The sequence below is a fragment of the Castanea sativa genome, chromosome 10, assembly GCF_040712315.1.
Source record: "Castanea sativa cultivar Marrone di Chiusa Pesio chromosome 10, ASM4071231v1".
In the NCBI taxonomy this organism is placed as follows: domain Eukaryota; kingdom Viridiplantae; phylum Streptophyta; class Magnoliopsida; order Fagales; family Fagaceae; genus Castanea; species Castanea sativa.
The window spans coordinates 4,763,560-4,823,162 of NC_134022.1; the positions used below are offsets into that span (position 1 = coordinate 4,763,560).

Consider the following 59,603-nt stretch of genomic DNA (forward strand, 5'->3'; position numbering starts at 1 on the left):
AAAGGAAAGGAGCTATATATATAGTTGATCTGAAACTTTTTATTAGAGAGTTTTGTAGCTTGGAATTTTGTACACTATAAGGGTATATATTAATTGGATTTTATTAATGTGTGTCTTAAGGGCACACAATAATGTACCATTTTTGAAAAAAAATTTATCAAGAATTGAAAAAATTTTGACAATTTTTTCAGTTCTCGATAAAATTTTTCCAAAAATAAATAGCTTAATGTGTGCTTTTAACCAAACCCATATTAATTTTGTTGCCCAGAATATTGGGGCGAAATGGGCTTTTGACTGTAACTCCTTTGGTACGTAAAACCACGTATAATACTAGGGTTAGAGATATCTTCCATGATATATATATATATATATATATATATATATATATATATATATATATATTATACCAAATCAGGTTCCTATTATTTTCTCCTATATGATGATTCCAAAGGGTAAAAACTCACTTCTTTGAATGGGTAGACACCCTTAATAGAACTCTTGCCGCCGTAATCTCCAACAGAAACGACAAGAGATCTTGATTGACTTTCTAACTTTTAGTGCCGATATATATAATCCTAGATATTTCACTTTAAAATCTTATCTTGTATCTTATCTTCTAAAAATCATCAAAAGCATTTTATGATAAAGAAACTAGAAAGACCCACAGCAAAATCAACTCTGATGTGATCAAATTTGTCTTAATTAAAAATAAACAAAGTTTATGAAGATAATGTGGATACTTTAAGCCATCTGCTAGTGGCGTCTATTTCATTGCTGGTCTGTTTTAGGGTCTGTTTAGATACTATCTATTACTGAAAATTAAAAATTTATTGTTAAAAATACTGTAGTAAAATAATTTTTAAACTATAAATACTGCCCATGGGACTTAGTTTTAAAATTATTGCTGCATTTTTCGTACTTGTTGGTTTGTGAACAATGTGCGGGACCTAGGAAAAAAATACAAAATGCGCACGCCTGCCGCTACGCAAACGCACACTTAAGCTCCATTTGGATAGAGATGTTTGCGTCTGCGTTTGGAGTAAAGTCACGTTTTTGGCTTTTTTTTTTAAATTTTTTTTTAAACCAGCGTGTTATGCACTGTTCATTGGTCATGAACAGTATATTTAGGCCAATGAACCAGGCTAAACAGTAAAAAAAAAATTTATTATTTTCAGTTTTCAGCAAAATAAGCGGTATTTAAATGCACACTTAGTATTTGGGATTACCAATGATCATTATTTTACAAGTTTTAGATCTTTGTAATTTCTTAGGGTCATTACAACAACAAAAAATTTACAATATATTTCGTAATTTGTTCAGGTGATAAGTTATTGATTTTTATATAAACTTACCTATTAATTTTCATATGAGCTCATTACTTACCCCACTTTATTATCTATCATTTATAACTTGTCAATAAGAGGGCAATACGGAACAAAATTGGTTTATAAATTTAATGGACTTATTAATATAATGAAGCCATTGTCTGATTGTCTTTGGACGTCATAACACACATGCTTGGATTAAATTGTGATAAAAAAGGATGCAAGATCGAAGGTATGAAACAAATACAAGGTTTTTTGTTTCTTTTTTCCCTAATGTGAATGTCAAAAACTCTTAAAAGAGTCTACCTCTATATATGTAACCTCTTGTCCACGTACACCTGGTAATTACAAGAATAAATCCTTTATGATGGTTTAGGAAATTTGCATTCAAAACCTTAAAGCTTTCACGAAGTTTTGGATTTTTTTTTTTTTTTTTTTTTTTTTTTGTGGATTATGTGTTTCGGATCAATGATTAGGTTTTTTATGTTCTCTTGCTCAAATTTCTCATTCAAAGATATCAATAAGCTGTAATTGCATTAACAAGTGTTTCTCTTCAAGAGAGGAGAAAAATCAGTCTAATGATAACAAAATCCTTTATAACTATATTAATCACGGAGTTGGATCTGATAAAATAGTTAGGATAATTGTACTATGCAATTACCACACCCATATGAGATGTAAAACTTAATATGAAATTATTTCTTTTTATAACTTTTATACTCTATTAATTTTTACATCTCATATGGGTATAGTAATTACATAGTGCAATAACTTCAAATCTCAATCCGCTAATCACGAATAGTATCTCTCCTTTGGGCCAAGTAGGTAACTATTATCCTACTCAACCAATCAACCATCTTAGGGGCTGTTTGGATCCAAAAAATCTATAACTCCTCACTCATCACTCAAATATCATCACTCCTCATTCGTCACCTCATCACTCATTTCCCATCACTCGAAATATCCCAAAAATCTACCTACCCTTGTTTGGCATCTTAACCCGGTCATGGTTTTCAATTACAAAAACCCCAAAATGCGGGCCCTACTGTTTGACCTACCCTCTTCCTACCATCTGCCATCCAACCCGGTCATCTCTCTCTCTCTCTCTCTCTCTCTCTCTCTCTCTCTGCTTTGGTTGTTCTACTTTTGGAAACTGTTTAGATTTCGAAAAGGATCCATAAAGAAGAAAGAATAAGAAAAAAAATTCAAAGAAGAAAGAATAAGAAAAAATATTCTGTGATGAGAAAGGCGAAAAGGAAGAAAAAAAAAGAGAAAGAACTAACTTGCTTGCAGCGAAGAACAGAGAAAGAAGAGAGACAAAAAGAAAGAAAAGTGGAGAAGAAGGAAAAGTGGAGAAAAAAAAAAAGAAAAAAAAAAAGAAAAGAGGAGAGTGCTTGGTGGGAGAGAGAAGGAAAGTCTGACTTGACAAGACTAGTGGGTCCTAGCAGTGTGTGCTTATTTACCAAAATGTCATGGAAACTCAGTTTCCATAACTTGAAAACACCCAAAATGTGTTTTCAGTTTTGCTAATTCATCACTCAAAAATCAAAAAATTGAGTGATGGAAACAAAAACTGAAAACAAATCCAAACAGCCCCTTAGTAACTCAAGCCGAGGGGATTTTTTTTTTTTTTTTTTTTTTTTCTATAAAGTACTGCCACCTCTACAATTTTAATTGTGACAAGCATCTCAAACCAGTTTATGAAGATCAACCATCATATTAAACAAATGGATATAACTTACTACTATAATGTCCCCCCTTTGAGGGCGCAATTAATCCATTAGTTCACATCATTCCCCTTTCTGGGGTTTTCTACATTAATTTCCAGGTCCTAGTAAACACAACCTAAACTTCTTTCTTTTATTCCACCATTTGGACCTTCTACATATAAGGGGCGGAAAACATGCCAAGGAATAAAAAATAAAAAATAAAAAAAGAGGTGGAAAATAGACATCTTGTTTTATAACGAGTTGGAAAATATACTAGATGAAAGGTTCACCCAAATTTTATTTCACGAGTCAAAATGTCTAGGAAAAATGTTTATTGTATACGGTATAGCCTCATAGAACACAACTATGCAGCTCTTCAAAGCTCAAACCTCAGGATTAAGGGCCTACAACAGAGTGGATCAAAGGGCCTTGCATAAACCAGCAACTTTCATCAACCCTGCATCATAATCCCTCTGAAAGTTTTGGTTTACACACACATTCATGATTCCTAATCAAAGCTAGAGTTTGGCAAATGCAAAGAGTTACTATAGACTAAATTAGCATTTTCCTTTTCTTGTTTTGTTAAGTCATTATACATTCAAGGATGCAAAAGAAAAGAAAACATGAGACATAACTAAATACAAGAAAAGAACTTTGGGGAGATACAAAATCCCTGCAAGCACATATGTGCTGCTTTCTATGCACAGCTTGACGTAGTAAAAGGGTTACATGCCCTGACAACGTTTAAGTGAACTGGTTCAACAATATTGTCAAAAGATCTTTATAGCTGAGAGTGAACAACATACAAAAGAACAGACGCACAATCTCTTAAGACCAAGCCTATTGATTCTTCTTTAGTTCGGAAGCAGAAGACGAAGACCTAGAATCTTGATTGGAAGTTCTAATTATGAAAAGAAGTGTTTCTACAAGCATCGCACCAACCAGTCCAAGAAGGCCTCCAGCAACATTCTACAGAGAGATTTTATAGTAGCATCATTTTCAATTATGCGCCAGGAAACAAAGAAAATAATGCTCAAAATAATAATTAACTGTAATAAATGAAGGAAAACAAAAAGAGGTTTTTTAGATGGTACCATGACAGGACTGTGGTTAAATAACGCTCTGAATGCAGCATATCCAACCAAATAGCCAGTAAACATTGTCACCACAACATGTAAACCTGTAGAAGTTTATGAATAACCATGACTTCGGAGAAAATGTGAATTTTACAAAAGAAAAGATCTTAAAGTCATTCATATAGGAAACACACACACACAGAAACCAAATTTAAATAATAAAGTATATATTGAGAGCTCTGAATCAAAGGACAGTTGAAAACAGAAAATTGCAAAATCATAGAGCAGAATAAAAAAATAAAAGAGAAGGTGACCAAATTAACAGAATTTAAGTTAATCAATAACACTGAAATTGACCCCCCAAAAAAAAAAAGTAACAGTGAAATGAGCATTTGATTGAAATAAAACTTCCAAAATCATTACCTAATATTTTTCACATTATTGACCTCCAGCTTTTTCCCATTTATCCAAAATTGTCAATAAAACCTCCCAAATTACAAACGATTTTCTATGACAAGTGATTAGCCAAAATCTAAATTCATCATCATCATCGAACATAGAGAACCCAAACTGATCAGGTCTCTCAGGTAATAAACCAGCCCATAGAGCCATGCAACATGTTTTGCTCATAGAAAACAGGGCAATCAAGCTGATTCATCAATCTAGAAGAACAAAGATTTTCTAAGTATAGATCTTTTATTCTTTACCTAAAATTTAGATCAGTCACAAATGAAATGGGAACAGGGCTGTGGCATGCCTCTCAAACATGGAATGATGACAGGAAGCTTAACTTGGGCATTATTTGATAAACAGAAAATGTTAGCAATGAAAACTTCAGAGCTAAATTATAAGTACTGAACTTTAAAAACTAAAAATTTGATTTTGAATTTAATTATACTAATTGATAATTAAAATAGTTGAATTCTGAAAGATAGATAATTTAAAATACATGCGATGAATACTATCTCAATTTTTTATGTGTGTGGTGATGGTGATAGTAGTTGAGATGATAATTGTGATAACAGTGGTGGTGCTAATGGTAGCAATAACAGCAAGGGAGTGAAGGAGGGGTATTAATTGCCCATGAATAAAGGAGTGACACTGGCCTTCATTGCAGTGGAATTGTTGTGGTAAAATTAACAATCTTAATGGTGGCATTGGCAACAATAGGAAAGTGGTAGTGGTGGCAATATTATGGTAATATTTAGCAGCTAATAATTGTGGCACAGACACAACACGACAAGAGACACAGCGAAGCAGCAATTCTTAAAAATTTGGGACTCAAGTACAAGGTGGGGATATGACAATTAATTGATAATACATAACTTTAGGTATATTTTATTTACTTTTATGCATATTTTATGTTTGTATTAAGTTTTCATAATTAATAACTATCAAAATCTTTAAAAAATATCTAAAATCAAAAAAATTTCTTTTACATGAATAATTATTTTTTCCCTCCCAATACACTAAGGACACGCACGCAGCAGTGTCCTAGGTGTGTCCCAGTCCAACACGTCTGACATGAACAATCTGGGGATTTTTGGGGGTTCTATGCTTCTTAGATTAGCAATATTTATGGTGATTATAAAGGTGATGAATGATGATGATGGGGTAGTGGACCTAGTGGTGGTAATCGTGACAGCAACAATGACACATAGTGATGGTGGTGATCATGGAAACTGCAAGGTGGTGGTATTAATATTTTCCTATTGATGGTGGTGATAGTGGTGGCAGTCACAAAGTTTTAGTAGCAGAGATGGGGCCTGGTGGTGATTGTGGTGAAGATGGCATGAATAATTTTCTTGGTGGTGTGAATAATTGTCTGAATAAAACATTTGGGGTATTGCAACTTAATGAATTAAGTGATTTTTCTCTTAATAAATTTTGAATTGAAGTATTAAACTATATTATCAAACACAATATATTACGTTTTATTTTATTTATTTATTTTTTATATAAGTAATAAACTCCATTGAAAAAATGCTAAAGGAATATACAGAGGAAAACAAAGCACACAGGTAGTGTGCTAAAGAGGCAAAACAGAAAAAATTGAAAAACTAAGAAAGTACAAAAATCAAGCATATCAGGGAGCTAAAAGTAAAAACACCCGAAGTATTTGCCCAGTCAAACAAAGTCTGGAAGAAAAGAAGCTTCAACTCATGAATCGATTTTTCACTCCCTTCAAAGGAGAGTAAATTTCTTTCCCTCCAAATGACCCACATAAGACAATGAGGGATCATACTCCAAAGCAACTTAGTTTTGTATCTGTTCAACTTGCCTATCCAGCTCGATAAAAGTAAAAACAGGTAGTGTGCTAAGAGGCAAAACAGAAAAGATTAAATAACCAAGAAAGTACAAAAATCAAGCATATCAGGCAGAGAGCTAAAAGTAAAAACACCCAAAGTATTTGCCCAGTCAAACAAAGTCTGGAAGAAAAGAAGCTTCAACTCATGAATCGATTTTTCACTCCCTTCAAAGGAGAGTAAATTTCTTTCCCTCCAAATGACCCACATAAGACAATGAGGGATCATACTCCAAAGCAACTTAGTTTTGTATCTGTTCAACTTGCCTAACCAGCTCGATAAAAGATCCACAACACCACGTGGCATGACCCAATAAACCCCAAATAGTGAGCACACCATATTCCACAACTCTTGGGCTACTGAGCAATGTAGGAGTAGGTGATCAATAGTCTCCACATTCCTCTTACACATACAACACTAATCCACAATAACCACTTTCCGCCTCTGTAAATTATCAATGGTCAAACTTTTTCCCAAAGCCACTGTCCAAATAAAGAAACTGACCTTTTTTCAGCACATTTGGTTTCCACAAAGGCTCCCATGAAAAGGAAAACGAATTTAGAAGTCATAAAGCCTTATAGTAAAGAACAAACATCAAACATGCCCTGAGGTAATAGTTTCCAACAAATGTTATCCATGAAATTCCTTCTCAAAGAGCCAGAGTAAATAAGGTCCATAAAAGAGAACCGACTGTAACTCCCAATCTTGAACTGGTCAAATAAAATTAATATTCCAATGGTAGTTTTCCGCTGAAAAAGACAGCAACTCAGCCACTGAAGCTTCCATATTATTGGCAATATTGTATTGCTCTGGGAAGTTATTTTTCAAAGGAAATCCCTCACACCATGGATCATGCCAAATTTAATAGAAGAACCATCCCCCACCCTAAAGATAATAAAAAGACAAAAAACACTCCACCCCTTCCTTATATATTTCCAACAAACCAACCCCATAAGGACCCTGCACTCTATTCGAGTACCAGAGCACATGCGGGCATATTTAGAATCTATGACCCTTCTCCACAAAGCAGTCCTTTCCACAGCATATCTCCACAACCATTTTCCCAACAAAGACTTGTTAAAACGAACCAGAATACCAGATTGCGAACACCCAAACCGCCCACTTTTAACCGGTGCACATACAATCTTCCACTTAACCAAATGATAAAACTTGTCTCCTAATCCTCCCCGCAGAAAATCCCTTTGTAATTTTTCAATATGCCTGGCAACACCCACCAGGATAGGAAACAAAGGTAAAAAGTAGGTAGGTAGGCCGGATAAGGTGCTCTTTAATAAAGTAATTCACCCTCCCTTATAATCTTTTCCACCCTGCCAACCGCGTCTCCATCTTCTCCAGCACACCAGTCCATATAGCCTTTGACTTAAAAGTAGCACCTAAGGGGAGACCCAGATAGGTCTATGGTAACATTGCTACTTGGCATCTTAATATACCAGCCAAAGCTTCCACATTGAAAACATCACCGACCGGAACCAGATCATATTTCCCCAAATTTATCTTCAAGCCAGATATAATCTGAAACCAGACAACCTGCTTTCAAATGCCAAATTTGCTCCGGATCTGCTCCCCTAAAAATCAGCATATCATCGGCAAAAAGGAGATGAGAGATTTCTAATTGTCCCTCAGATATACCACCCACAGAAAAACCCGCGATAAAATTGCCAAGTCTAGCTCTCTCAAACATCCTGCTAAGGGCCTCCATAACAATAACAAACAAAGGAGGGGACATATGGTCTCCCTGTCTCAAGCCCCATGAACTGTGGAAGAAACCACATGGACTACCATTCACAAGCACCGAAAAGCGAACTGTGGAATTACAAGAGAAAATCCACTGACTCCATCTAGAACCAAAACCACACCTACGAACCATATACAACAAGAAATTCCAATGCAAGTGATCATATGCTTTCTCCAAATCTAGCTTGCACAATACCTTGGTAATCTGGATTTGAGGTGACTATCTAAACATTCATTGGCAATCAACACTAAATCCAGGATCTGTTGCTCTTTGACAAAAGCATTTTGAGGCTCAGAAACCACCTTATCAAGCATCTTTTCAAGCCTATTGGCCAAAACCTTTGCCGTGATTTTATAGAACCCAGTAATCAGACTGATAGTCTGGAAATCCTTAAATTCTACTGCCCCAAGATTTTTTGGAATGACAGTGATGAAAGTAACATTGAGGCCCCATATTCCAATACCGAAATGTATTGCCCCCGATCATTCTTGTGCTTCTGAAAAACCATCACTGATCACCCTCCCTGCCTCTCAGAAAGATTTAATCAACTTCGGATCTGATTGTAGCATAACAACTTCTTCCATAGACGCACAAAACCACTGTATCCCTGCCTTGCCCAAAATAATATTACTCACGCTCTTTTTTCCCTTTTCGATTATTTGCAGGTAGTGGCTACTCCCAACCTCTAACAAGAGCAGCTCATAGAATTTAGATTCTATTTGAAAAAAATTTCTGCCCCTGCTTTCCCCCTCTTGCTCCCTTATCCCTTCCCTCCTTATTGGTTTAAGGGACTCTGTTGTTACGTCGGTCGCCAGAGGTTGAGGTTGGACCTGTTTATGGATGGAAATTTCTCGGTCAGGTTTCTCTGTATTTGGCTCGGGTGGTTGGTTTGTATTGATTGGTAGCAGGTTGGGAGGGATGATGTGTGATGCAAACTGGTTAAAAGGCTCCTGGTGTGGCGTGGAATGTCTGGGGTAAAGGTCAAGAGAAAAAAGGGTTGAGGAGGTGTTGGAAAGGAAACTGTTGTGGGGAGAGGGTGGAAACCATGTGGTTGTGATGGTGGTGGTAAGGTGAGTGTAGATGGTGAGGAGGATGTAGGGAGAGAGACCCTCGTATCATTTATGAAAAAATGTTATCAAGCGCAAAACGATTAAAGGTAGAAATTTTGATTTTGAGCACTTAATGAGTTTACAAAACACACCACATTAAGTTACCAAGAATATGGTTGAACCTTGATGATCCAATGGAAGCAGAACTGTATATTTAAATTTTTAACTTTTTTTATACAGAATCAAAATAAAGGGTTGCTTATAAAGTTATAATAAATAATAATAATCAAAACACAGGTAATTATTGAAAATGAAAGCTAATGCTACAGTTGAGAAAACGGGATGATCCTTTACGGATGTTTTATATGTACTGTGCAGTACTATATAGAGCACAATGGAGCACTTCAATTACCACATTATATTCAAACAAGCCCCCAAGTATTTTGGATAGGGTTCCCACTACAATATATCTCCACTATAAGTTTATCTCACAAGTAGCTATAAATTAAGAAGCCAAAGTTTCACAATGGAAAGAACAAGTCTTGCATTGCATAATATTTCTTCATACTCAATACTTGTAACTAGTAAGCCTTGACCACGACCTTCAGTCAACCTATCCGTAGTCCCCACCACCCTTTGATAAGTTAATCTATCACAAGATTCACAATCTATGCTTCCATTCCTTTCACTTGCATTGCCTCGAACAAAAACAAAAAATTCAAAGATCTTTCTAACAATCAGAATTTGGCTCTATCATTTGGGATAGTTGCAGAATAAAATATGGCTGAATTCAATAGTTAGACAAGGGGAAAAAGGGGCCATGCAAATTGAAATGGAATTTAAATAATTATATCAAAGATTCAAAGTGGACAACCAAGTGTTTACATAAACCAATACAAAATGTCACCCAAAACCAAAAGTTTATGTTTATACATCAATAATGTCAAAGCGGCCAGGTTTGGGCAAATCTTGCAAAAATAACATCACAACTTCAATAAACTCATATATATTTGTGCTTTTATAATTGAATTTGATGCGAAACTCAATGTTTCTCTACATTCAAATTTCCTATTGAGGATATATAAACCCTTGACTAGCACAAGAATTAAATGACAAATAAAGAAAAAGAAAAGAAAGCTTACCAAAGCCTAGTTGATCCTTGTAAGAAGAGAAAGGCTCAGAGTCATCCTTCTTCGGTGTAATATCCTTAACGAGCTCTGCATATGCTTTCTTTTCTGCTAATTCCTCAAGCTTTTTCAGCCTTGCCTTCAATTCTTCACTCTGAAATTCAAATAAAACAATCATTTTTTAACTAAGAATTTTCAAAATCAACAAACTAAAACATTAAGTGCAATAATTTAATAATTCGTTTTCTTTTCTAATTTTTCTCAGCAACCAAACACGGCTTGCAAACTCATTCAATTACTAAAATTTTGGTTGCCGAGAAAACAAAGGAACTATTGACAAAAATCCAAATTCCTAAATCCCAAACACATAAAATAAAGGGAAAAAAAGGGAAAAAGAAAAAGAATTTTGACAAATAGAATTAGGATGATATTCTAGTTTAAATCTCAAAATTATAGTGGAAATATAAAAAATAAAAGAGTTCCGCTAAACTATGCACAACATCTATATAATATACAGCTATATCTGACCAAATTGAACTAAGATTTTTCAAATTCAAAAAAACTAAAACTTTATGTGCAGTAATATTAACATCTTCTTTTCTAAATTTTCCCATCAACCAAACACAGCTTAAAATTGAAGAAATGAGAAAATGAGTTACCTTGTGTCTAGGTTTGGGGGTGGTGAAGACGAAGTCAGAGCCTGAGAAGAGTTGGATGAGAGTGGGTCGGGTTGTGGGTTGAGAAGCGAACCAGATAGCTCGGAGTGACTTGTATGGCACATTATGTTGGGACAAGAGATCTGAAGCGATCTGTTGGAGCTCCAGAGAGAGGTGCGGATCTTCTGAGGCTGTAGAGAGGAATGATTGGATGAGTTCTGTGGCGGATACCACCAGTCCAGTCGGCTTTTGGGCCTCCCCTTTCATTTTTCAGGGGGATCCAGATCCAGTATCCACAACTCTTATATCTGAAAACACGTAGTTACGCTTATGCAAACAATTTTTTTTTTTTTTGCTACAATATTTATGAAAACAAAACATGCAGTCATAAACTTCTTTCTGAAGAACAAAAAAGCAAGCCTTATACATGCCAATCAGATTTTAGATTGTTGTCAAGCCAATGTGTTTAGCTGCTAAAAAAAAATATTCTATACATAATTTTAATTCCTACAATAAAACAGAGCTACAAAACACTTTATTTAGTAGAGAAGCAGCAATAACTATGGATTTAACAATCAAACAAACAAAACAGAAAATTTCTGCAGAAAGCCATTACAGCTTCAACATTGATGCTCATTCCCCCTTTTTTTTTTTCTTTTTCCCCTGAAATACCATAGGTTACTATGCAAAAATGAATGGAGACTCAAGATATTCCTTACTATTATCAATACCCCAGCAAAATTGTTGCTGGTGCTGTATAATACATGCTCTCCTCACATTTTGGAAATACTTATTTTTATGTTAAATTAACATTAAAGTTATTTAGTTTACTTGAAGGTACTATGACTTGAATGCAATTCATATATAGTTAAATCCATTACTATAAAAGTGCGCTTACATCTGCTTTGATAAGTACTAATGATATAAGAATTGAATATTTGGTTGTGAAAGGAATGTATGCAACTATATATCAGTTCTTTGAGCTCATTGAGCATAAACTTATAGGGGTTCTTTCTTGTGCATTGATCCAAGCAAATTTAAATGTTTCTTATTCATATTTCTGAGATCAAAGCTTTGGAAACCCATCAAATTTCCTGTCATGCATGGGGTTAAACACAATTTCAGAAAATCATACACCCGAAACTGGCCCTTGCAATAATAAAAACCTGATCTTGGAAGAACATTAGGAACATCAAATTTACTAAAACTGAATAAAACTTTCCCAAGAAACAAACAAAGGGTTACACGGAACAAAACCCACATATCACATTTTGAACAAATTCTTAAAAAGCAATAAAAAAAAAATAGCCCCCAAAAAAGAAAAAAGCAAAACTGAGCTACTTACATAGATAATAAGAGTGTTCACGCCACTGTTGTGTTTGGGTCAGAGTCAGAGAGATCGAAGGTTGAGAGGGAGTGCCGAAGAGAGATGGGGAATTAGGAAAATCAACAAAAAAAAATAAAAAGAGGTGGAAAATTGTGATGGGACTGCGTGAAGAAGAAGAAGAAGAAGAAGATGGAAGAAAGAGAGTTTGATAGGCGGTTTTGTTTTTGAGGGAGACCTTGGGTTTGCACTTGCGTTCGAGAATGACAGAGGAAAGAGAGACACGATGAAAAGAGGAGAAAAACTGAGAGGCCCGTTTTGTTCGTCATTTAGTTATTGTTTATAGTTTACGTGTCTTCGTCCTCCCCTTTCTTTAAGTTTGTCCGTCCTTTACACATAATTGGGGCAAAATTTGTCAAACATTATAATATTGGGAAAAATTTAGGCGGATAATATGAGTTCAAAGTTTATTAGTTAGTTGGACTATTTTTTAAAAATCGAGTACAGCAAAATCGACTTCTAGCCAAAATTCCAGCCAAAATCGAGTTTACTATACTCGACTTCCTTTTTTATCCATCTCAGAGCTAATTTTCGATAGGAAGTCGAGTATATTAAACTCGATTTTGGCGATTTTGGCTGAAAGTCAATTTTACTATTCTCGATTTCCAAAAAAGAGTCCAACTAACTAATAAACTTTGAACGCATACCATTTGCCTAATTTTTTTTCAGAATTATACTATTTGGCAAATTTTGCCCATAATTGGTATCAGAGCCTGTGTGCTTGTGCATTGCAACCAGTTTCACTCTCCTTTGATCAGTATACTTTGATTGTTGTCCTGATTAGTATGCTCTGTGATTTACAGTTGCCACAATAAGTGGAACCTTTGTATTTATCACATCAGAACACTTGATTTGATAATCAAGTAGAACACTAAGGGGTTGTTCTCAAAGTATCAAAGAACCTATTTTTCCTTAGTTATCTTGTGGACGTGAGTCTAGAAGTGGCGTTTTAGTCATGTCAGACCTTAGGAAAACAGTTCTTCTTTTTAGAAATTATCATGGCTAGTTCATCCTCAGCGGTTATAGATGCCATTACAACTACGTGTGATCTTTCTCATCGTAAATTCACTGCAAATAGACTAGATTACTTGTATGAAATCTCCCATGTACCTGAAGATAGTAAAATTCTTATTACTAATTTTCCTATTGTAAATCCTTACACTATCTTTGATAAACCTCAAAATACCTTCAAAAAATCCATAAAAAAGTTTTTAGGTCCTTCTCATCCTTCTAGTGTAAAAGAATATATCCAAGCTTCTAAGTTTGACCAGTTCAACATTCCAGTTAGTGAAAAAGAAAACTCTATCACCCTTGCCCTTCCCCGTGAGTTTGTAATTCTATGACAAAAACAAGGATACACTCACCTTCATTTTGGTGCAGTAAGACTGGCACTCACCTTTCATGGCAGAAAAGGACTCCCTATAACTTCTAGAATTTCTCTTCTTGATTCTAGATTTTTGGAATTCCATAATGCAGTTATAAGAACTGTCCAAACCACCCTTACTGTGGGAACAGTCTTTGTCACCCTTTTCCCCAATTTTAACATGTCTCTTAAAGACCCTCACCTTTGTGATGCTCTTAAAGTCCAAGTTCAGATCACAGGAGCCTCACAAGTGCATGATACTTTTGCAGCCACACTTCATTATCAGCTTACCTACAGACTCCAAAATCATGCTTTTGACATTGCTATACCAGAGATAGACCAGTCTAATGATGCTCTTTTAATCCAAGTTGACCCAGGCATGACGCCTATGTGCACATTTGTTCCAAGACACTTGAATAAAGAGCAGATGACAAAACTCTTTCCAGAATCATGGATCACAAAATATGAAAATCTTCATCAGGCGGCTCAGCCAATCCAGTCCAACACTCCTTTCTTCATCAAAAAACAAAATGGTGAAGTTGAAGTTAGATTTATGGCAGCCACACCAGAAAAAGAAGAAGTGACAGTCTTTCCTACTCCAATGGCTATGATCCAACTAGTCTCATATGAAGGTCTTCCAGGTCTTCAAATCAAAGCATTTCGAGAAGATGGAAAACCTTACTATGAAGGAAAATCATCCTCCGGCCATATATGGTGGGATGTTTGTGATTGTCCTGATTGTCAAGAAGAAGAAGTCGTTGAAGAAAAGTAGAAAAGACGAAAGAAAAAGTCTTCCCAGCAGCTTCTTAAAGAAAGATATGACGTAGGAGATCCAGAAGTTGACCTCTTTGGAGAACCCTCTGGAAAGTTTGATTACTATGTTCTTTATCCCAGATCCAGAAAGCCAAAAACTCCATCCCTTCTCCATGCAAAGAGAATCATGATCAAAACCAACAAAACCAGAAACCACCACTAATTCCATATTACCAGAAAGTCCTCCCCCAAATACCAAAATGTCAACCCAAGTCTCTCAGTCAAACCCATACATAAAAGATCTTACCTTGTTATATGTTTGACCATGCTTCACCCTCCTATTCACAAAATTTTCCTCCTCTTGAAAGTTTTGACCATCCACAAGTCAACGTTAAACATGTTTAGAAAATCAAAAACCCTGTTGAAACCAATCCAGATGGAACCAAAAAACAAGTCTCCTCAGCTGAAGCAGCTCTAAATTGGCAGGCAGAAAATGCTGTTGCACAAAACCAGGTCCTTTCAAAGATCCTTGATAATCAACAGAAGATGACTGAAGTAGTAACTCATACCTTCTCATCTTCAAATTCTCTTATTGAAGATTTGAAGAAAAAAATACAGTCAGTTGAACAAGAATTGCCAACAATTGCCTCTACAGTAAAAGATTTGTTTGTCTCCTTTCCCCTCATTGGGCAAAAAGAAAAAGAAAGAAAGTAGTTGTTGATGCAACTCCAGTCTATGGAGAATTCACAAATGGCTATCCAAGCTCTTCCAATGCAAGTCTATATGCCTTACCAATCGCATCAATCATTGTATAAAGATCTGTCCATACCTTTAACCTCCCCATTTTCCCCAGTCTCCCCCTACCAGAACCTCCAACCATTAACCATGACACATCCTGCTCATAATCCTTTTAAACCAAGTGGAATTTTTCCCAGCATAATAAGCTCGACACCACCACTCCAACTAGAACCTCAAACCAAACCACAAAATGAACCTCCTCTCATCAAAAAAGACAAAGAGCCATTATACCAACCACCAGATCCAACTATTGGTGCTTCTTCCAGACCCCTAGATATGAATATGTTGGCCATAAACTCTGATCCCCCAAACCCGATTTCATCATTTCTTAGAACTTTAACTCTTCAAGAACCAACATAACCTTTTGTTCTCCCAATCATTGATGACACAGATCTAGACTTGTCTGGCCTTGAATTAGACGAAGTATTTATGACAGAGCCAAAGGTAGAAGAGGAAGAAGATGTCCTTCATCCTAAACAACCTCCACCACCACCACCAATATTTCCTCCACCACCTTTCATCCCTGATCACCACACAAGATTAACCTACTCATCCACCACAAATTCAAAGCACTTGTTTACCATTAATAACAGTCCTCCTTCAAAATGGCATGATAAGATCTTCAACATGTATTCATGGTGTACAGCTGAACTCCAAGCCCCAAATAATACTGTTGCACAGATCATTGACAAGTTTGTCGCAAGACTTACAGGAAGATTAAGACAATGGTGGATCAATCTTGGAGAATACAGGCAAAGACAAGCAGCCCAGTGTAACACTCTAGAAGATTTTTTCACAATCATTCATAATGAATTCCTTGGCTCACTAGCTCATTACACTGAAGTAGCAAGAGAAGAATTCAACTGATGAAATGTTGCTCTTTTGAAAGAAAAGATTTGGAAAAATATTTTGACAGAATGTCAAGCAAGTACTACTCCTTTAATGGAATGGATGATGTCAATTCTAAGCACACTTTTCTTAATTCTTTCCCGGATCCACTAGGTGATGAAACCCTCCGCATGATGAACCTTCAAAAAATCACCCTGCAGCAAGCCTCCTTAGGAGAAATCTATCAGCATGTGCTCATTGCTCTTGAAAAACTCTGCAATCAAAGAAAGTTTCTTTTAGATTTTAACAAGGTCCACAGCAAGCTTAAAGACAATTGTAAAAGAAAAGATTTGCAGATCAAGTGCTATGATAAAAATTGTGCTTGTCCAACCAAGAGAAGAGATCATTTCAAAAAGTACTCTTGGAAGAAGAAACATCCTTAACAGAAGAAGAAGTTTTTCAGAAAAAAGAAGTGGAAGTTCCTCAAAAGAAAGCAGTTCGGAAAAACTTCAAAAGTTTGTTTTGAATGTAAAAAGCCCGGTCATTTTGCAAAAAATTGTCCAAAAAGAGAAAAAGCAGCAAAGCTTTTGGAGCAAGCCCAAATTCATGCAGATGACACCCCATTTTCAGATGTTGAATCACTCTTCTCACTGGATGATGATTACTCTCCCCAAGCCTTAGTAGTTATGGCTTATTCTACCTCAGAAGATGAGTCAGATTCAAACAATACTGATGATTCAGACCCAAAAATCTAAACCATATACACATCTCAGTCTCTTATAGCTCCAATAACTGGCCCCACACCCATAGCTCAAGTTCACATCCTCCTTGATACTTATTCCAGACCCATCCCGGTAATAGCTTTGTTTGATACAGGAGCAGTAGCAACAATTCTCCATCCTAAGATATTACCCGAAAACTTTTGGCTACCTCATCATCAGTGTTCAAAGCAGCCAATGGAGAAACATTTCTGATCACCCAGAAAAGTAAGCCCATTAGCATTCAAATTTTTCCAACCCTTACCATTAGACACCAAGTCCTTGGATCCTCACTCACAAGCAGAGACTTTCTCATAGGATTTGACCTCCTTCACCAGATACCCAGTCTCAGATGGTCCTCAAAAGGACTTTTGCATAAACAACACCTTCTCACCTGGCCCAAGTGCCTCATTTGTTCTCAATAAATCTCTTTGACTCTTTGAGATCTCAAATTATTAATGAATGTTGTGCAACCACTCACTCTGAATTCCTCCTTAAAAATCCAAATCCTTCGTGGAAAAATCCATCTTTTTTTATAACCCTTCCCTTAAAAAAGAATGAAGATGGTAACCCCACAAAAGCTAGTCATAGACGAATGAACCCAGAACATTTGTCCTTGGCTAAACAGGAGTTATCCACCCTTCTTTCAAAAAACCTTATTGAACCCACAACTTCTCCATGGGCGTATGAAGCTTTCTATGTTAACAAGCATGCATAACAAGTTCGAGGAAAGCTTAGATTGGTAATCAATTATCAAGATCTTAATCATTTCCTTGCAGATGACAAGTTCCCTTTACCAAATAAAAGTGCCATTTTCCAACACCTCTCCAATGCCAAAGTATTCTCAAAGTTTGATCTCAAAGCAGGATTCTGGCAATTAGGAATCCATCCAGAATAAAGATACAAGACAGCATTTTGCATCCCAGACCATCATTATCAATGGACTGTAATGCCTTTTGGCCTCAAAGATGCTCCATCTCAATTCCAAAAAGCAATGGTAACGCTGTTCCAACCGCTTTTGTCAAATGCATTGATCTATGTAGATGATATTCTCTTATTTTCAAAAGATGTAGCATCTTATGAACAACTGCTTACTAAATTTTACAATTTGATAAAAGCTCAAGGGATAATGCTTTCAGAAAAGAAAATGGTCATATGAGTATCTTCTATTGACTTCTTGGGCGTAAACATTTCAGATGGAAAGTACACTTTGCAGCCTCACATAGCAGTTTCTCTTAGTGAATTTTCAGACATGTTCACCAGCACCAAACAGATCCAGCAATTTCTTGGAATTGTTAACTACATGTCAGATTTCATCCCAAAAATCTCCAGACACAGGGATTGTTTGTCTAAATTGTTGAAAAAATCTCCCCCAGAATGGAATCCAGTTCATACAGAAGCGGTCCAACAATTGAAAAAACTAGCAGAAAAACTTCCCCTTTGCAGATTTTGGGAACAGGCAAAAGAGTTCTACAGACAGATACAAGTGATGAGTATTAGGCATGGCAAAAGAAATATTTGTGGATATAAAAGTGGTGCATTCAAACCTTCGGAGCTTCATTACCATTCTACTTTCAAAGAAATTCTGGCAGTTAAACATGGAATTGAAAAGTTCCAGTTTCACCTCCTTGGTCACAACTTCCTTGTAAAAATGGACATGTCCTCTTTTCCAAAAATGCTCCAATTCAAAAGAAAAATACTCACACATCCTCAATAACTCAGATGGTCAAATTGGTTTTCACAATGATCTTTTCAAGTCAAACACATCAAAAGTACAAATAACCTTATCACTGATTACCTTTCTCGAAAGCCTCCAGTCCTTCATACCACAATAATTCCTCCACCCTTATGTGTATATCCAATAACAGATCCATCCTCATCCTCAGGCCTTTCTACTTCAGCCCCTAATAATATCCTTAATATGATAGAAACACTTCCCCCAGAAATAAAAGACCAAATAAAGACCTTGACCCTTCAAGCCAGATCCAAAAGAATTATTAGAGTACCCTATAATTACCTCAAAGAACACCAACGTCATTTCCTTGCCCTTTTCCCAGACATTGAGCAACCATGGAAAACTCCATTTGCATTTGGCTAACAAACTGAACTGTTGTACACTACCTTTACATGTGGTATCTACTCAATGAGTACTACTTGTGCTTCCATTTCGAACCAGAATTCTACTCATACATTTTCCCTCGAGAAAATAAATATTTCCACAAATTCTGGTCTGAAATTTTGAAAAATGATGCTCATGATAGCCAATGGTTCAAGTATCCCAAAATAGATCACCCCCGTTTTGGTAGCAAAATTACTTCAGCATGCATAGTAGCCAAGCTAAATTCCAAAAATAATGTTCAAACAGAAGGAATCCTCCATCCTCCAGATATACATTGGGTAACTAATGCTGATGGTACTCTTCACACACACACGTGGACGTGTCTTGGATATCTTGTCACTATTCCCTCACAATGGCAGAATCTTTCAATCAGGGAAACTTCTCAGACATAGTACCAGCCAACCTAGATATTTGCAGACAGCAATGGCCATATGAAGACCATTAGGAAATGCCTAATCCTTTATTTGGCCATGATGACCCTTACTACCATAACCATGATCCCGATGCAGATGTCGATGAAGAATGGTTTCAAGGTAGAGATGGATGGGATGACTAAAAATAGATATATAAATATACAAATTCAAAAAAAAAAAAAAAAAAAAGAGGTGTCAGGAGCCATTATTTTTTACTTTTCAAAGTTCCTATTTTCTCTTTTCTTCCTATCCTTCTAATACTTTTCCCGTAGCTATTCCTTTAAGCTTACAACTATTGTATAATGTCTTTCGTCCTTTTCCCCAACATAATTGTCTATTGTCAGCAATATATCCGGACGCGAATATCTTCTGCACTGGCATCTTTACATCCGGAAGAAAATTGTCACTCCAGTTCCAGGACCCCCACTGTTTTGGACAAATGTCAAGAATAAGTCGGCCTTTACAACTAAAAGCTTATCATCTGAATGTAAAATATTTTTGTCTTTTTGTACATTATTGCCTATAAATAGGCGTCTTGTTTCCTTAGTTGGGCAGAGTCGGAGAATTAGAGAGTGGAAAAGAGTTAGAGAGAATTAGCAAGAAAAAGAACCTTGTGTAATATTTCTCAGTTTATGTCTTCCAATCCTGTAAAAAGCTTGCTTAATCTAATAATATCCCTCAGTTTGTTGTATCTTGTTCTATGTTCTATTCCATGCTTTCAGTTTATTTTCTATAGCATCTTAGTAATATATGCCATTAATAAGCGTCCATGATCTTCTTACACTCCCATTGTCCAGTCAGTTTGTTCGTCTTTTAGTTATTGTTTATAGTTTACGTGTCTTCGTCCTTACTCCCCTTTCTTTAAGTTTGTCCATCCTTTAACTCTTCAAGAACCAACAGAACCTTTTGTTCTCCCAGTCATTGATGAGACAGATCTAGACTTGTAGTCCATTACATAACAGATGTGTAATTTTATTCACATATCCTACTTTATTCACAATTTTCTACATAAAAAAAATTATAACATATTTGTTACATATATAATTGAGCTAAATAAAAGCCACCCACAGTTAGGAGTAGGTCTATCTACGAGTAAAGCCAGGTTGGTTTTGAACTCAACCCAGACTCGATCCACTGGCATCAGGTGGAGGGCGGAAGAACTTAAAACCGACCGCCAACATCAATTGGCCGAGTTAATTTCGAGTTCCAGGGGGTCGATCAGTCGCCGAAACCTGCAAAACTTTGCCAAAAACTGCAAAATTTTGCCGAAATCTGCAAATTTTTCATCGGTATCTACAAGTTTCACTAAAATTTGATGGGATTTGGTCGGAATTGGCTAAATCCCACCAAATCTAGTCGAGGTCTTGCCAGATCTGACTTGATTTTGTCATATTTGGTCAGATTTCTTATATAGCTCTAGTCAGGTTCGGGTTGCTCGAGTTTTGGAGAAGCAAACTCACCACTCGACCCGCCAGCTTCGATTCTTATAATTGGATACCCACCACCAACAAACTGTAGCTTTGATTCAGGTTGGAATCGGATCGATGTCGTGCAGGTTGGTCGGTTTTTAGGCTCTAGTTAGGATCTAGACACCCCTAGTTAGGAGAGAATATATGTCCTTTAAGAGCAGTTTGTTAGCCTAAGTTTCACCCAAACTGTAACCCAACCTTTTTTATATATAATTTTGAAGATCACTTCTTCATTTTCATTAAACTTTTTATTCTTTCTCTAGTTAATTTTTTATTTATTCTTTAAATAAAATAGAGGACAAATGGTAAATTTATTGGACAACAACATATGAATGTGGCTCTCTTGGCAAAGATGACATATTAAGATATTAGTCTCATACAAACGTGTGAAATCCACACATGTTACGAAGGGGACAATCTCATAATATAATTGTCCTTCTTGATATGGTGAGATACGGTAGAAAATCAGAACAATGACTATTTGAATGTTTATTTTAAAAGCATCTCTAGAAAAATAGACATATTTTCACCCAATTTGGAACGTATGATCTACTTCTTTTTCTTTTTGCCTACTTATTTTTTTAAATACATTTTTCAACAAATTCTTTATCATTTCTTTATTTTATTTAAATATTCTTTCTATATTTATTTTTTTAATCTTTCCTTTATTTATTTTATAATTCTTTATTTCCTCTTCCTTTTTTTATTCATTCCCAAGTCCTAACAAATATATTTTTCAAATCTCCCAACAATAATATTTTCTAATTTTCCAACAGTTATATTTCCTATTGATCTGTTTTTTAGTCATATTTTTCAAACTGTCATATTTTATGACAATCATATTTTACAAGTCATATATGTTCCAATCTCAACTTTTTCATTTTATTGTCCTTTTTTATTTTGCCTTTTCCAGTTCCATTTTCATTTTCTTTTTTGCAATTGCAATTTTTTATTCCTGATGATGATTTTGCCCCATCTCCTACTCATGGTCTGCAAGATGTGCCTCATGCCATCTGCAAATCCATTTCTAATAATCCAATAACAAAAAAAAAACCCACGCACACACTTCGTTGTTTATTTAACAGTAGCTGAACATGTTTGGTCAAACGCCACACAACAAAATAAGCAATTCTAATTAGTAAGAACAAAATTCATTTGAATCAATCTACTCAAAGCTTCCCCCACAACAATCACTGAGAAAGAAGATGAATCACACAACCAAAATCAGATGTACTTCCAAAAGTCACTTTAAAAAAACAGACAGAGATTATAGAAAATAAAAAAACACAGCACCCATCCCCTCCACTTTACCACAAATCATATTCAACTAAAGCAATTGAGCAAACAATCCCTAGTCCCTACTGAAGTGATGCTATGCCTTATCTTCCAATCTGATCTCCTCCTTATAAGAGTAGATACACTTGTTACCAACAAGAAAACCATCCAAAAATAAAAAATTAATTATTAAATAACATGACATGTTCATTGTGTACAACTGGAGGAGAAAATAAAAAACCTCTTAATCTGATTTAATAGCTTAACAACCAGTGGAAAAATAGAAATATCCTCTAGCATACTTGGCAGTACCAAGTATGCTAGAGGATATTTCTATTTTTCATATTTAGTCATGAACACCAAAGAAATTACAAATTAATAATAGAAGTTTTAGCAGCTGATAAGAGTCTCATATTTATGAAGTATATGTTGTATAGCATTGTAGCAACCTAGAAAACCCAAAAACCATAGCTTTTTTTTTGAGAAAGCAAAAACCATAGTTAGTTGCAAAACAGAACCCATGATCTTCAGCTGTCCCTCTTCAAACTATATTGTAAAATAGTTTGTGCCTAAAGAGAGAGAGAGAGAGGACTTTCTGCTCTGTTCTGTGAGAAGAGAGAGAGAGAGAGAGAGAAAAGAGGAAAGAGAGATACATTTCAGCTTCTAAATCACAAAGAGAATCAATCTTTTCTATTTTTAATTTTTTTTAATCTATGTTAATATTTCAAGTATAATAGATTACTCCTACAATGGGGCCTTTCCTTCCCCATTTTTTTTTCTTTGACTTTTTTTCCCCTTATTTATTGGCTATAATTTGGGTTTATTTGATACCTTTTATAGAATTAATTTTTTTGAATCAAAGAACTAACCTAATCTATAATAATAATAATAATAATAATAATAATAATAATAATAATAATAATAATAATAATAATAATTGTAAGTGCACAATTGTACCCGGACCCAAAAACAAGTGTTAGGCTCAGGCCCAATGAGCTTTATACAATAAAATTTGTAGAGTATTGATTTGAAATCTAGGTTTGGGATGTTGGAAGTTTGACTAACAGACTATAGTGCCATAATCTATGCCAACCGTAAACGAATATGACAAAGAGACCTCCTCGGACGTAAGCCGAGGACGATTTGTACAAATATCATCTCTCTATGCCAAAGTTTATAATTCTCAATTCCTATTTTTCTCAGCAAAAAAGTGCAGATCCCTCTCTCTTTCTTCTCTCGTTTCCTTATATACTTCTTCTTCTTCACTAGTTCATCCACGTGTCATACAAATTTTCTCCTTGGATACTTGTCCCATCCACCACCTTCTTGAAGTCTTCAAATAATAACAGGAAGACTGAATTTTACTGTTCAGAGGTCATTTCCTCATTAATGCGGCCAGGGAGGTAGATGCAGGACCTTTAATGTGGTGGTAGCAGTTTTTTCCTTAGATATTTCTCACGTGTCCTTGCTTCTAAAGGGTGTTTGGATCACCCTTTTACCCATTAGTTCTTCCAGCATTCTGCCTCTAACCCACTTAGCAAATCCCAGGGTCATTGCTGGACCTGTCCGAGGAGACACTCCTCCTCGGACAACTTCTCGGACTACTACAATGCAGATTGACTTGTGGGCCTAGAGACCCTGATCAAAACAGACTGGTACCAACCGATCAGGCCTAAAACCCAAACGTTTATTCAATAGCTGTTACCACCCACAATAATAATAGTAATAATAATAATAATAATAATAATAATAATAATAATAATAATAATAGGTGAAACTGAGAGAAAAATGAATTCTCAATTTTGCACCACGTCTTTTTTTTTTAGTCAAGTGAGTTAATTGGATTCTCAAATTTGTGCCATGTGTCCTATCTAAATTTTTAAAATTTTTGTGCCAAAATAAATAATACATTAACACCTGTGAGGACACAATTTGTACCTAAGTCCAAAATAGTGAGGGGATAGACCCAAAGAGCTCAATATAATGAATTTGTAGAGAATGGGTTGGAAATCTAGGTTCTAACGAGTTTGTATATCAGTTATAATGGGTCAAGATCTCTATAAAATAAAGATGAAGCAGGTTTATAAAATGAAAATCGTCAATCCGAGGAGGCTAGTTCTTCTATATATCCCACTTTAATGACATTTTACTAATATTGTTCTACAGTACTTTTCTCTACTTATTCCTGATTCCCTTTTCTGGGAGTCTCCTCTCCCTTTTATATCATCCTTTCTCCTCTCTCTACCCTCCACGTATGGATCAGATTGCTGGCCTAGATACTTGTCTCATCAACCCCTTCCTGAAATCTTTGGAAATAACTGTAAGGTTGAATCTTGCTGCTTAGGCATCACTTCCTTATTAATACAGTCAGAGAGTTAGCTGCAGAGTATTCAATGCGGTAGTAACAGCTTTTCTCTAAATATTTCATAGTCTTTCCTTGTCATGTGCTCTTACAATATATATCCTTACATACAGGATCATCTAAAACGTTGCTTTTAAGTGGTAGACAATACATTCCGACTTTTGCGTAGCTGAGCCGAGGAGGTATTCCTTCTCGAACCACCTTCTCGGATGTTCATGATCAGACTTTACTTCTTTATATACCAACACAGACTCTTAGTAAGATATTTACCCATTCTCAGACTACTTAATGTCCTCGGATTGGGTCTTCGGCCCAATATGCACATAAATACGTACTCCTGGACCTATCTCCCCCACGACACCTAATACAAAAACCAAGAAGACCACAAAAATAACATAAACAAGAACATTTCACTTGGACACTTCTATGTAGACTCTCAAACTCCTCTCTCTCTTTCTCTTAAATGTTTCTCTAAATATAATTTCAACCCCTAACCACTTGCTACCATCGGCATACAACTCTTAACAACACACCGGCAACCCCCCAATGCACAACAAATAGATTTGTAAGTAAACTTGCAGCCCATTTTCTATTCATATTCATTGACTTATGAAACATTGTTAATTCCTTTTCTCACATATTTTTTTTTACGGTTAACAAATCTTTTGCTTCATAACTAACCATTGAATTTAACAATATCAATATTTAAATGTATAAATGAAACTTAAATCCCGTATGAGGATTAAAATAAGCAACCATACGAATTTGAAATATATGGCATTTGGAAACAATACTTCATTATAATGCTATTTGGAGATTTTATTTATTATTAATTTTGTTGTTATCGTATGCCTTTTTTGTTTTGGGTTGCATCTCAACAATAAACAAAGCCAGTAATCCAATTATTTGTGGTAAGAATATAAGGGTATGATTGGGCAAGACCACTGGTTCTTTTTCCTCCAAGTCCAATGTACATAACTTATTTTTTGGAGACACTAAGTTGAAAGTGGTATTTCTTGAAATTTTTCATATTGCATGAGATAAGATCTATAATTAAAAAATATATAGTTGAATTTAGTTATACAATTAGTAACAATAACCAGACTTTAATACAAGTTTTTTATACAATTAGGTAGATGAGATTTATCAATTAAAAATTAAAAATATATTTAGTTTCTCAATAGGTAAATATAGAGAGATAGTATTTACTTAGATCCAATATGGGGGATGGCGCTCAAAAGTGGTTATTATTCATCAATAGCTAAAATATAGCATTCCATATGAGTGTTGTTACTTATCTTTGAAAATATCATATCCAAAAATTAACAAACCAAAAAAATAGGAAAATTATAAATTCAACCCATTTTCAGATAAATTTGTTTAGTTTATGAGCTTTTATAATAGGTTTTTCTTTTCTTTTTCATAGTTTGTAATGCTCTTCAAAGTATATACTTAGTTATGTGTGACTTTTAATGAAACTAAGCTTTGCTAGAAACAATGGTATCATATAGCAAATGAAAGCTCTCAATGAAAGCTATTTATCTGTCATAATTTGTGAGTGAATTTTGGTCTAAAAGATTCACATATGAATGAATCTAGAAATATTTTATATGAGAATCATATAGCATAATATAATAGTGGGTGAATGCCATGGTTGAGAGAGAAGATACTTTAAAATTTGATTTGTAAACCAAAGGATAATAGTGGGTGTATGTCATTTGATAATTGTATCTTTGACCTTAAGCTTTGCAAATAAAATGTACATAACTTAACCTTGACTCTTGAGGCATTGTCATTGTCCATAGTTCAAGGCAAGCTCTAAGTTTTAAATTTTTTAAGACAACTTTTTCTCCTAAATGTTGTCATTCATGGTCATTTTGTGTCATGTTGAACTTGAAGTCAAAATCATGTATGAAGCATAACTCCTACATGCACCCATGGAATGTGGCTTATAGTGTAGCTTATTCGCCTTCTCAGAAAAAAAGTGAATACTAAGGTCCCTATTGGAAGCCAAAGCTTTTTTGTGGGCAATGGAATTAGTAGGTCAAAAGTAGATTTAGAATGTGGTAATTGAGGGTAATTCCAAAATTTGAGTTGAGGTAGTGACCAATAGATCCAAATTAGTGCACTAGAGAACTGTTAATTTTGTTGTTGAAGTCAGATTGCTATATGCAAGATTTGACAAGCTGGAGTTTAATTGGGTGTATAGGAATGCTAACAAAGCTACACGTCTTAGCAAGATGGTCTTTGTCAAACTCTTTTCCAAGTTAATTTGGTGAAGGGATTGGTCCCTTAGGAAATGTTGTCTTGGCATGACTAATTCTATTATTACGTTTATTATTGTAAATGTTAATTTCAATTTGTTTTTTTTTTAATTCATAATCAATAAACAAACAATATATATATATATATATATATATATATATAATTGTGATTATTTTTAAATGTACCGTGTATATGCACGGGTTACACACTAGTTAGTTAAAATTTGGGAGCCTTCCTCAATTTGGATGAGTTAACCCTGGATTGCCCTGCTTAACAATGAGAATAAAGAAATTAAAGATATTTTTATTAAAGTATAAAGGCCTAAATTACAATGCATATGATTACATTCACACAAAGCGATATAACACACTTACAACCATATATGAAGTTACAAGTCTACTGGATAAATTCTATAATATAAGAGAGAGTCAATTAATGTCTCTTGTTTTAATGTTTGATTGTGTATGCCTTGTGTAAGAGGGTGTCTCTATTTATATATGAGGCATTGACAATTAATCTTGTTTTCATTGCCAAATGTCGCATTGTTATTGCTTCTATTCCCATGTGCTTAATTAGAGAGTTGCTCAGTTAATTATTGGGGGCTGTTAAGAGCCAGCTTACAATTACTTAGGAATTCAGTTAGTTCAATCTTGACCTTTACACAATGACAACACTTATATAGATGGCTCCTAGGCTCCTAGCCTTTGTAACCCATTATGGCAAACAATAACCAAGTTCTTAGCTTTTAAACTTTAAATTGTCTGTCTCTCCCAGGAAAAAAAAAAAAAAAACTCTAAATTATCTCTAAACTTAGATATATCCCTTGAAGTAGTCATTTCCCTAAGCATTCCATATACATAGATTCCTAAAGAGTAATGCTAGGACCATTAAAATTGGCACAATTTTGTGCTATAATTCGTCATGTGACGAATTGTGATTAATTAATGAGAAATGATATGTCCATAACATTTTTACAATATTTTTACAACAAATCCTAAGTGGCAGGATGTTACTGGTTGTTATTGTTGGGGCAAAAAAGTAATCTTAGTGTTAGGTTCAAATTTGAACCAATAACAACTAACCACCTATGATTTGTTGTAAAAATATTGTGGACGTAGCACCTCTCTTAATTAATATGTGATAGTAAATCATGTGAAAATATACCTTTACTAATTATAACTCACCATATGGTGAATTACAGGACAAAATTATGCCAATTTCGATGGTTCTAACATTACTAATATTCCTAAGTCATAAAAGAGTGAGATGTGGCTAACTGAATAACTCTTTTTTTTTTTTTAATTAGGAGGGAAGAGAAGGAGAAGGAGAAGGAGAAGGAGGGTTGACCTTTTTTTTTTTTTTTTTTTTTGAGCAAAAGAAGGTGGGTTGACCTGATGATACGAGAAACAGGAAGGGGATAGGCTATTTAGACCCCTACCCCTATGTATCCTAAAAGTTCTAACCAATTGAAAATTTCTCTTTGAACCCCAAGTAATTTATGCAGTGATATAAACAAATTTATTCAACTACTTTATTATGAACCCCACACACAAGTACGTACGTATGTTAGCCATATATGTATATCAAATACCAAATCTAAGATGACAATAATAATAATAATAGTGAAAGCATTAAATACACAAATTTGATAATCAATTGGACAAACAAATCAATGAAGAACATTTTCAGTGAAAAAACTACTCTGGAGATTTAATTCCATAGAAAATTCGGTACAAACAAACAACTACAAAGGTCTACTTCTAAAATCTTTGTACATTTAGACTCTTTGTAACCTATGCAAAAGCATGACTTGCCCTTCTTCCTATAATATTAACTCCAAAACCTATAAATTCTACTCTAGTAATTTCCTCCACGAACTTCTCATATGCACAAATCAAAATCCCTAACACTCCAAAGAGCTCCTTAAAGATTTGTGGTAACAATGAACTCATTGGGATCAAACTTGTGGTTTTAAGAACGGTTCAAAGATTATTTATTTATTATTATTATTATTTATTTTTTTGTTTCTAAAAAAAATTTTTATTTTTCAAACAAAGCACAATAATGACTTATTTGTTTAGGCTCAAGAGGAAGGCTCCAAGATTTCATCTATCTTGCTTTGATATGATGATCTTTCTTCTATCAAGAAGTTGTGCATAATTGCTTGTGCTTTATATATACGTGGACAAAGTAGGGTTAAAATTGAAAAATAATTATTTTTCTAACGTGATGATTTCACTTGAATGAACATTGAGCAATGTAAGATCAAATTTTTTTTGTCTATTTAACATTTTTACCTTTAATGATTAGATTGTGTGAGGTGGTTTTCACTCGAACGAAATTGTTGGATATAATGCAATTGTTCAAATGGCCATATTTACTTTTTACTGTAACAAGTCTTACTCTAAAAATTCTTTATGATTTTAAGAATCATCAATTCATCATCATTGAGCATATAAACACTTTTCGTAACTTAATTTTATAATTCTCTAAATAGTTAATACAACTCAAATTTGATACCTTGTGATAAAAGGTTTACCAACACTCTAACAATCTAAAACCTAACCCATTTGTACAAACAGTTTCTCTTTGCTCCACGTAGTCCGGTTCTTAGCGAGATACAAGGTAAAGACCCTATTCTCCACAAAGTGAGTAGGTGTGAGAAGTGAGAACACGTGGCTGTGTAGCTAGAGAAACATGTTCCTACCAAACTCGCATTTATCATTCAATCTTATTAATTACTTTCTATATCTCTCTCGACCTTTCTTCCAATAAGGCAATAACAACTACTTGCCAACCAATCTACTCGCCACGCTCTTTCAATGCTAGCCACCATTCTTTATTTATATAACTACGTGACCAATCTCTCTCTTCAATCAACAGTACAATCTCATGTGTATTCTTGCTAAGCTACATAGCTTGCTTGCTCTTTATTAAAAGCCCATAAGTTTCTCTCTCTCTCTCTCTCTCTCTCTCTCTCTCTCACAATTACACAGACAAACACACAAATGGCACCAGCTTCTTTCCATCACACCTCAAATACAGTATGTGTCATGGATGCCTCAGGGCGCCTAGGCTCAACCCTGGTCGAGCGTCTCCTCCAAAGAGGCTACACTGTCCACGCTGCTGTTCAACACCATGGTTAGCTCAACTCTCTCTCAACCTAGCTATAGCTAGATTATAGTAATACCATATCTTCTTAATTTGTTTCTTATATTGGTCGTGTTTTTGCAATATTGTTCAGATGAATTGCAATTTAATGGGCTTGCTTCTGATAACAAGAAGCTGAAGATTTTCCATTCAGATCCCTACGACTATCAAAGCATAATTGATGCTTTGAAAGGCTGCTCTGGCTTGTTTTACACATTTGAGCCCCCAAAAGACCAACCCTCCTATGATGTAAGTTCCTTCTCATCTTCAGTTTACTTGTTCTAGCCAAACGCATAAAGAGAGTAACTATTTCTTTGTTGGGGTAATTAAGATTCATGCTATTAAGTATTGACAAATTGCTAGCTTAAGATCATATATATATGTGGTACTCCTAGAGAGTCCATGCGTGCACTTTACATGGTGAGTATAGCAGAAGCTTAGTTACGTCAGGTAATTTATTACTACAAAGCAGTTGCATCTATAGTTATTAGTTGCCTGTTACTTTCCAACTTGCTGTATGTTTGTTGCCTTGCCAGGGCAATTCCAACTCTCTCTCTCTCTCTGTGCCGTGTGTGTTGGGACACGCACACAACATTAAAGTTCAGGCAACGTACGGTTATAGGTTCCTCTCTAGTACAAGATTGAATTCCAAGCAATTAAGAGTTTATTTAGATACCGTTTATTGCTAAAAACTGAAAACACTGTATCAAAATAATTTTTAAATGTGTAAATAATGCCGTAGAACCTAGTTTTAAAGAAAAATATGCCAAATTCATACTTATGGGTCTCATAAACAGTATACAAGACCCACACAAAAAATGCAACCGCCGGCACAAACCGACAAACACAAATGCGTTTGTATCCAAACTAACACTAAGTAATGTGACATTTTTTAATTAATAACATCAAAATTAACCAAGATGCACCAAGTGGTCAGGCCCACCTTATTTAATTTATAAAATATTTATGAATTGATATGATTATAAATTTAATAAGTGAGACTTTAATTATTTAATAAATTAATAATTATAGATTTACTAACTTTTCAACAAAAGTATACCGTTACTTTATTATTAAGGCTGTCACTTTAAGGTGAATTTAAAGTCAGTTCTAAAAGGTAGAGAAAAGTAGCCTTTATTTACTTAGTTTGAGCATTATTTGGCTTTAAAAAAAAAAAAAAAAGCTTACAAATATCATTTTACTTTGTAATTGTTTCACTGGCAATGAAGGAAACTCACCTTTGTGACCTTGTTTGCTAAAAGTTACTCTCTCTCTCTCTCTCTCTCTCTCTCTCTCTCATATATATATATATATACACACACACACGTTAGGAGAAAATACAGGATATATGCCAGCTCTAATTTAAGTGTCTTTTTTATTTTTTAATTATTTTATTTTTTTCTCTCTTCGGAGAAAGGGTGAAAAAATAGGGTTTTAGTTCTCTAATGTAGACTGTAGTTGAAGGATTTTGAGCTCCACGGGGTATTCAGTTAAATCCATGAACTTGCCTAAAAAATACAACATTCTTAAATGCAAAATTTAGAGTCTATTTGATAAAAGATTTCTAATAGCGTTTAAGTTTTGTAGAAATAAGTGTGCAGTAAAAAATTATATGAAAATATGTATTTTAGTGTTTAAACACCGTTACTAAACGGGCTCTAACATTTTTTTTTTCACTTTTGTTATATAACTATATATAAGTCATAAATATTGGTTCAAATATTGAAAAATCCGACCAAATTTAAAATAAAATTGTGATCATACTTCATTCAATAAATTCTGTCAATTTCAAAGTCTTAAAACTTAAAAGAGCCAATATTGAATATGGGTGTAGGAATTTATGGCGGAAGTGGAGGTGAGGGCAGCACACAACGTTCTAGAAGCTTGTGCACAAACAGAAACAATGGAGAAGGTGGTTTTCACATCCTCGGTCACAGCCGTCGTTTGGAGAGATGATCGTAAATCCACAGCATCTGATTTGGATGAGAGACATTGGAGTGACATTAATTTTTGTCGTAAATATAAGGTATAATAAGTTCAATAATGTTAATCTTCAGCCAATTGGTATCTCATTTTATTCTTTTTTTAGATAGGGTATCTAATCTAATTTTATTCTGATTACACCTTTCCCATATTAGAAGTGTCTTTATCATGAACAATTTTTTCCTCTCAAAAAAATATTTTATTTGTCTCAACTTTTAATATATATATATGGGTTCAATATGAAATTTTTCAAAAAGAAAAGACTTAAGTATAATTATTTATATCTTATACATTGAGTTACTTAATTAAATTTAAACATATGGTTGCATTGATCAATAAAACACAAACAATATTATTTTTCTAAAATAATTAAATTCAATATAGTTATGTATTTAAACTTTATTGGCTAACATAATGTAACTAAGAAATCGTACCTCATTTTAGAAAAAGAAAACATACCTAAACTTTACCTTTTCCGAAATAGGTAAGAAAATAAAATACGTAAGTGGAACTAATCCCTTTTCTCAATCTCTATGATGTCACTCAACTTTCCTCCCTCTCTTATTCCAAAAACTCCCCCAAATAGTAAAAAAAAAAAAAAACTTGTGGTAAGACTCAAGACTCACTAATAGTTCGAAAACACACACACACACACACACATATATATATATATATATATATATATTTCTTTTTATACTTTTCCATTTAATTATTATGATTTTATCTTTCAAACAATTGAGAAATTGTAACAAAAAATAGAAAGTTTTTAAAAAATATATATATATATATATATATTGCTTTTCCATTATATAATAATTAATATATCATCTTTATATTGCCAATTCTGAATTTCTAACTAGAAAAAAAAAATGTACATGTTGACCCTTAAAATTGGAAAAACAGTTGTGGCATGCAGTATCAAAGACCCTAGCAGAAAAGACAGCATGGGCCTTAGCAATGGACAGGGGAGTGAATATGGTATCAATCAATGCAGGGTTGATTATGGGCCCTGATCTGTCTATTACTAACCCATATTTGAAAGGAGCCGCTGAGATGTACGAAGATGGAGTGTTGGTGACCGTCGATCTAAATTCTTTGGTGGAAGCCCACATTTGTGTCTACGAAGATATCTCATCTTATGGACGTTATTTATCTTTCAATCACGTTATTAATCGACATGAAGATGCTGTTAAGCTAGCCCAGATGTTGACCCCTTCTGCCCCTATGTTACCTCAAAGGTATATATTATACAAACAAGATTTTTACCCAATAAATTAAAGACAATACACATTTATAATACCATATAGAAGTATAATTAATTTTAATTGATTATCAAATTATAATAATAAAATTTGATAATTTTATTTTTATTTTTTGTATTTTCTAAGCTTAAATGCATGAATTTGCATGTAATCATAATTGATATTCAACTAAAGTATAATTGAAATGGTTGGTTCCAGTTAACTCAATTGATAAAATTTCTTATTGTTGAATAAGAGATTTGAGGTTTAATTCTCGATTAGAATCTCGGTTTAATGATAAAGAAAAAAGAAATGACACTTGGTGTGAAATTAGAGTATATTTAAAATTAATATAGTGACACTTGACGTCATTTTCTCAAGAGGAAAAAAAAAAAAAAAAAACACTTGCCATCAAATAATATAACTTCTAGAATATGATTTGTTGGATTTTTTTTTTTTTTTACTTCTTTATGACATGAGAATTAAAATTACTAAGATCAACATTTGTTGGAATAAATATACCACAATTTTAAGGGCGTGTCTGTAATATAATTTATAATTTATGGTACACATTAATTTTAAGGATGTACGTACAGTTTTTTTTTGTACGTACAGTTTGTACTTGCATAATAATAAATTAATAACATGCTTTTAATCTCTGTACAGCTGTGACCAGGAAATGAAGATCATCCAACAGAGGATAAGCAACAAGAAATTGAACAAATTGATGGTGAATTTCCAGGTTGGGAGTGATGAAAACTCATCGTGATCAAAATTAAATTAAAGCATACATTATTATTAGCATATCAATCGGGATGGCTTGGCTCCTGTAGATTGTTTTCCATCCTGTCCTTTTTTTTCTTCTTTCTCTTTTGCCTTTTGTTTTGTATGAATGCTTAATTATTAATATTATACCAAAATAAATTCATGAATCCTCTCTTTCTTCATCTATATTACAACTCTTTTCGTTAAGATTACTCTTGCCCAGGTTGTATATTGTTCTTTTACCCTCCAAGCAGATTTTCCTTCTCTACTCTCTCACATTGGTGTATACATCTCTATTTTTTTTTTTTTTTAATTTCCTTTTGTTTATATGAATGGTCACAAGTCATAATAACATGACAGATGATGCACATATGTTATGCAAACCATGCACACTTTTTTTTTTTTTTTTTGATAGCAAACTTGAAAACTTACATTAAACAGAAGAAAACATTACATCATGATAGAGCTTGTTCCAATAAACAAGAATTCTCTTCCATCCAAACCATAAAATCAACAATATTAATAGCATGTTTTGCTAAGAGATGGACATGTTTATTCTCTTGTCTACATACATGAGAAAACAACACTTTTCTAACATCATGACAAGAGCTTTGAATCCCATAAATTATATGCATAACCGAAGCTGACTGAGACGATAAACCTTGAAGGGCATGAATCACATTGAGAGAGTCACCTTCTAAAATGAACTCCTGTAATCCCACTTATTTGGCAAATTGCAACCCATATTCAAATGCTTTGGCTTCCACCTCTAAAGGACCTAAAGGAGCATGAAATTTTTTGTTCGATGCAGCCACAACCAAACCATTAGCATCATGAATTATCACACCCACCCTAAATTCCTTTCTTTCTTTGAAAACAGCCCCATCCATGTTCACTTTATACAACTGATTTAAGGGAGACAACCAACATTGTTGGACCACAGGTTCAGTTAGCAACGGTATTGCAGTAGCAATGACTTCTTGAAATTCCAGCAGCCAAAGAGAAGCATCACGACACAACTCCAAATCACCAAGCCGCTTTCCACCATTGTGAGTTTCATTCCAGTTACTCCACAACCTCCAAGCAATCGTTCCCATCAAAGCAACTACCATGCACACGTATGTTGGTATATATGATTATGTGATTCTCTCAGCATTGTAAAACAATGGATTCTAATTAGTTTAATTGGTAATAAAGTTGTTTGCAGTCGAATTAGAAATTTAAGGTTCAAACTCTATTTATATCAAAACCCATTTGGTGTTTTGGCTTAATAAAAAAAACAGACGTGATAAGTTAAAATTTTATAAAATAAAATAAAAATGGTATCTACAATATAATTTTTTTTTTAATCTTCTAGAGACAATCTAACAGCTGAAAATGTAGAGGAATGATTTTTTTTTTTTTTCTGATAAACAAAAAATGAAAGACTAATCGAATTGCTCACCTACCATTCAAGGAATGATCACCATCATTTATTTATGGAACAAGTCAAATCCAGGTTTAGATACATGGTTTATTTACCAAAAGAAAACTAAGCGTTATGGCTTGATAGGACATTGATCTATGTATTCCGTGTGCTACGCTGCTACGCACATGATCCTAGCAGCCTAGCCACGTATATTTCAAATTTTAATTTTCAAAGTTAGTAGCACAGACTAACCGGGATTTAAAATTTAGGGAGGGTCAAAGTTCTTTGTTTAAAAATTGTAAAAAGTTAGAATATTAATATTAAAGGTTGACAATGATGCATTATTAGCATTAATTTTTTTTGTATATTTTATTTTTTTTAAATCAATAATAGATATTTATAATCAAGAATTTTGTAAGTCAATTAATACATTTTGATATTTTCAAGGTCTAATTGAGGTTAGACTAATTCTTTATTCTATCTACATTATAATTTTTTTAAAATATATTTATTATTTTCATATAATTCTATACCTAATAACTTCATAATGCTATATGTGGGGGGCTAAAAGATCCTGATGGGAACGTGGGCCTTTTGGGTCGTGTTAAAGAAGGCCGACCTGATTCTGGGTTTAGAATTTGTCAGTACTATGGATCGGCCCATGCGCCGAGGATCCGAGGATCCAGCCGAGGGTGACTTTACCCTCGGATGAACACCGAAGAACTCGGGATTTCATAGTAAAGATTAAGGGATGGCACGGTTAAGGCCAATGGTTAAAAGGGGGGAACCCTAGAATGCCCCAGAAGCACCGGTGTTGAAGAAATGTCAAAGATAAAGGCTGCTACCTCCACATTAAAGACCCTGCACCTACCACCCTGGCCGCATTTATGGAGAAGTGACACCTGAACAGTGGAAGAGAAACTTCTGGTTACTATTCAAAGGCATTGAGAAGGGAAATATCTAGGCTAAGGGGGAGGTGGGGCAACACGTGTACAAAGTGTTCAAAAGAGTAGTATTTAAAGGGCAATCTAAGACAGAAAGGAGGAGGGATTTTTTGTAACCTAAAAAAGAAAAAAGACAAGGAGAAAGATATAATATAAGAACAGCTCTTGGCTTACGTTCGAGAAGGCCGATTTACAATATCCCTTGTAGTTTCTAAGTATTTACAACTTTTAGTTTGTCATTTAATTCCCACATACTTCTAACCTGGGTTTCAAGCCCACACTCTACAAATTCATATTGTTTAAGGCTCATTGGGCCTGAGCCCATAACTGTTCTTGGGGCCAGGTGCACTTGTGCACTTACAATTGGCGCCGTCTATGGGAAATCTAGTTTAGAAGAGGTAGGGATATTATGGCAGGCTTAGGCTCTCACTATGCAGAGTCACAAGGATCACAACCGGAAGATCATTTCGAACGTCTTGAACATCGTAGGGATCGTGAGGGAAGCGTCCATACAGAATACCCAGGGGCTAGCCATACTCATGGAGGGGGTAGCACTACCTATGATGATGGTTCTAAATCCATGCAGAAGGAAATCAATCGTTTGAAGAGGAAGTTACGCCGTGCTAAACGTAAGGTTTCCCCGTCCTCGTCTAGTTCTTCCTCAGAGAAGGATAGGGGACTTGGCTACAGTTCAAGGTCATGTTCCCCCACCGGCGCAACATCCTCAGGTGAGGAGGACGACCAGCCAGCCCGCAGACGTAAGAAGCTTCGTTCTAGGGGCTTAGGCAACGATACCATGAGTAGGGCGTTGCACCAGCTCTCTAAATCTCCGTTTTCACGGAGGATCGAAGGGGAGGCTTCCCGGGGAGGTTCACCCGGCCCACCTTTACCATATATAATGGCCGGGCCGATCCGGTGGAGCACGTGAGTCACTTCAACCAAAGGATGGCAAGGCACTCTCACAACGAGACTTTGATGTGTAAAGTCTTCCCCTCCACTTGGGACCCGTGGCTATGAGATGGTTTAACGGTCTCAAATCGGGATCCGTAGGCTCATTTGGGGGAGCTAACTAGGGCATTTGCTTCGCGGTTCATTACGTGTAGCGAGAGTCCCTCGGCCATTGGACTCGTTGCTATCCATGGCCATGAAGGAAGGGGAGACACCGAAAGCATACTCCGACCGATACTTGGGAGATGTTTAATGAAATAGACGGCGACTTTGATGAGGTGGCCCTTAATACCTTTAAGGTGGGTCTCCTGCGATCACGACCTAAGAAAGTCTTTGATGAAAAAGCCCGTCGGCGTACGCCGTCTTATGGATCGTATTGATGAATACAAAAGGGTAGAGGAAGACCGAGGGGAAAAGGAAAGGAGAAGGTTATCCCACGGAGAGAAGGGATTTCGGGTCGGACGGATATCACAACAACAAGGCGAGGAGGGATTACTTCGGACAATCCGGCTCGGCGGCACCTCACAAATGCGTGTTCGAGAACCGGTGCATCGGTTATTAGAAAAAGTTCGTAAAGAGCCCTTTTTCGGATGGCCCGGCAAGATGGCAAAGGGACCCCGCGAGAAGAAATCAAAACCTTTTCGTCGGTATCATCGGGATGTGGGTCACACTGCGAAAGCCGCGTCGGACCCCGTGGAACCATCTAGAGCGGCTCGTCGGTGAGGGAAAGTTAAAGCGGCACTTGTGTCGGCCACCGGGCGGGTCGGTCAAGTTGGTTCGAACAACCGGAAGGAACGGTTCATCTCGGCCAAGATTGGGAACAATTAATGTTATCTTCGCGCACCTTTGGTAGGACCGGCTCAGGTCCCACTAGGGTGATGGCGGTTTCCCATCCGTAGGCCGAGGATGTGGGTAGCAGGCCGAAGAGATTAAAGGGCACTTTACCTGTCTTGGGTTTCTCCGAGGAGGATAAAGTAGGGACTATCCAGCCTCATGACGATGCTCTTGTGGTTACCCTCAGGATAGGGAACTATGATGTGAGAATGGTGATGATAGATCAGGGCAGCGGTGCAGATATCATGTACCCTGATCTATTTAAGGGGCTAAGATTGGAGTTGGAAGATCTAACCCCTTACGACTCCCCACTTATAAGCTTCGAAGGAAGGGCCGTTGTGTCGAAGGGACAGATCCGTTTACCCGTTCAATCCGGCACAGAAACGGTTGAGGTAGATTTCATTGTGGTTGACGCGTACTCTCCATATACAGCCATCCTCGCCAGGCCATGGCTACACGCTTTGGGAGCTGTCTCTTCTACCTTACATGTTAAGGTGAAATTCCCCTCGGGGGAGCATGTTGAGGAAATCCTCGGCAGCCAGCTAGTGGCTAGGCAATGCATATCGGCTGCGGTGCTTCGTCGCCGAAATTGAGTCATCAACCTTGCCCATCCGGGAGTCATAGCAATTGCCTCCGGAGGCACCCGAAGCGATGACCGGAGACGAGGCCGTTTGTGAGGAGTTAGAGAAGTTTGTAATAACGGATGATCCGAGAGGTTCTTCCAAGTTGGCATACTTTTGCCACACCAAGAGAAGATGGAGTTGTTGAAATTTCGAAGGATAATTTAGATGTCTTTGCGTGGGACCCCTGAGGCTCCGAGGCGTAGATCCGAACTTTATTTGTCATCGTTTAAACGTCAATCCCTGCCATCGTTCCGAGGAGGCAGCCACCTCGGCGATCTTCCCAAGAACATTCCGAGGCCTGAAGGAAGAGGTTCTTAAACTCAAAAGGGCGGGGGCTATCAAAGAAGTTTTCTACCCCGAATGGTTGGCTCATCTTGTTGTTGTTAAAAGAAGAACGGCAAGTGGAGAATATGTGTGGACTTTACCGATACGAACAAGGCATGTCCTAAAAGATTCTTTCCCAATGCCACGGATTGATCAACGGTAGATGCTGCGTTGGACATCCTCGGATGAGTTTCTTGGACGCCTTCCGAGGGTTACCACCAAATTCCGCCAGAGGATCGGGAGAAGACTGCTTTCATTACTCCAACCGGGAACTATCATTATAAGGTCATGCCATTTGGATTAAAAAATGCTGGGGCTACTTATCAAAGAATGATGACCCGAATGTTTGAACAGCAACTGGGGAAAACCATCGAAGTATACGTAGATGATATGGTGGTGAAGAGTAAGACAGTACCTTCACACATGACAGATCTGGCCGACACCTTCCAGGTGCTAAGGAAGTATAAGTTGCGCCTTAACGCCTCCAAGTGTTCTTTTGGCGTGGGATCTAGAAAGTTCTTGGGATATATGATTACTCATAGGGGCATAGAGGTAAACCCAGTGCAAGTTAAGGCTATTCAGAATTTGCAGCCGCCTAGGAACCCAAAAGAGATTCAGAAATTGACTGGAATGATTGCTGCGTTGAATAGATTTATTTCTCGGTCAGCTGACCGATGTTGTCCTTTCTTTCAGTTGTTGCACAAGTGGAAATGGTTTCAATGGACCGAGGCCTGCGAGTTAGCTTTCCAACAGCTTAAGCAATATCTTTCTCGGCCACCTATTTTATCTCGCCCTGAGGTGGACGAGGTTTTATTCGCTTATCTGGCCGTGGCTATTCACGCGGTGAGCTTAGTCCTTATAAGGAATGAAAGCGGAGTACAGAGACCGATCTACTACGTTAGTAAGTCCTTGAATGAGGCCGAGGTGCGCTATACCGCCCTTGGAAAAAGCACTTCCGGCCGTAGTCCACGCCACGCGCAAACTTCCTCATTATTTCCAATCTCATCTTGTGGTTGTTTTGACCCGGTTGCCTCTTAAGGCCGTGTTGTGTAGTGCGGTGTGTTTCGGGTGGTGGCAAAATGGGGAACCATTTTGGGAGCCTTTGATGTTAAATACAAGCCTCGCACTTCGGTAAAGGGACAGGTCCTCGCTGATTTGGTGGCAGAGTTCACTGAACCATTGTTAGAAGAAACTTCAAAAGAAGCACACATGGGTGAAAAATCAGTTGGTGCGATCACAGACGTATCGCCCTCGGTTTGGAGAGTCTATGTGGATGGGGCTGCTAATCAAAAAGGGTCTGGTGTTGGACTTGTTCTAATGTCCCCTGAAGGAATTGTCTTCGAAAAATCTTTGAGATTGGCCTTCTCGGCTACTAATAATGAGGCCGAGTATGAAGCAGTCTTGGTAGGCATGCAAATGGTACATAAGATGGGTGGCATGGAAATCCATGTGTTCTCGGACTCTCAGTTAGTGGTCGGCCAAGTCATGGGGACCATGGAGGCTAGAGACCCCCGAATGTAGGAATATTTGGCCCAGGTCAAGCGTCAGCAGGCTGAATTCGACTCCTTTGCCTTAGCTCACGTCTCTAGGAGTGGAAACACTCATGCAGATTCTTTGGCTGCGTTGGCAACATCCTCGGCTCAAGGTCTACCAAGGGTTATTCTCGTTGAGGATCTGGTAGAACCTTCTCTTGTATGCTAACGCACCTCGCATCCATCTAATAAGGCTGGTCCTAGTTGGATGGATTCGATCATATCTTTTCTTAGAAGTGACATTCTTCCCGAAGACGGGGTTGAAGCGAGAAAGGTACGTCGAAAGGCGCCGCGTTTACGGTTGTCCGAGGACCGGAAGCTATACAAACGATCCTTTTCGGGACCGTATTTGTTGTGTGTGCACCCCGAATCAACCGAAACGTTAATGGAGGAACTGCATGAGGGAATTTGTGGGAGCCACACCGGGGGAAGATCCTTAGCCCATAGCAGCCACGACTCGGGGGTTATTGGTGGCCTAATATGCGAGAGGGAGGCTCGGGATTATGCCAAAAAATGTGATCAATGTCGAGGTTCGCCCCTAATATCCACCAACCTGGAGGGTTCTTAACCTCTCTCGCCCCTTGGCCTTTCACGCACAGTGGGGCTTGGACATTGTAGGGGCCATTTTCGAGGGTACAGCGGCAACAAAAGATGGCCGCTCGTGGGAACAGACTACTTCACTAAATGGGTTGAAGTGAGCCCTTAGCCAATATCCGAGATGTTGATTCAAAGAAATTTATATGGAAAAATATTGTTACTAGATTTGGTATACCGCATACACTTATCTCGGACAATGGCGTTCAATTTGACAAAGAACGCCTTTAGGCAATATTGTGGTGACATGGGTATCATAAATAGATATTCTACCCGAAGCTTATCCTCGAGGAAATGGTCAGCCGAGGCCGTTAACAAGGTCATAGTCAACGGGCTCAAGAAGAGGTTGGATGATGCGAAAGGTAAATGGGTAGAAGAGCTCCCTCATGTCCTCGTGGACGTATCGGACCACGCCGCGCATCCACCTTTGGAGAAACGCCATTCTCTATGACTTATGGAGCCGAGGCGGTGATACCATTGGAATCTGGTTTTCCTACTCTAAAGACAAGTTCTTTTAGTCCAGAGAATAACAAGGGACTTCTAGAGAAAGATCTTGATTTACTTGAGGAACGGCGTGAGGCAGCTATGGTCCAAATGGCCTATTATCAGCAGAAGCTAAAACGAGGATATGATGCCCACGTGAAGCTAAGGCCACTTGCGCCTGGTGATCTTGTATTAAGGAAAGTTGTAGGCACTTCTAAGAACCCAGCTTGGGGTAAGCTCGGACCTAACTAGGAAGGCCCCTATCGCATTGTTTCAATAGCAGGCATAGGGTCGTATAGGCTAGCTGACCTAGACGAACGAATTATACCACGTCCATGGAATGTAAATAATCTTAGAAGGTATTATTATTAATGAAAATGAGCTTTTGTCAATATATTTCAAAGTTATGAGTAGCTCTGATTCTTGAAATTATCATTTTTAAGAATCAAACAGAAACTTGGTTAAGTGCAGTCCTCGGACCATAAACCTTGTGGAAATTGATGTCTTGTCATTTGTTAAACAGAACCTTAGTTATGCCGGGTCTTCGGACCTCCTACTTTGGGAAAATTAACATTTGAAGTTATCATTTTTAAGAATCAAACAGAAACTTGGTTAAGTGCAGTCCTCGGACCATAAACCTTGTGGAAATTGATGTCTTGTCATTTGTTAAACAGAACCTTAGTTATGCCGGGTCTTCGGACCTCCTACTTTGGGAAAATTAACATTTGAAGTTATCATTTTTAAGAATCAAATAGAAACTTGGTTAAGTGCAGTCCTCGGACCATAAACCTTGTGGAAATTGATGTCTCGTCATTTGTTAAACAGAACCTTAGTTATGCCGGGTCTTCGGACCTCCTACTTTGGGAAAATTAACATTTGAAGTTATCATTTTTAATAATCAAACAGAACCTTGGTTAAAGTGCGGTCCTCGGACCATAAACCTTGTGGAAATTGATGTCTCGTCATTTGTTAAACGGAACCTTAGTTATGCCGGGACTTCGGACCTCCCACTTTGGGAAAATTAACATTTGAAGTTATCATTTTTAAGAATCGAAACGAAACTTGGTTAAGTGCAGTCCTCGGACCATAAACCTTGTGGAAATTGATGTCTTGTCATTTGTTAAACAGAACCTTAGTTATGCCGGGTCTTCGGACCTCCTACTTTGGGAAAATTAACATTTGAAGTGATCATTTTTAAAAATCAAACAGAAACTTGGTTATGTGCAGTCCTCGGACCATAAACCTTGTGGAAATTGATGTCTTGTCATTTGTTAAACAGAACCTTAGTTATGCCGGGTCTTCGGACCTCCTACTCTGGGAAAATTAACATTTTTAAGAATCAAACAGAAACTTGGTTAAGTGCAGTCCTCGGACCACAAACCTTGTGGAAATTGATGTCTTGTCATTTGTTAAACAGAACCTTAGTTATGCCGGGTCTTCGGACCTCCAACTTTGGGAAAATTAACATTTGAAGTTATCATTTTTAAGAATCAAACAGAAACTTGGTTAAGTGCAGTCCTCGGACCATAAACCTTGTGGAAATTGATGTCTTGTCATTTATTAAACAGAACCTTAGTTATGTCGGGTCCTTGGATCTCCTACTTTGGGAAAATTAACATTTGAAGTTATAATTTTTAAGAATCAAACGGAAAATTGGTTTAAGTCTTATCTTCGGACCACAACTTTGATCAAGGTTGTCTCCTTATTATGACTGGATGTTAATGCGTTACTGTTTATTAAATTTGGATCTTAAGTTTCATATCTTTGGTTGTTAAGCAATTTTGTGTAAGGAACGGTCCTCGGATCTTACATCTTACTAGAAACAGTGTTATGCATTATAAGGGTTTAATCGTTATATGAAGTCCTTTCTTCTTTTTAGTCAAGGCATTGTTTAAATATATTAACCATGTCACCTTTTATTAAATCTTTAATAATATGCGTGTGATTATATGAAAGTTATGATTGTGCAATCCTTGGTGTTAGAGTTATTTACTCTGAGAAACTTCTGTAATAAGAACAAAAAGTATAAAGTAAAAATGATACAACCCAAGTGAAAAGCAAAATGAAATTGTTCTTCATTAATTAGTCAAATATACATTACATATATAATTCAAACATGGAAAAAGAGAAGTCCTAAAGATAAGTCCTAAGCCTTTAGAGGGGGGTCTTGCTGAGAGGTACTGGTGCCCTCGGTCTTTCTCAACTCCAGCTTTCAAAAGGAGTCAAAACTTGCTTTCCTTTATCGCTTGTCTTCGTTGGAAGGACGTTGGGTTCCACTATCCGGCTCAAGTCCTTCTCTCGCATCCCCTTCTCCTTCCTTCTCTTTGTTGGAACCGAGAGGGTTACGTAGGATCAGAACTTGTGGGACCACGGAGGTGGAAGCGGGAAGAGTTGTCTCGGGGGTAGGAGTAGCGGCAGGAGCCTCTTCAATCTCCCGTATTTCTAGGAGAAGCCAAACGTTCTCGGACTTCCTCGGACATCCGAAGATTGGGGAACTCTGCTACGTTTAAAGCTTCCCCCATACTTTTGACGGTATTCGCGGCATAAAGCCGCGAACTCCTCCGTCGCTCCTCCGTGGTTGCTACCCCTTCATCGAAACTTGCACCTTGGCGGCGTGGAGAGAGAGTTGGAAGGAGCGGCTTCTTTCTTCATCAACGCCAGATTCCTTCTTCGCATCCGAGCACTCCCTTCGAGCTTGGGAGAGTTCTTCATCTCTTTCATGAAGGAGCTTGCGGCCGTCCTTCTATCCGGGTCTTCATCGTCTTCAAGTTTGACTCGACCCCATTTTTCTCTCTCCTCGGATCCGCCACCTCGGAGGTCGGCTTCTCGTTCTCGGCAAGGGCGTACCCAAGGACTTTTCGCCTCCACTCGATTTCGAGCTCGGTTCCGGCTATTTTTCGAGTGTCTTCAATAAACTTCTCAGCTACGAAGACCTCCTGAATAGCCTGTAACAAAGTATGATGGAGTTAAGAACAGTAAAAAACAAACTTACTTATAAATATTGTTAAAAGTGGAATCTTCCGAAAAAAAAGGAGAAACACTTACCAGCGCTAAGTCTCTTTTTAGGGAGAGGAATAGTTGTGGCTGGCCCATTTTTTCCAAGGTCTCCATGTCCTTGGGCGGCGGGGAGGGGCGTTCCAAGACCTCGGCCGGAGTGGTGGGCATGGCCTTGTTGAACCGCCCTTATACCGGACCGGGCCGGAGATGGGTGCGCCGTCCGGTCTTAGATCGGGGGACCGGGTGGTCGGTGCTCGGCGCACTTCAGCCTCGTCCACGAATTCCCCCGATTTCAACCGAAGCGGGCCCTACCCTTGCCCTTGTCCACCTTCTCCGCCGCCGGGGCGGTGGGAGTTGTTGTCGTGGTTTCTTGGGGTCTTTATTAATCGTCCCCTCGTTATCCCCCTTCCTCTTCTTCTTTGGATCCTCGGCCGGAAGTTTTGGCTCGAGTTTGGAGGAGGAGGTGGTAGGGATGGGGGAACTTGAGACGTCCCCCTCTTTTCTCGCAACCTTAGCAGCCCCTATTGGTGAGGAGACCTCCATTCTTCCCATGTCTTCTTCAAATTCGTCCTCGGGAAGGGCAACCACAAACCCTGCAATTCCCGGAGGCCTCGGTGGCTTCTTCCTCCTCGTCGGAAAGTACCACCCGGGTTCCCGCGAGGTCTCTCGGTGTCTTCGAGATGGAATTGATCTATCTCGTCGTCAAGTGTGTGTGAAGAAGACACACCTCTACTGGAACGATGGTTGCTTGTGAGTGCACGGCGAGGGACTTATTGGCCGGTTGTACAAAATGGTGTTAGGAGCGTCCGGGAGGTCATGGTCGTCCGAAAGTGGGGCCGAGCTACGTTTATCCTCTTTCGTCTTCGGTCGCCCGCAATTATGGCGTTCTCCCCATCTCCCCGGAAGTCCGAGGAAGAGGAGTGTACCCTAGAATGAGATGAGACCGGAGTTGTAAGTCTTCGCTAACGAACACCTCGGAGCGAAGTACTCGGTTTAGATCGGCGACGTTACGATGACTCGTACGGACGCACGTGTTGTTTATCCGCAAGAAAGACGTCAAAACAAATAAATTTGGTCGAGAATTCACACGGATATTTAACAAGTTCAAGTAATCATGAATCGTATTTCTATGTGTGTTAGAGGAAGTTGTGTTGTGGGGAGATTAATCCTACGGCATCGCACCCTGGATCCCCCACTCAACCGGCAGTGGAAGCCGTCGTGCCAGTTCCCAGAGACGATCAGGTGGTCGTCCTTCATGCCTTTGTTGGATTTGGGCAGGCAGGAGATTAACCTAACAACACTAGAACGGGACTTAATGTAGTAACCCACTTTGGAAAGTTTATGGGACTCATATAGAAACACGACATCGTGCCATGTGAGGTTTAAACCCATCTGCTCGTTCAGAGCATCTACACTACCCAAAACTCTAAAAACGTTTGGGAGGCATTGATCGGGACACAACCGGTGGTTGCGAAGGTATTCCCTAGTTACAGGTTTCATTGGAAGGGTCATCCCACCCTCTATAAAGGCTATCATTGGGATGATAACCTCTCCCTCTTTCCTGGAACCGGCCACGGCTTCTGCCGGGCAATATTCTAATCCTACGTCGCTGGGAATACGGTATTTGGCCCTAAAGCCTTCCATCCCAGCGGCGGTATCAACTAGACACTTGAATTTTCCCATTACAGAGGAACGATAGACTAGACTCTAAGAGAGAGAGTGTTTGTAGTGATAGCCGAGGACAAATATCGAGGAGAAAAGGTTAAGAATAGAAGGAGCAAGAACTTGTAAGGTTGAAGGTGTGCAAATTTCCACGGTTTTCTGCAAGTAAGGTATGATGGCTGATGTCTTGATGGGATTACCCCCTGAGGAATTAAATGAAGGCGCAGGTTCCCAAAGCGTCACGACGTGCGAAAAGGCGGCCTCGAAATTATATTTGTCCCGCCTAAAATTTCGTGGAGTAATGAGGGCCGTTGGATGCCCATCTCACCGTTGAACGTGAGGGACAAAGTGTAACTGGCAGTAATAAATACGCGCGTTGTTGAAATTAAAACCGCCAAATGGCATCTTCTAGGATGCGAAACGATTTCCACACGTGCCATTATTCACAAAGTGAGTGGAGTAGGTTCTCGTCGGATCAAAACCCTATTTTTCTCCTCGGACGTTGAAAATTAGAGTTTTGAGGGGCTATTGTGGGGGGCTAAAAGATCCTGATGGGAACGTGGGCCTTTTGGGCCATGTTAAAGAAGGCCGACCTGATTCTGGGTTTAGAATTTGTCAGTACTATGGGTCGGCCCATGCGCCGAGGATCCGAGGATCCAGCCGAGGGTGACCTTACCCTTGGATGAACACCGAAGAACTTGGGATTTCATAGTAAAGATTAGGGGATGACACGGTTAAGGCCAATGGTTAAAAGGGGGGAACCCTAGAACGCCCCAGAAGCACCGGTGTTGAAGAAATGTCAAAGATAAAGGCTGCTACCTCCACATTAAAGACCCTGCACCTACCACCCTGGCCGCATTTATGGAGAAGTGACACACGAGCAGTGGAAGAGAAACTTCTGTTACTATTCAAAGACAACGAAGGGAAATATCTAGGCTAAGGGGGAGGTGGGGCAACACGTGTACAAAGTGTTCAAAAGAGTAGTATTTAAAGGGCAATCTAAGACAGAAAGGAGGAGGGATTTTTTGTAACCTAAAAAAGAAAAAAGACAAGGAGAAAGATATAATATAAGAACAGCTCTTGGCTTACGTCCGAGAAGGCCGATTTACAATATCCCTTGTAGTTTCTAAGTATTTACAACTTTTAGTTTGTCATTTAATTCCCACATACTTCTAACCTGGGTTTCAAGCCCACACTCTACAAATTCATATTGTTTAAGGCTCATTGGGCCTGAGCCCATAACTGTTCTTGGGGCCAGGTGCACTTGTGCACTTACACTATATATAAAAGATTCTAAAAAAATAAAACAAAAACTATAGTTAAAAGTTCAAATCCATATTTAGTATTACATTAATAAAATAACCAGAGTAGAAATTCTATCTTGTATAAAAAAAAAAATCATGCATTAATATTCAAAAAAAAAAAAGAGTGAGACAATTATTGGTGTCTTGGTTAAGGATTTTTTATTTATAATTACTTGTTTAAGGTTGAGGTAGCATAAAGATGCGAGATATTTTCCTTTAAAAGTTGAAAATTTGAAAAAGTAGTAAAAAAATAAAAGAAAAAGAGACCTGTTAAAAAATCATATAATAATGAACGGTAACTTTGAGTCTTCAACTATATAATAATAAAGCTTTCCCATCGCTACATTAATTTTGCTAAGGCACAAAATTTATTACCAATAGACTAATCACAAACATGCTCTAGTGACAGTTTAATTAAAGCACAAAACAGTAGATTATTATTGTTTTACACATGTATTACATTTATGCATGCATGCCAAGTGTGTCCCAAAGTTAATAAAACATTAAACATTAATAAAATTCTATCATTTAAAAAAAAAAAAATCCCATGGGTTGTGTTAAAGAGCAATAGATCTTTTAAAAAATAATTTTTTTTCATGGATTGAGTTAAAGACACCAACTGATCCAAGTTGCTGGTGACACTAATTTGTGTGTGGATGGAGTGATTAGCAGTATATGAGCTGTGTCTGTAACTATGGGGTGGAGTTATTTGAGAGAGACAAAAAGCTCTCAATTAAGAGGTAGAAATTGGGTAGAGGTTATTGGATTTTTGTAATTTGTTTTGCTAGGATTTATAATTGATTTGTAATATTTGTTTTAACTTAGACGGTGTCCAAAGATTTATTATTATTATTATTTAAATATGTGAATTATTTTGTAAATTGTCCAATCGTTTAGCTAAATGTTTTTTTTTTCTTAGGACAACTAGACAAGAGATGATTTAATATTTTTTTTCATTTTTTGTTTCATGGGTCAGCTTGTAAATTGTTTGGGAGAAGGGGGCCAAGTATGTTAATTTTAGAGTCAAAAGTATATTTTTTATGCTAATATATATATTAGGGTTTTTTTTTTAAAGGTTGGGGGGGACCATGGCTCCCCTTAGCCTCAAGGTAGTTCCGTCCTTGGTTAATTGCCTATCTCATAGAATCTTTTCTACACGTAGCCCCCAATATTTCATTGAAACTTATATAATTCCCTCGGAAAGAACCAAATTCACATGATTGTAGAGTGACAATATGTGTGCATGCTAATAGAATATTTATGATAGTTTAATTGCCCCCTTTGACAAATAAAAAATATTTCAAAAGTTAGAATTTGGGGAAATGACATCCAAACCCTGAGTAGAGAGAAACAAAACTTTTCTCACAAGTTTTACTAAACACATAATGGTGATTTAAAAAATAATTATTTTCAAATTACACATTTTAAAATTACTATTCTTTTAAAAATACATTTTAATAGTAATTTTTGAAATTATTATATTTTCAAAAACACATTTTAAAATTGTTATTTTTTTTTTAAGAATACACTTTTTCAAACAATTAACCCTTTGTTTTTTTTAGAAATAATCAAATAAACTCACACAATAAAAATGAATTAAATTTTAATGTGCACCCACAAACTTAGTTGTACATCACGTTTACTTATCACAAGTTACTAAGGCTCTTTCAGCCCATTTACTTCTTAAAATAGTCGGGTCATCCTAACAAAAAAATATATCATGTATCCGGTGTATGTTTTCTCCCTCTCATATATAGGTGGACCTCACACATGTGAAATCCACCTTCATATAAGAGAAAAAATACATGCACCTAGTCACAAAGGCTCTTTTAGTCCATTTACTTCTTAAAATAGTCGGGTCATCCCAACAAAAAAATACATTATATATCTAGTGTATATTTCTTCCCTCTCATATGTGTAAAATCCACCTTCAAGGGAAAATACAGACCCTGGATGCATGGTATGCGTCTTTCCATCCCAACCCTTTAGAAATTGAACTAGTTTTTTTGGTTTGTGCACCCACTAACTTCACAAATCTGACAAACCGAACAATCCTCCACTAATGTAAGCTTCACGTCATGAATGAATATATAGATAGCATAAGCCATCAGCATTCAGCAGAGCAGCACGAGTTGCTTCCAAAGAAAAAATATGCACACAACACAACACACAAAATTCACAATCCTCCATTCCTCTCATTAATTTCTAGCACCACACAAAAAGGACAAAAACTAAAATGAAAGAAAACAATTAAACAGTACAATAAATGGACCCACCACCACCACCACCACCCAAGCAAAGACACAGCCTCCTCCTCCAACACTTCGATCATTATAACCTGCTTTCATTAATTATAATAATAAATAAATGTGTTTCTGAAAATCTATCTCCACCATTTTGGGGGTTCTATTAAATTTTCTCAGTTCTCTCTCTCTCACTCACACAATCTCTATCCCTCTCATAAATCTCTACATATAAAAAGTTAACTCAAAACTGCCTTGTTTGATTTGTTTCCATTTTCCCACTAAATTTTATTACTACTAACATTCCTAACAAAAATATTTCCTTTTTGTTCACAACCTGTCCCTCCGTCCTTTTCCTTTACCTGATTTTCTCTCTCTCATATCTCGATGCTAGATCTAACCCAACTCCCAATTTGGTAACTTTTTATTTCAATTTTTACTACTGTATCTTGTAGTAGCTTTCTTTTTTTTGTTGTTGTTGTTTGAAACTGAAACTGTTACCTTAAAAATATCTGTCTGTTGGATTTATTACTGTTCATAGTTCAGACCCATTTGTCTCAAATCCACTGAAAATTCAACACTCTGCCTTCAACCCACTTCAAATCTGGAAATTTCACTTTCTGGGTATCGTTTATAACTAAGTTATGTGCCATCACTAGCTTCAAAATCATCACTTTACTTTAGGGTTTCAACTTTTCAACCTTTTTTGTGACTGAAAAGTACCCAAAAAATTCCAGCCCCAAATGGATTTCTCTGGTGGCAACGTGGTCCAAGTAATCACCGGGAGTGGTCCGGAAAATTGGGGTGTCAACGACAACGCCATGTGGGCTACAGAGGACGATTACCGAGCTTGGAACAACAACAATGGCGACGACACGCCGTCTAACTCGAATTATGACCAGAGACAATCTCAATCTCGCTCTGGAAGCGAACCACCGAACAAAAAATCCAAGAATTCCCAGGATGTTACCTCGTCCAACCGATCCAAAGCCATAGGAAAAATGTTTTTCAAGACCAAACTCTGTTGCAAGTTCCGTGCAGGCACTTGCCCCTACGTTACTAACTGTAATTTCGCTCACAGCATCGAGGAGCTTCGTCGGCCGCCGCCCAATTGGCAGGAGATTGTGGCGCAGCACGAGGAGGAGAAGGGGGTGTCGTCGGAGCCGAGGGAGGAGTATCAGATACCCTCATTGGGCTCATCCAATTTTGTTGGGGACTCGCAGAGGTCATATAAGGGCCGGCATTGCAAGAAGTTTTATACTGAGGAGGGTTGTCCTTATGGAGATAATTGCACATTCCTTCATGATGAGCAATCCAAGAATCGGGAAAGTGTGGCGATAAGCTTGGGACCGGGCGGGTATGGTGGTGCAGCAACTAGTCCTGTGAGTGGACCCAATGCCAAGCCCTCGAATTGGAAAACTAGGATTTGCAATAAGTGGGAGTTGACAGGGTATTGCCCCTTTGGAAGCAAATGCCATTTTGCTCATGGAGCTGCAGGTACCAATGGTTTGCTTTTTTTTTTTTTTTTTTACCATTCTTCTTGTTAAGATTTAAGGAAAGTATTTGATTTTGACTTTGTGTATATTTGTTATGTTTTAAATCATAACACTTGTGCTGCTATTGATTGGTGTAGAAACTAGAAAGAGAGTAAGTAGAAATGGTTTAATTGTAATTGGTTCGTCTTCTAGTATAATTGAACATAGCCCTGTGATTGCATTGCCAATTTTACACTCAATTCATATGTTAGGAACTTTCCATTTTTGCTTCAACTTTCCATCCAAGGATAGAGACTTTGCTTTAATCATTTGAATACCTGGATGTTTTAGTTCCCAAACAATAATCATTGTATTAACTTTCTTTTTTACTTGAAAATTCTTCAAGTTTAGGACAATTCTACGTAAATTTTTCAATACTGTAAACTTGAGCATTGTTCCTCCCTACTTTTTGTACATGTTTAAGCTTAAATGTTTCAACTGCTTTTGATATGCACTGAGTTCTTGTGTATACATGTTAATTACTTTAATTTAAGGGTTTGAAAGCTAGGCAGGTCCAAGCAACCTAAACAGTACCTCACCTAGCTTAACAGCCAAATATAAGGCCTCAGGGGACTCTGAGATAGTTTTCCTCAATAAAGGATGCAGTATGACACGACCCTAGGAGTGTTCATACACACCTCTAAAAGGATCTTTTACAGATCTGTATGCTTATTCTCTGTCCAAATAAGCTTAAATAGCTGACCTGGTTGTTTCTGCATCAGAAGGGGGAGAGAGGAGTTGGAATATACAATTCCGGCGAGCTTTTCACTATAGGGAGTTGGAGGGTGTTTGTTCTATTTTTGAGCTTCTTTATTCCTATATGCCGAGAGGTGAGGGTGATGATAAGCTATCTTGGAAGTTGACTTGGACTAGTGTGTTTGATGTGCGCTCCTATTTCATTTGGTTGTCTGGTACGCTTATTGATGCTTTTCCTTTGGAAGAGCATTTGGTGTGTAGAGGTGCCTAAAAGGGTGTCTTTCTTTTTATGGACAGCAGCTAGGTATGAGACATTTACCATTGATAATCTTGTTAAGAGAGGTCCCTTGTTAATTGGTGTTTCCCGTGTCTGTGCGATGGGGAATTTGTGGACCATCTTTTACTTCACTGTAAATCTGTTCATGCTTTATGGAGTGAAGTTTTTCAGGTGTTTGGGATCTAATGGGTTATGCCAAAGATGGTTATGTCCCTTCTTTTTGCATGGAGGAATTGGTTTGGGAAGCATCTGTCAATTACCTAGAATATGGTTCCAGCTTGTCTAACGTGGTTAGTTTAGCAAGAACGTAATAACCGTATCTTTGAAGATAATGAGAGACCCTTGGATCTCTTAAAATCTCTTCTTTTTGGTACGTTGTTTTAGTGGGCTTGTATTTGGGGTTTTACGCAATGTATTTCCATTTCTAATTTCCCAGCCTGTTAACTTTAGCTCTTGAGCCTTTTGTATTAGTTTCATGTTCAGAGTTTTCATCAATGTGAACACGATGTTCATTTCTTTCAATAAAAATCTTATTACCTATAAAAAAAAAATGCATTATGACATTCTAGGCAGTAAAATTAATATGTACATTCACCTCTTGTATTCAGTTATTATTTAGGGTTCTTACTGATCATGTAAGGAGGGCAACTCTCTCTCTCTCTCTCTCCCCAAAAGAAGAAGAAGAAGATGATGATGATGATGATGATAAAAAACAGGTTGAGAAGCCAAAAGAAATGCTTAATAGATGGTTAGATAAAGGTTGAGTTGAGTTGATAAAAGGTCACCTGAAAGTCACATGACAAAAAACATGTGAATTGTTTTAGATTATGCCACCTAGCAGCGTGGAGAAAGTTTTGGAGGATATCCTTTTCAGACCATTTGTTGCCTCAAAGCAAGATGTTTTAGAAATTCCCAAGCTGTTTGAGGAAAATTCCTCTTTCATTATTTATTTTATTTCATTATAGTGTCATCAAAGGCTTTTGATTGTCTAACCAAATTACATTATCCACAATCCAAGCCTCTTTGCCACAATTTTGAGATAGATGTGTGACCACTCCCAATTTGAGTCTTCAGATATTGCTTGCTCATGGGAGCTTTGAATTGTTGTTGTAGGTATGAGAGAAGCACACACCATTATTCGGGGAGGTAATCATGGAGTTTGCACCTGAAGACATAAATCTTAAGCCTATTTGATAAAGTGCATAAGCTTTTATACATTTAGAAAAGGCTAAGCAATGCTCTGATAACTGTAACCTTTGTATGTTTAAAAAGTTTTTATTTTATTTTTTATGGGTAATTTTAATTGCTGTATCTTGGGTATCACTATTGCAAATCATGAAAGATATCTCTAAGGATGCTTGCTAGGTTAGTCCTTATACTGGGCAAGTGAATTGCTTGGCCTTATGCCTTTAAATGATGCAGGACAGAAGCTTGAATGAGCTCTGATACTAATTTTGAAGTATTATCTTTAGGAATTCAACACCAAAATAGATTTCTTGATGAGATATCGAATGGTTCTTGAATAGGGTTTGTGTTTAAAGGTTTAGGAAGGTTTAGTCAATTCAAAGATTGAATCTTGAATATATTTGATGGTTATTCCGTGCTAAACAGTGAATATAGAATGATAAATGAAGAAAAATAAATATTAGGCAATCTCACCTATATTTTCCTAAGCAATCACTCTTAGGTAGTAGAAGGCAATCACAACCTTAAAGTTTAAAATTTTAAAACCAATCTCACTATGAATATTATTGACTACGATAAAACCTTTATAAGGCTATTGCTAAGTCCTTTCTTAGAAGGACTAGGACTCTTAAGTAACCTAGTCATAGAAAGACTAGGCTTACTAACAACAAAAATAAAAAGTACTTAAGAACTTCTACTAAATAGGAAAAGGGATAAAAAAAAAAAAAAAGACCCATGGACCTTTGGTATAGGCATATAGCCAAAGGACAACTTATTCCTGAAAATCTAGAAATTACCAAATTTCCCTTATTCTAGTAAACTTAATTAAATTGTATTCACAACTTTCTAACTTAAAGAAACTTGAGAGTAAGACTCAATAATGATTAAAGTAACCTATGACGAAAGTCCCACATCAAAACTAGACCACAAATGTTGAATCTTTTGCTATTGTATCTTTTTTTTAATCAAACTCGTTATTGTTCACATCAATCTCCCTTAGTTGGAAAAATAAAAAACTCAACTTTGAGTATTGAAATGTTGTAGTATAATTCATGGCCCCTTGAATAGCATCTTGAGATAGGGTAAAAAGCCCGAGTATGGGTTTTCTTTCCTCTTTTTGTTGCTTGAAACCATGTGGACGGTGGAACATTGTTCTCTTCAATATGAACATTAAACTTTTCAGGAATTACAAAATCAATAATGGGAATCATTGCAAGTGGCACAATTTTAACTTGATACCCATGTTAAAGTATGGGAATTGGATTCTCCATCTCTTTTGTCTCTTCTTTCATCACATAATCTTCTTTTGTTCAATCTTGGCTTGTTGTAGAATAATATTTGTTGTTGGCTGAGATGAATTTGGCACAATGGCAGCCTGAATAGTAGCTAGTTTGTCAATTTCTTTTCCCACAGCAGCAAGCTCAAAGCCTTTTTTGTAGCTCTCATGTTCTTGTTTTCGTCCATCAACCTTTCTGATTGCTGTTTTGAATAAACTTCAGGTTGTCTAGACATTTCAGTTTGTTGTTTAAGCTCTTTTGCCCGTTTTTCTGACCATTCTGCCAAGTCAAATCACTTGTATAGGATCTCCAATGATGTTAAAACATCATGGCAAAACATATATTAGCACCGATCATAAGCTGGAGGACCACTCCCTCTAGGGCAGTCATAAGGACCGTGCCTATTTCTAGCTTCCCCTTTCAAAATGGCCCGGCTATCCACTTCCATCCCTGTCACCAACAGCTCTTAGGCATCCATCCCTGTCATAACCTTTGTCTTTGCCATACCCATTTTCAGGTAGGATCATTAGGAATTCAGCACTAATTACATTTCTTGATGACATCTTGAAGGGTTTTTAAATAGGGTTTGTGTGTAAGAGTTTAGGAAGGATTATTGAAAAAAGAAAAAGAAAAAAGATCTTAAATATGTTGGATGGCTGTTTGGATTTAAAACAATGAACAGAATGAGAAATGAAGAAAGATACACTAGGAAACCTCACTTAGGTTTTCCTACTATGAATGTTATTGACTGCAATAAAGCCTTTTTATAAGCAATTTGTTAGATCCTTTCCTAGATGGACTAGGATTCCTAAAACCTATTCCTAGAAATACTAGGAAAAAGTACTTAAGAACTTCTAAACAAATAGGAAAATAACACTTTCAGCAAAAAAAGAAGGAAAAGGAAAAGGACTCAGCACAAAAATTAAGGGCCTTTGGTACAGCAAAGGATGGCCCACTGCTAAATCTTGAAATATCAAATTGCCCTTATTCTAGTAAACTTAATCAAAACTGAGCCCGCAACTTTCTAATCTAAAGAAAACTTAATACTAAGACTCAATAATAACTAAAGTAACCTACAAAAGGTGCCAAGAAAGTCCCATATTAAAACTAGACCTCAAATCTTGAATATTTTAATCTTTAATCTTGTTTTTCCTCAAACTATTGATTGTCCACATCATTGCATTTAGGAAAATTGCTCTCATGTTGGCACTTATCTGCTGTTTGGTTTGGATCATTATGCTATTGAAGAGTAGTGTACCTAATTAATCATCTGAGATAAATATTTTTCTTTAGCTACCTTTGGGCATTGCCCATGTTTAGCTTGATGTCATATCTAATCTCTGTTTCTAACCACAGAATTGCACCGGTATGGTGGTGGGCTTGTAGAGGGGGAGACTAGAGATTCTTCTTCTGCTCCTCCTGACTCAAAGCAGGGAGGAGTACCTTCAAAAACTCCGGCAGATAGTGTGGTAGCTTCAGTCGCTTCAGTTCCTCATTCTGATGTCTATCATATGGGAGTTCCATCACAAAGGTCATCTATTGTAATTCAGAGGCCAGGGCAGAGAACTCATCAGAAATGGAAAGGTCCTGACAAAATCAGTAGGATATATGGTGACTGGATTGATGACATTGAATAGGAATTGTCTGCAAATGATGAAGATGGACAGTAAGAAATTGATGTTATGGAGTAATTAAATCTCCGTAGGGAGGGCATGATGGCAACATGTAGCTTTGGCTTATTGGTTAAAGAAGGTTATCTTTGTTTGCTTCAAGTTTCTGTAGAAGCCTTGTCTTTTGGTTCATTTTCAGGTTAGGAAATTTGAAGCTTGTATTTCTTTTGTAGTTTTATCTTTGTTACCTTATACAATTACTAGATGACCCTTTTCATCCAAAGAAATGACAGTGATCATGTACCACTTTGTTAGATTTACAAACTAAGTTCTTACCCTTATTCTCTCTCTGTTGTGCTGTTTCTTACACGCAGACACATGCATATGCATTGTTTTGGGGGGAGAATTTTTGTTTTTTTATTTAAGTGTTGAGTCTGCACCTGAAATCTAGTACCCTTTTTACATTGCTTACTACACATCCTTGTGTACATTTCTTTTCCCTTCCCAAACGGAGTATCTTTGTGCATTCTTTTGTTATATATTGCTTTTCATATCTTTATATGAATATAAGTATCATGGATTAGCTCCAATCTCAGGCACTTTTAAGTCACCTTGTTGAACTTAATGTGTGTAATCCATTAAAGAAGATTCTTTGTTACTGACAGTAATGGTGCTTGTTCTGCTCCTATAAATAACTAGAAGGAGAGGTTTGTGCTGGAAGCAACAGAGTAAATATACATGTACCTGTGATCATATAAAAGTGAGTCTCATGTGTGGAATTTGCATGAAAATTATTAGTTATTACTTTCAAAGAGGGGTGGTAGTTTGCGTTTGCGGATCGGGTTCGTGTCTTGTCAAGACATGAGTATTCAGCTACATGGGTTGACTCGAACCCGACCTATTTAGTAAACGTGTTAGAACTCCTCAACCCGAACACGACTTGTTTAATAAGCAGGTCGAACTGACCAAAATGCTTTACTCTTTTAATTAACAAGGCATGTAAAGGTCAATACAAATGACTCGTTTAATAATCTGTTTGAGTAATAGGTCATACTTAATATATATAATTTTTATCAATTCCATTATCTCTAAAATTGATATACAATTATAACCATAATTATATTAATAAACATATAAAAACAACCATAAATTTAGTAATAGTATCAAGATAATTAATAACTTTATAAGTTAAACAAGTCAAACAAGTCAGACGAGTTTGTATGTTAAACATGAACATAATTTGTTTATTAATCAAGTTTGCTGTGTTAACCCGAATATGACTCAAACCTACTCAGTTTTAACACATGACCTGTTTATAAATAGGTTAGTCGTGTTAGGTTTGCAAGTAGTGTCAGATTTTACTACCTCTACTTTCAAATAGTCTAGGCAGGATATTTATTGTCCATGGGCATGCATGGAATGCTTGGTTTTGTTTTGTTTTATTTTTTGCTTTTGTTTTATTTTTTGTTTGTTTTTTTTAAATTTTCACTTAATATTATTTCCATCAAAATGAAATAAAGCCTCTTAGAAAGAAAATGAAGCAATCCAAGCAAGAATGTGGGAAACTCAATGCTTTCTGTAAATCCATTCATAGCATGGTTCTATGGCCTAGCTACCTTAATTGTTTATCAACAAAAGATAAGAACTATCGAGGAAGACGACCTTTGTCAATTCTAGAAACTAGAAATATTTAGTTTTATCTTTGTGGATTTTCAAAATGCATTTGGTGAAAGATCTAGATCTCAGGGCTTTGTTAAATACCTAAGTTAGTTTGGGTTTACAAAACTGTAAAAAGAAAGAACTTCTCTCTTACGCGTATTAAGATGACCTAATTTTAGATGGCACGAGTCAATTTATGGAGTAAGCTTTCTATTAAGGAATAAGTATGGTTGTTATCCTTCAAGAATATTGACTATTTTCAACTAAAACCTTTTTTTTGAAAAATAACTAGTTAACTAGAAGGTAGTAGCTGTTGTTATTGAATAAAATAACTGACACATAAGAAGAAGAAGAAGAAGATGATGATGATGATGAATATTTTGAGTAATTTGCCTTCTTTTTATTCAGAAATAAGAGATTTGTGTACTCAATTATTTGATAAAGTATTCATTGAGTTCACTCTCAATTGATAGATATTGAATTTGTAGTTCAAGAACCATCCAAGTGTTTATTAAATTACCAAGCCGAATAGAAATGTATTGGGCCATGGAGGCCAGGACCGCTTAAGCCGTAAAGTAAAGTACGGATAGTCCATTATTGAATTTGAAATTATTGTCATACAACGCCTAAAATGTCACTCCTTCTCATATGAAAAGGTGCTGCACCTTTATACCAGTTATATGGCTTCATGGCTGACAGTATTATGATAAGTGATATTGTTCCAGTTTATATAAAAAAAAAATTTGATATTGTTCCTTCATCAAATAAAAAAATAAAAAAAAATAAATAGTGGTATTGTTTAACTCTCCCACAAAGGAAAACTTGGGTTTGAACCCTCCCCCTCACTTAATTTAAGGGGAAAAAAGAGTTAAATGGTCACATGTTCCTATTATAAAGAGAGATAATAACAATAATAATATAAAGGGAAAGAAAGATGGTCCGTGTAATTGGAAAATACTTTTAAAACAACAAATAAAGGAAAACAATTTATTGAGACTTGAGCATCAAGTTTTTAAACTTGTGAAGAAACTCCTTACCCTCCTCACAAGTCACAAGGACTCGTTCAATAGTTAAACATTAGCGCTCCACATCACCCTCCCAAATTAAGAAACCATTTTGTATGCTTACACGGATTTAGATCCTTTAGATTTTATAGGGTATTCTATTAATAGATTTTTTTAAATCTTAACTACATTTTAATGATTTAATGGTCTAGATTCTGCCAGGTTAGAATTTCACTAACAATATTCTTAAAATAATAAAATAATTTTGCAAACAAAACAATTAAAATTATTGTTAGTGAAATGTTGATATGACAAAATTTAAATCATTAAATTATTAAAAAATGGTTAAAATTTAAGAAAATCTATTTGGTAGAGTACCTTAAGAAATCTAGAAGTTCAGAATTCATGCTTATACACGCATTAACATGCTTCCTTGTTTCTCTCTTTTTAACCCCTCAAAACAAGTTACCCAACCCAACAAAAAAAAACCTATACACCCGAAAGAAGTTACTAACAAAATTCCTCTAATTCATG

General features: G+C 36.7%; 3 protein-coding genes across 5 annotated transcripts; 2 read left to right on the plus strand and 1 right to left on the minus strand.

Annotated features, from left to right (window-relative positions):
• Positions 1-3,558: 3,558 nt before the first annotated feature.
• Positions 3,559-12,643, minus strand: LOC142611889 (uncharacterized). 2 transcript variants are annotated; one of them, XM_075784043.1, is made up of 6 exons: positions 12,508-12,571; positions 12,350-12,425; positions 11,008-11,312; positions 10,364-10,502; positions 4,129-4,214; positions 3,559-4,003 (listed from the first exon to the last, which is right to left on the minus strand). In XM_075784043.1, the coding sequence occupies exons 3-6, from the start codon at positions 11,269-11,271 to the stop codon at positions 3,875-3,877; spliced, it is 618 nt and encodes a 205-aa protein (XP_075640158.1). In that variant the 5' UTR covers positions 11,272-11,312; positions 12,350-12,425; positions 12,508-12,571; the 3' UTR covers positions 3,559-3,874. The 2 variants fall into 2 exon arrangements, with proteins under 2 accessions (XP_075640158.1, XP_075640157.1); XM_075784042.1 differs by having other exon boundaries at positions 12,350-12,643.
• A 16,926-nt stretch (positions 12,644-29,569) lies between these two features.
• Positions 29,570-34,097, plus strand: LOC142612878 (cinnamoyl-CoA reductase-like SNL6). The gene is made up of 5 exons (XM_075785052.1): positions 29,570-29,932; positions 30,036-30,190; positions 31,776-31,967; positions 32,828-33,162; positions 33,832-34,097. The coding sequence occupies exons 1-5, from the start codon at positions 29,800-29,802 to the stop codon at positions 33,932-33,934; spliced, it is 918 nt and encodes a 305-aa protein (XP_075641167.1). The 5' UTR covers positions 29,570-29,799; the 3' UTR covers positions 33,935-34,097.
• Positions 34,098-49,856: 15,759 nt separating this feature from the next.
• LOC142613781 (zinc finger CCCH domain-containing protein 12) lies at positions 49,857-56,752 on the plus strand. 2 transcript variants are annotated; one of them, XM_075786278.1, is made up of 3 exons: positions 49,857-51,323; positions 53,448-53,480; positions 56,153-56,752. In XM_075786278.1, the coding sequence occupies exons 1-3, from the start codon at positions 50,570-50,572 to the stop codon at positions 56,431-56,433; spliced, it is 1,068 nt and encodes a 355-aa protein (XP_075642393.1). In that variant the 5' UTR covers positions 49,857-50,569; the 3' UTR covers positions 56,434-56,752. The 2 variants fall into 2 exon arrangements, with proteins under 2 accessions (XP_075642393.1, XP_075642395.1); XM_075786280.1 differs by lacking the exon at positions 53,448-53,480 and having other exon boundaries at positions 49,886-51,323.
• Positions 56,753-59,603: the final 2,851 nt, after the last annotated feature.

Excerpts from the sequence above, each read along its gene's own strand:
- LOC142611889 (XM_075784042.1), bottom strand. The coding sequence starts at position 11,271 with ATGAAAGGGGAGGCCCAAAAGCCGACTGGACTGGTGGTATCCGCCACA. Across the intron at positions 4,215-10,363 it reads CAAGGATCAACTAGGCTTTG|GTTTACATGTTGTGGTGACA; the intron begins GTAAGCTTTCTT and ends AAACTTCTACAG. Across the intron at positions 4,004-4,128 it reads TTAACCACAGTCCTGTCATG|AATGTTGCTGGAGGCCTTCT; the intron begins GTACCATCTAAA and ends ATCTCTCTGTAG.
- LOC142612878 (XM_075785052.1), top strand. The coding sequence starts at position 29,800 with ATGGCACCAGCTTCTTTCCATCACACCTCAAATACAGTATGTGTCATG. Across the intron at positions 30,191-31,775 it reads AAGACCAACCCTCCTATGAT|GAATTTATGGCGGAAGTGGA; the intron begins GTAAGTTCCTTC and ends ATATGGGTGTAG. Across the intron at positions 31,968-32,827 it reads ATTTTTGTCGTAAATATAAG|TTGTGGCATGCAGTATCAAA; the intron begins GTATAATAAGTT and ends TTGGAAAAACAG.
- LOC142613781 (XM_075786278.1), top strand. The coding sequence starts at position 50,570 with ATGGATTTCTCTGGTGGCAACGTGGTCCAAGTAATCACCGGGAGTGGT. Across the intron at positions 51,324-53,447 it reads TTTTGCTCATGGAGCTGCAG|GTATGAGAGAAGCACACACC; the intron begins GTACCAATGGTT and ends TTGTTGTTGTAG. Across the intron at positions 53,481-56,152 it reads ACACACCATTATTCGGGGAG|AATTGCACCGGTATGGTGGT; the intron begins GTAATCATGGAG and ends TTCTAACCACAG.